General features: G+C 48.4%; 4 protein-coding genes across 5 annotated transcripts; 2 read left to right on the top strand and 2 right to left on the bottom strand.

Moving 5' to 3' along the window:
- Positions 1–12,785: 12,785 nt before the first annotated feature.
- LOC120851165 lies at positions 12,786–14,666 on the top strand. The gene has a single exon (XM_040223761.1). The coding sequence runs from the start codon at positions 12,786–12,788 to the stop codon at positions 14,664–14,666; it is 1,881 nt and encodes a 626-aa protein (XP_040079695.1).
- Positions 14,667–23,266: 8,600 nt separating this feature from the next.
- On the bottom strand, positions 23,267–24,337 carry LOC120851164. The gene has a single exon (XM_040223760.3). It carries the CDS (start codon positions 24,246–24,248, stop codon positions 23,436–23,438), a length of 813 nt encoding a protein of 270 aa, XP_040079694.1. The 5' UTR covers positions 24,249–24,337; the 3' UTR covers positions 23,267–23,435.
- A 4,436-nt stretch (positions 24,338–28,773) lies between these two features.
- On the top strand, positions 28,774–37,822 carry LOC121838478. 2 transcript variants are annotated; one of them, XM_042294757.1, is made up of 5 exons: positions 28,774–29,015; positions 29,583–29,733; positions 30,370–30,504; positions 32,034–32,231; positions 33,524–37,822. In XM_042294757.1, exons 2-5 carry the CDS (start codon positions 29,601–29,603, stop codon positions 34,636–34,638), a joined length of 1,581 nt encoding a protein of 526 aa, XP_042150691.1. In that variant the 5' UTR covers positions 28,774–29,015; positions 29,583–29,600; the 3' UTR covers positions 34,639–37,822. The 2 variants fall into 2 exon arrangements, with proteins under 2 accessions (XP_042150691.1, XP_042150689.1); XM_042294755.1 differs by lacking the exon at positions 28,774–29,015 and having other exon boundaries at positions 29,065–29,733.
- Positions 37,823–42,619: 4,797 nt separating this feature from the next.
- LOC120851166 (E3 ubiquitin-protein ligase MARCHF3-like) lies at positions 42,620–49,669 on the bottom strand (the record flags this gene model as incomplete). The annotated part of the gene is made up of 4 exons (XM_040223762.1): positions 49,405–49,669; positions 46,498–46,607; positions 44,580–44,803; positions 42,620–42,635 (listed from the first exon to the last, which is right to left on the bottom strand). Coding segments are annotated over exons 1-4 (615 nt in total), but the record flags the coding sequence as incomplete, so codon positions are not given.
- Between the last annotated feature and the right edge of the window lie 21,525 nt (positions 49,670–71,194).

The following is a 71,194-nucleotide window of genomic DNA, read 5'->3' as shown; positions in this document are numbered from 1 at the left end:
CTGTCCGCCATATTACTATGATGGCTAGAGATGATATAACTCTACCTAAAGATGGCCGCCAGTGACCGCATTCCGGTCCATAGGAGGAGCTGGTCAAACGCGATCCAGCAAATAGACATAGAGATCAGTGTCTCTAGCCATCATAGTACTATGGCGGACAGCGCAATGGCGGCAGGCTGCCATAAAAATAGCCGTAGATCTAGTACACTGTACCGTGGGTGACATTTCGTGCTTGATTGAAGTTGTTCGACGAAGCAGATTCTTGAAACCCGGCGTGAACGGTAGCCTCATCTTTGAGGACCCGGAAAAAGTTCTACGAAAGCGCAGCACCGGGGGAAAGCAGCGCAGCTCGCATCAAAAGCAGACTCCGTACCGTCGTCTGCTTTCGATGCTTCTTTCGATGCGACTTTCGATACGTGCTGTGCTGCTTTTCTCCCGGTGCTGCGATTTCGTGAAACTTTTACCAGGTTCTCAAAAACCAGACTACTGTTCACGCCGGGTTTCAAAAACATGTTTCGTCAAATAATTTTAATCAAGCACGCAATATCACCCACGCTATTTTGACCGCAGCCTGCCAACCCACCTGCCAAAACGCTATCTGCCATGGATGGATGATAGCGGCTGCAGCAGCTTACATTGGCTAGAGGTGATATAACTCTACCTAAAGATGGCCGCCAGTGACCGCATTCGCGGAGCGGGCAAACGCGATCCAGCAATTGTCATAGAGATCAGTGGTAGGCCCCAAATGTTTTGAGTTAGCTCTAGTTATGTTGTTGTTGTGTTCACGGAGTCGATCGTTTAAAGGGATACTTCAACGAAATTTGAAATATTCCCGTCGTGTTCAAAAATAGGCTGAATATGATCCACAATATCCGTAAATGACAATCGCACGTTTGTATTTTGATCCTGGTGGCTGTATTTTTCGTTATAAAACGGCCCACTCTGGCAAGCGCTCGGAGAAGGCCCAGCTTAGAGCACGTGACATCCAACGCAATCGTGACGTAGGTCGTCTCAAGACGAGCAAAGCTACGGCGAGGCTGACGTCGAGAGGATGGCCTAGTCGTTCCAGCCACCGAAGCGGCTGCTTTTGTACGAATTTTGAGTGACGGGTTAATCTTCTATAATCTTCTAGGGGGACAATAGCGACTTCTGCGACACACAAAAGGGATTCTCGGGAAGAGGGGAGTTCCTCCTTCCCCCCTTCTCTCGTCGTGGCCGGAGACGAGACAACCTCCGTCACTAGCTGTCAAGGTTTTTAGACGAGCATTACAAATGAGGCGTGAGCGACATCCACCAGGTGCTCTTTGCTAATCGTTTAATTCGTTTTAAAATTCCTTTTCGAGACTTTTTTAACAAGATATTGGTATGTTCCATGTGATACTGCTCTTTTGAACACATATAGACCAAACAATGAGCGCCAAAATTTCGTTGTAGTATCCCTTTAAACACCTCCCAGTCTGGCCGATATATTGTTTTCCACAGGAGAGGGGAAAGGAATATACTACCCCTTCTGTGCACGGAACGAAACTGGTCCGGTGTTTTTTTGTGCAGCTCGCTGGATGTTGTCGAGGATTGTTCACTTTTCTGCATAAGCTGGAAAGCTTGTTTGGAGCCGAGAAGATGACCTCGATGTTGACCCTGTTTGCCACTTTCTTAAGACTATGGGAGACGTTGTGGATCTAAGGCACAACTATGGGTCTAGCTGACCTGTCTGTTGGCTTTCGTCTGATGATATCTTTTTTCTGTTCCCTAAGAAGGTTCTCCACCACTGATGTTAATAAGGGATCCTGCTGATGACAAGCTAAAAACTGTGTCTGTCGATGGAAAAAAAAAAAAAAAATCCTTTCCTCTTACATCGACCGCAGCAAACTTTTAAGCCTTAATTGTTTTTTTGTTTTTTTTTTTCAGTGCCAAGACTCACAAAACCGAATGCCCGCTCAGAGTTATCGCCTCCGAAAAAAGAACCTGGCAAAAACGTCAGCCTTATTTCTTCAAGAAAAACTGAATCTTCTTACGTTTGATTATCCGTAATAGGATTCTTATCCGAGCGTAACGACAGCAACTTAAACGCCTTTTCAATTGACATAAAATATCTGTACTGCACACTACCTCAGGACCGTCTTTTACACTGCATTGAGGACAGCATTGATTCCCTTCAGGGGCGGATCCAAGCACACCGCCCCCCCCCCCCCCCCCCCCCCCCCCCCCCCCAAACGAAGTCGACCTCCCCCCTCCATGCTTTTTGGAGGGCAATTTGGCATGAATAGACCCCCCGGTGCACACGAAAGATTGGGTGAAAAGCATCTTACAAATCCCCCCCCTTCCCCCCCCCCCCCAAAAAAAAAAAAAACAAAAAAAAAAAAACGGAGTTTTGGATCCGCCCTTGATTCTTTTAAGTCCATCGCATTCCAGAACGCTTCAAGCATCCCCCAACACAGATTTCTCGAGTTAATTGCCTTCCACCTGCAATCCACGTTCGTCACTTGGGATGGAAACACATACTTTCGAAACCAAGGGGTTTGCATAGGGTCTTGTATCGCCCCTGTGCTCAGTGACATTTACCTTGCGCACCAGGACAGACTGCTGCAAAGAAGCTTAGACTCCCCGGAAGTCGTGAACAACTTTCGTTACGTAGACGGTTATATCATCTTCCTTGCCGTCGACATAAGCAATTAAGTTTCCCACCACGATGGCCAAAGCTCTGTCAACTTTCGAAGACTGCATGAACTTCGTTGGAGCTCACGCACGAGCTTCTCGTTGAAAGACCCATTAGATTCCTCATATTGCGAATATTTTTTATTGACCTTTCACGTATGCTGATTGTACAAGCCACGACGAAACAAGCCGCTCTTTAACCTCAATTCTGCACACTCATCGTCAAATTTTGCCCTAAAAACGCACTTATAAAATCGTGCAAACATCTGATAAAAAAAGCTTATGTCTAAAAATCTGTCACCTGTCATCAGCAGGATATCCCATTTCCTTATTGACATCAGTGGCAGAGAACCTTCTCAGAGAGCAGAAAAAAGATGTCATCAGACGAAAACCAAGAGACAGGTCAACTAGACCCATAGCTGTGCCTTACATCCACGTCTCCCATAGCCTTAAGTGACAAACAGGGTCCACATCGACGTCATCTTCTCGACTCCAAACAAGCTTTCCAGCTTATTAAAAAAAATGAACAATCCTCCCCAACCTCCAAGGGGGATCGGTGGCCGAGTGGTCTAGCGCACACCCGCTCGGAGCATGTGGAGCGAAAGATCGCGCTGCAGAACCCAGCATTCTGGGTTCATTCTCCACCCCTGCCCGTTTCGATTTGGATGACGGGCTTGCGGCCGTGTATCACTACTGCGTGGTGCACGTTAAAGACCCCAGGTTAGCGGTTGTACCGCACTGGCTAAATTGCGCATCTGCACCTGAGACACCAGGCGCCCACCGAGGCAGACTAACTTCCGGCTGTATAAACATACACACAACAGTTTGCTTTGCACAACCTCCAGCGAACTGCACACACAAAAAGAAACAAAAAAAACATTGGACCAGTTTTGTTCCGTGCACAGAAGGGGTTGTATATTCCTTTCCCCCCTCCTGTAGGAAACGATATATCGGCCAGACTGGGAGATGTTTAAACGGTCGACTCCGTAAACACAACAACAACATAACTAGAGCTAACTCAGGACATTTAGGCCTACATTGCCGTGATTGCGGATGTGGGGCACATCTAGATAGGTGTAAAGTGCTGGGCAGAAGCGGTATCCAACTGATAGAGAGATAGTGGAAGCAGAACATATTGCCAGGTGTGACAACAACTGTGCAAGCACTCCATCGCTCACTTTATCAGGAAAAGAATTCGCTTGTCTTATTAGCTCACATGAGTGTCATTTAATGGGACGTAGAAGAAAAAGAAGCCAATATTCACGAATGAATCGAAAAGACGTAGAAGAAAAAGAAGTGTAAATATAGATTGAGTTGTGAGAGCGCTGTGTGAGTGTTTTTTTCTGCTGTGATTGTGTCCCTAAGTGTGATTGTTTTTGTGGCCTGTGGTGCCGTGTGTGTGTGTGGATTCCCTACTTGCGCTGTTATTTTTTTAGTTTGAGATCCCTGCTTTAAAGCGTCATTTTTAAAAGGGCCATGAAACAAATTTTGGGCTGGGATAAATGATTTTAAATTGGGACTTTACTAATCGCATACCGTTCACTTGGCCAAAAGAAAGAGGGTAGAAAGTCGAAAGCCAGCTTTTAGGTACGAACATTTGAAAATATAGCGGATTATTTTGTGCCTTCTTTCCTTCGAAAGCTCTCCGCCTTTTCACTATGATATATCCGCGGTTTCCAAAGCGCGTCAGTGGTGCCAAAAAAAGCAAATCGGGTTATGGGGATATTTATACAGCGTGTAGTTGGTCAGCCATTACAGTTGCAACGAGTCACACGCTGTGGATGATCAATTTAGCCAGTGCTGTCCTTAACGTCTTTAAGGTCTTTAACGTGCACCACGCAGTAGTGATACACGACCGCACGCCGGTACGATGCCCATCCAGATCGAAACGGGCAGGGGTGGGGCTCGAAGCCAGGGTCCCTGCGTTCTGCAGCGCGAGCTTTCGCTCCACGCGCGTCGAGCTGGGTGTGCGCTTCAGACCACTCGGCCACCAATCCCCCCCAGCGGTGCCAAATTCTCGTGTCCAATGCGTGAGCCCAGCTCACTCATTGGACACGACAGTTGCGTCCCTCGGACGTATGCGCTCGTCAACAATCAACCCGTCGACGAATATTCGGATTCGCGTTCGTGGCCAATGAGTGCCCTAGCTGACGGAACTTATCGTCACTGGGGAATGACAAGTTCTATGGCATGCATAAAAAGCACGGTGGAAGCTAGGAGTCATCGCACTGGTGCCAAAGAAAGTCATGACGACGTGATTTCACAATTCGCATTTGAGTTGAGGATTAAAGCTAAGGAGGAAGAAGTAGGAGGAAAACAATTGTTCAAGCTCAGTGGACAACGTCCTCTCGGCATTTAAAGACTGCATGAGTCCCCTAGAAATCACCCACGAGTTGCCGGTTGAAGGATCCCTAAGATTCTTGGATCTCCGACTGGTGGTGCTACCTCACCACGTCTGCTGGTCCTATGAACCCAGGGGTAAAAAACCACTCCTCCCTTTCAACTCCGCGCTCTCAAAACTCTTGAAAGGAGGCATAGTGCGGTCATGCCTTAAGAGCTCAATCGCAAAGTCGTGCTCGCATTCCATACAAAAGAGTTTCGACGGGCAAATTGCAAGACTGAAGTCAGCAGGGTACCCTTTGTTCTTATTGGCTTCAGTGGTCGAAACTCTTCTTAAAGAAATGAAGCCAGAGAACTGTGTCAAACAAACACACAGAGACAGGACAAGGAGACCAGTCATCGTCCCTTAAGGGGTATTCACACGAGGGAGAAATCCCGGGGATTTCTCCCCGGCACGCGCGCATCACGAGATGAAAACGCGAGGCTTTTGCACATCGCAAAGCTTGACGTTTTCGTCGTGGAATGCGCGTGCCGGGGAGAAATCCCCGGGATTTCTTCCTCGTGTGAATACCCCTTTACATCCACAATTTTTCCCACGGCCTCAAGAAAAAAGCGAACAGTCAATGTGGACGTCGTGTTTTCAGCACCCACCAAACTGTCCAGCCTTTGCGAAAACGTCACCACACCCTCAAATCCCACAATCTGCTGCTCCAAGAAGCATAGGACCAACTTTGTGCCTTGCGTTGAGGGGGTTGTCTGTTCATTCCCCCTTTCACGTGGAAGACAATACGTTGGACAAACTGGGCGATGTTTAAATGACCGCCTTCGAGAACACTCCAACAACATTGTAAACGCTAACTCTGGCCACTTGGGGATACACTGTCGGGGTTGTACGTGTGTCGCGCACTTCAACAACAGCACCGTGTTGGGCAAAAGTGTAAACCAATTAACAAGGAAAATCATCGAAGCCGACAATGTCATACGACTAGAGGACAAATGTGTTGGTTCACCGTCGATAACATTATCACGAAAAGAGATGAATTATTTAGCCGCGAATTAGCCTAAGCTTTAGACAGGAATTTTTACTCTTATGTCGTCTTTTTTTATTTGCAAATCGTCAAAAATCTGAAGAAGTAGAAGCCGAAGTAAAACACGATATACAAAGTTGTTAGTGAGCGCTGTGTGAAAGGAGTGTTCTTTGGGTGTGTGAATGCTTGAATGACAGTTTTTTGAGTGCGCTAAACGTCGACAAAAGGAAGCAGGAAAATCGTTTCATGACCCTGCTGTTACGCGTCACCAGTTACCGCACTATAGCTATTTCAGAAAAAGTCAACTGCATTGATGGGTGCTCAAGATGCTCAAGCATCTTGGGAAGGAAAGTTCCGACGCATTGAGGGTGACATTATTAAATATCGTCACTAGTTGAAATAAAGGTACTGTCTGTCTTCGCCCCTACTTGTTTTATTCTTTCGCGTTTTTCAAATAATCTAGAACACGTACTGTAAAACATGTAGGCAACGCGATTTTTGTATTAGCATACCAGAAACATAGTGAATATCAGGAATTCATAAAATTATGTAAATTCTTTAGAGCAATCTAGCCACCCTTTATCGAAAAAAATAATAATTAAGCGTTAGTTGTTTATACAGCAGGAGTGAGAACATGGCGACAGTGTTACCTGCAGATAAGCAATAGACCGATCTCACCAGGCAGTTTGGCCACGCCACCGCTTCCGCAATGCATCGAGGGAACTTTAGCCTTTCTGCACGTGCGACAACCACACTGGAGCTTTGCGCGTGCGGAGCATGAGACGGCACGAGCCGTCTCGGGCATTGCTGCCTGCCTCCAGTAAACTAAAGTTATGGCGGCCTCACGCATGCGCCAGAGGCTTGGTGAGATCGGTCTATTTAACCAGTGCAGTACGACTGCAAGCCTGGGGTCGTTAACGTGCATCACGCTGTAGTGTTCTGCAGCGCGTTCTGCAGCGCGAGCTTTCGCTCCACGTGCTCCTAACTGGTGTGCGCTAACCCCCTCCGCTACCGTTCCCCCACCCCTTTATCGCGGTCGCTTTTTTATTATTATTTTAACAATCCCGAAAGAAAGAGACAAAAGAAGTTTGTGACGAAGTCCACGATGAAGGTAAGCATGATTTTTATGTCGTGTTATACAACAATTGTGTCTGTGATATGAAACTGACGTACAAACGGTATGTAGTCAAATTTTAGCAAGGTGAATAGCAAGGTCTATCCAAATCGAAACAGGCAGCGGCAGAGGTTGAACTCTGGACCTCATACGGCGTTCGCCGTCGAACATCGCAAGATTTCACTTCGCGTGCCCACTGCAATGCGTGGCATGCATACTGACATGGTTTTCCTCCTTGCTCCTCTGATCGGTGCAACCATGTCAAACGTACACAGACAGTTTTGACAGTAAGTTAGAACGTTACCGTGAATCACGTGGAAGCCGTTGAAGAGATTCTTCTCGGAGACCGCAGACCAACCTGTCTCGGAGCATATCGTCCAGCGTCGACCCGAAGTCGCAGTGCTCCGACAGCCGACGAAGCTCGGCGATGTAGTCAGCGATGCTCTCACCGGGCCGCTGGCCGCGTTTCCCGAACTGAAACCGCTGCACGATAACGAACGGCCTAGGGTTGAAGTGAGCCGTAAGCTTCGATCGAGACGATATCCTCGTAGCTTGTCTCAGGAGGAAGAGTTAGCGAGCCAAGAGAACGAACTTAAGGCGTACGTCGACGCCCTGCAGACGGTGCATAACGCAGCATGTTTCTTCTCGGCCGCCTGGAGGTCGTTCGCGATGAATTAGAACTCTAGTCGCCCCAGGTACAAAAGCCATGGCGTGTCGGTATCCGGCACGAACTCAGCGACGGTGCCAAATGTCGTGGCTGCCGCCATCGTACCTTGCTAGCCGAGCGCGTCCGCTTCGTCCCCCGTTGTCGTCGTCGCTTATTTATTTACCTCGTCGCCGATGTTATATATTTAATAGCGGAAGGGTTACAAGTTTTTTTCCAAGTGGAACCTCTGCCCTGAGGCCGACGCCGCAGCGCTCCATCTTTGATGACAGTCAGTCGCCGTCTGTTTCGTCTTGATTTTACGTGTCACACGTGACACGTAAAATGAAGATATCGACCGGTGCCGGGACAGACTTTGTTCTGTCCTGACACCGGTGCCGGTGTCACCGGTGTCAGGACAGAACCACCGGTGTCAGGACACCGGTGGTTCAATACTAAATTCAGACAGAATTTAGTATTGAACCACTGAAACGGCCGTAATTCCGGTAGTCAGATCATCTACACAGCACAGCCTGGTACTGAGTACTTAAAGGCGTATTTGCTGCATAAGGATGCGATATAATCGACAGGTTGTGCACGGTTCGCCGTCAGCGCCGCACGCGTCGATGCGTTTACCCTAAGCCAAACAATACGGTCCGCCACTTCGCCCTCTCCTGGCCAACCAGTTCCCAACATGCAACGCTCGAGTGGTGTTGCCAGTGTTGCATACAGCGATTTTCCGAAGAACTCTGTTGTGTCGCTACGTGAAACGGTCCTAGTTAAGAGCTAGTAACTTCCAAGCATTTCCTCTCGAACTGTGCCTCCAGGTCTCCCCACTCCTTTTCACCCCATTGACGTTCACCGTCGGGTCGGCCTGTGTCCACAGAGTATGGGGAATGACGGGCTGCGGCCGGTCATGTGTCAATTTTCCCGCTAAATTTAGTGGGCAACCTGAATATGTGTAGGTCACGTGACGTCAATTTTCCCGCTAAATCTGGCGGGGAAACTGAATTTGTGTATAGGTCCCGTGACATAAAGTCCCCGCTGAATTTTTCGGGGAAACTAAATTGACGTTGAGGTCACGTGACGTGAATTTCCCCGCTGAATCTAGCGGAGAAATTGAATTTCTGTATCGATCACGCCACACGAAGTCATGTGACGTCATTTTTTTTCGCTACATTTAGCGGAGAAACTAAGTCGGTGTTGTGCTCACCTGGCGTCATTTTTCACGCTAAACCTAGCGGGGAAACTGAAGCCTTGTGACGTCACAGGCCACGGCTTCACGAAGTTCGGAGCAACTAGCCAAACAACGTTTCACGTTAATATCAATATATAACCGAATATATGAAGGCCGGAAGGAGACGCCGATGGACGATTCTCACGTTGAGTGGTATGACTTTGTATTTTACCTAGAGGTCCACAAGATGGGAGTCGGCAGGCTATGTCAAGCAGAAGCTACAAGAAAAGGGCTCGCCCGAGCCGAAAGAAAAGGTACGCTATATGTTTATTATACTAAATAAACACATAGGACAGAGCGAGCTGTGAAGCAACTAGATAAATGGATCTAAATTACTGTAAGTATTTGCAAGTTCTGTAGCTACATGCTTCCAAAGTTACAATAAAATCGAATTACCTTCACATTTAAATTTTACTAATGCTTCTTACGGAACCCCCAGTCCCAAACTTTTGTCCGTCTGTGCGTCCATTTTCCGCTAAATTTAGCGGGAAAATTGATTTCACGTGACGTATACATTTGGGACATGGATGTCACATTAGAGAGTTTTACTAGACCGTGTTTCCCCCTCCGCTACGAAAAAACCGCCACAGCGCCTGCGTGCCGATGGCCTTGGCTGTAGAGTTTCGGGTAGCCGGAGGGGGAAGCACGGTCTACTAAAACTCGCTATTTCTTGTACGTCAATTCAGTTTCCCCCTCTAAATTTAGCGGTAAAGTTAACGTGACCTAAAGAAATTTAGTTTCCCGCTAAACTTAGAGGAGAAATTGTCATCATGTGATCTCAACACAAATTCAGTTTTCTCGTTAAATATGGCTGGGAAATTGACGTCACGTGAACACACCAATGGAGTTCACCCTCTAAGTACAGCGGGGTAACCGACGTCAGGTGACCTAACATCACATGACTTTTACAAGAATTCGTTTCCCCGCTATGCTTAGCGAAAAAATATGCGTTACGAGACGCACCAATTTCCTCTTCTTATCGTTCTCCCTTCTGCTCCGTTTCTCCCCCCCCCCCCTGCCATGCCTCCCCCTTTCTAGGGTGTCTTCCCCTCGCTCCGCTGCCCCTACCCTCCCGCTCCACCTATCTCTGCTTTTTCTCCTTCTTTCTATTTGTTCATGTGACACCAAATCGATTTCCCACTATATTTAGTCGGGAAATATACGCCACGTGACGAACTTCCTTTCTATTTAAATTAACACTTTAGCCCTGATCTGTCCTGGGATCCTGTCAGCGCTTCAAAGCCTTTCAGCCCTTTAAACCCCTAAGCCCTACAAACCCATTGAGGCCGCCAGACCTTCAAACCCCTTCTGCCTGCCAGACCCCCCAGCCATTTAGACGCCCAAATGACTGTGGACCACAAAACAAAAATTCAGTTTAAAACTTTGTGGAAAGTTTATTTTAGACATTGAGCTTTACATGCGTGTTGCAACTCAAAAAGACGATAAGAACCAACGTTTGCTAAAACCCGGGCACAAGCCCGGGTTTTAGCCTGGGTGCACGAAAGCGACCAGACCAAGAAGAGACAACGAAGATCTTTGTTGCAAAAAGAATATCTTCAAGGTATTCACAATGCCGCTGGGTACGTTCCTGAGATGTAAGATAGTTAAACAAGTAGAATCGAGCAGGTGCTCCACACAGACATACACACACTGTCAGTGGCAGGTTTAGCGAAAACCACGAACGTGCCATTAACATCCGCCGCCGTTGAAAAATCATAAGCACCGGCGTCTTCTTGATCTGCACACCCAACTATTTTAGAAGGTAGTATGGGACGGGAAGCCGACACTGAGCATCCGTTCGTTGTTATGCACTTAGTTTGGGCTCGTTGACGAAGAACAACAGGGCTACCAACTTCTGGCGAAGGCCGTATTTCGATTGACCAAAACAGGTTTTCTTCAAGCAAACCGCTAAGTCACCCTCTCATTTTCCCCCCGCACGCGCTCCCCCTCGTGAACGAGGGATAGAGGACACGTGCGGAAGCGTCCTTGGCCGTTCTTAGTCAAGCCTGTGAAACTTACAGAACGCATACAGCAATGCGGCCGCCAAGGCCACGACAGGATATAGACGGGATAACTTCTCAACTTCCAAAATTCGTCGGGGGCGCCCAATCCAACATGGTCAAGCGGCTTCCCCGACGCATATATCTTGAAGGGTCACGTGATCTCTACCACAGACCCGTTAAAACGATTTGATGGGGGGTGTGGTTTCACGGAAAGAATTGGGGCAGAGCCCACAGGCCCCTCAAAAACCCATGGCAGGTCTCTTACACTCTTCAGGAATTCTTAAAGGGTATATCAGGCCCCTTAGAAAACTTTGACGGACCTCAAACATGTCAAACATTTTTTGTAGGTCAAACCATTTAAAAAATCCTGGTGGGCTCTAAGACGGATTTCTAATAGGACTCTCGCCATTCCCCTCATCCCTTCCCTCTCCCATTCTCCCAAAATCTCTCTCCTGAGCATCCTAAAGCGCCCTCTCCCCCTCCTTACCTGCCTCCTTTCCCCTCTTCCTTTCTCCTTCATCTTTCCCTACTCTTTCCCCCTCCCATCCCCCCTCTTACAGTGCCCTTCTTCGCCCGACCCTCCTCATTTGTCTCCCTCCCCCTACCCCCTCCCTCGGTACGTGACCGGCCAATTCAGTTTCCACAAAATTAATTTTAAAAAAAATATAGGTTCTTCTCTCCCGGCACGATGACTTCCTATCAATCGAAACAATGGCCAAATACTTTACTCGGGGAATACAAAGCTCTCCCTGAGAAAACATAGAAAAAGTGGACAACGAAGATCTCCGGAAACACGCATGACGGCGGAAGTGGGTCGTCTTCGTCTTCACGTGCTCTGGCGGCAAGAGGAGGGGGTGGGAGAGGGAGGCGTCCCCAAAGAAACTACTTCAAAAAGGTATATTTTATGGCGCGGCCGTCGTTCCGCCTAATTCAAATGAGGAGTGTGTCCTTTATTTCTCTAGTAAAGCATTTGCAATCGCTCCCAAAGGTCACTGCCGATGTTTTAGGAGTAACAAGTCCGTTTTAGGTGAATTACAGTTAAGTTTAACAATTATGTTAAGAAATACAGAATTTAACACCGATTTAGCCTCAACATCAGCTTTACACGTTATCACTGCCTTCTTCAACAAAACATTTTTTTTTCTTCCTCTCTTTTCAAGCTCAGGGGCGTCGGAAGTTTTTGGGAAGTGTTTACTTCCTTTTCCCCTGAAAACTTACTCTGTTAGTGTAGTCAAGGGTACGGGCATGCGCGTCCTCTGCCAGGTTAATTTCTAGGGAAGGAAGGCAATCGCAACCCCCCCCCCCCCCCCCCATTCCCCCTCGTTTTCGTATGTCACTGCTCAAGCTCTGCACTGGGACTAAATCAAACACGAAATCGTGCCATGATCTTTTCCGCGTTAGAAAGTGAACCTTTGTTAATCAGTTTTATTAACCTTGACCTTTACAACCGTGGCTGATATTGTTTAGCTGAACTGAGCAATAGAAGTGATTATATGTTTTTACAATATTTTGTGCCACCAACAAACGTTGTCGACCACTTGTTAGCAGCTATGTCATTTGAAACCATCTTCCGCAGCCAGTCGGTGCCTTCGGGGAAGGACATGACACAGCGCGCCAGAAACGATCCTCCAAGAGGACCCTCCGGTTCGCGCCGACGCAGCGGCACTCTGAAGAGTCGCAGTTGCTTCGCAATCCGCCAACTCCCTGGATCATCGTGGTCGCAGTAGCGGCCTCGATCAGCCTCGTTCTGGTCATCCTGATGGGGATGGTATTCGCGCTCGCAACACGTGCCGACGTTCTGCGAGGTGCCAGAGCGTGCAATTCAGCCTCCTGCCGTCAAATTGCCACGCTAATCAAGTCAAGCGTGGACGCCTCTCAAGACCCGTGCACCAACTTTTACCAGTTTGTCTGCGGCAACTGGAAGATGAGCCATGAGAGATCCGTGTACGCTGAGCACGCTATGAACTTTGCGGCGGACGTAGCGACTTCCTTGAGGGCCCCGAGCGACGACGGAGATCGAAGTTTGGGAAACGCCGTGGCGCGTTTGTACCAGTCTTGCGAAGGTGTTATGGCGACGGACGGTGACGATCTTGATAATCTCAGGGACATCCTGAAAGATAACGACATCATGTGGCCAACGCTCTCGGATTCTGCGGATGTTCTAGCGACGCTGGTTACCATTAAGAGGCTGTTCAACGTTGCGAGCTTACTCAGAATTTCTACGCACGAAAGCTCGCGAAGACTCCTTGTTGTATCACCGGGAAACGTCCTGAGACGTTTGCAAGCCACCAGGACCGGCCTGTCTTGGACAAGGTATAATCGCTTCTACAAGTCGGTTCAAGAAGCCATCGCAAGTCCCAACAGTAATCAGAGCAGTATGCTTTCGTTCGAAAGGTTCGTGGTAGTAGAACACAAGGTAATTCAGTGGCTGAGCAAGAAAAGTGACGGAAACGTGATTGGAGATTTAGGTGAACTGGAAAAGTGCACAAATATCAACCGAAAGCGGTGGATCGCTTTATTTCCCCCGGGATGGAACGGTTCAGCAGAGAAAGGAGCACATCTTAGGGCCGTCGATACGGGTTATCTCATCGCGTTCGGAAACCTCATTGCCGATCTAGGCGAGAAAGTAGTTGAATCTTATGTGTCCTGGTCTGCTATTTACGTGATCGCGCCTATGATGAGCAAAAGACTCGCCGACCTATGGTACAGAAATGAAACGTTGTTGAAAGAAGCCACCCCGATAAAGTGCCTCCGGTTTGTGGAAATGACCTTCGGGCGGACGGTGTTCAATAGATACAATGCCAAAAAATTCGACGTTGTTGTTAAAGGCAATATCAAGGAAGTGACCAGCAACATCGTGAACGCATTTCTCCAGAAGGTGAACGACAGCGCGTGGTTAGCGAAACTAACGCCTACCATCACCAGTGCACTAGACGTCCAAAAGATGTTTGAGCAAATTGAAATGTTTTGGGCAAATCGAAACCTACAGGGCGTTCTCGCTGACGGAGACATGGGACCCTCCTTCGCACGCAACTGGGTCCGGGCGGTTTCGTACGGAAGAGCGGCCATCGCGGACATCGGCCACTCTCCCTCGTCGTATTCCCTCAGCCGGATGGTTAGCGTTTCCTCATTTGGCTTCTTCGATGTCAAGAGCAGGTCTGTGCGCATAGCCCCATACTCCGGGTTCCTCCCGGTCTACGACCTAGAGGTCATCGACGCAGTCAAGTACGGAGCCCTGGGAGAGCTTCTGGCCGTAGCCGCCTTCAACGTACTTCTCAATCACGTACCACCAAACACGCCCATTTCCCAGCGGGTCGAGACTAGTCTGCAGTGTTTCGCCGGTCCGGAAGGAGTGTACAGCAGGCGCCACGATTTCGGGATTCTCTTGCGAGTTGTCTGGGAGGCCTTCGAAGCGTTGCCCCCAGAGCAGAGAGCACTTTGGCTCGACGACATGCCCAAGTACACAGAAGAGCAAATCTTCTTCATAATGGCTTGTTACTTGACCTGTTGGGGCGGGACCGGCGACGACGATTTATTAGAGACTATCTGCAACCGTGGCGTCAGGCAAACTTCTCGATTCTCCACCGCTTTCAGTTGCCCGTATGGTGGAACCATGAACCCTCAGAACCGGTGCACTTTCTTTTAGTGATTTAATTTTATAAATTTCATATTTAATTATCATTATTATTGCGGCTTGCGATATTGTAAAATAAAAAAAAAAGAAAAAAAAAAAAAGAAAATCAAAGCCTAAAAAGCTTTCTCATTTGGCCTATTTTATTTTTTGGGAGCACTGGGACTTTTCAGAAACAGATGGCCAGCTTCTAAGGTGACACGGACCACACTTTCCACCTATAATGTTTGCCATATCCGTCTCCAGTTGACTGATCGTCACATTTCTTGCACACAGTGGCGTTTCACCTCAGCAGCGTCCTCCGATCTAGATGACTCAAGTCAAGAAGGCTCGCTTTAACTTTTTGTATTAAACATATGCATTGACTCATTCAACAAGTAAAGAACATTGAGGGTAAGGTGGGTTCAGCTCCCGCAAGCAACTGTCTGTAGGAGTTTGATGTACCAATGTTGGCACCTATTAACTCACTTTTATGTTTATGATTATTTAAATACCCAAAGAAATTACGACTTATATATAAACATCCAACTCCCACAGTGCCGCTAAGTCATGCATTCGAAAATTAATAAAATAAAATGATAACTTAATTGCATCACGTAAAATTGAACGCGCAAAAAGACCCAGCTCTCTTAAGGACGTCTCGACGGCGAATGTTTCCGGTGATCTGGCCTGTGGAATTGTGAACAGCGAAGCTGCGGTCCGTTGCGCACTTTGGAGCACAGAAAAGGCTACAGGCGCGGTAGTAAGATTATGCAGGGTACTGATTTAGCATGATAGTTCGCATCGTACCGGCGTGCGGTCGTGTATCACTACTGCGTGGTGCACGTTAAAGACCCCAGGCTAGCGGCTGTACCGCACTGGCTAAATTGCTCATCTACAGCTGGGAGACTCGTCGCCCCTGTGAGGCAGACCAAGTTCTAGGCTGTATAAACACACACACAACCCAATTTTTTTTTTCATGATAGTTCGCGCGCTCGTAACAGTTCTTACTGTTAAGGGCTCCTGCCCCTGCCCGCACCCTTACCTCTGTTCAAATAGTAAGTTGTGAAAAGGGTAACTGGAGGCAGGTAGATTTTGGCGTCCTTTTATGTTTAATATCTTATATTTCGGGACAACTTTCTGAAGCAATAATGCTAGAGCTGTGGGCGCCTATAGGGAGCATTCACAGGCGGCCATATCCATGTGCGCTGCTGCTGAGCGCGTGCTGACGGCGAGCTTCCGCAGTGCTTTTGGAACGTGCATTTAGCACCATCAAGGTTGCCGGTGTTAGCAGGCTATTAATGTGAGCTCGTTGTGAGCACGCGCCCTAAACATCGCCCTCAAATATGGCGTCCAGTGAATACCTCCTATGCACTCGCGTTACTAGAGAACCGATCAAATCTGTGCAGGCATATTCTTTTGAAATGGCACAAAAAGTTGTCCTCGAGTGTAGGCTTAATGATCTTTCTTCGCCAGCTGTCCAGGCAGGTGAGAATTGCCACATGGTTCAAAAGACAGAGTAGCTACAAAAGCACCTGTGCCCATCACTGAATCTGTGTCGAGGGCGACAACATTGACGGTGTAGTGCACGTAGCAGAAAGCGTTGTATCGAAAGCTCGTCGACAACAAGCGCTCGGCAGCAAGGAATTCTCAGGTTCCCTTTGGAGCGGGCCAAACACAGAGCCCCGAGCGCGTAGTTTTTTAAAGCGCTTTTCATGGGCGAATGCTCGTGTAAGCAAAGCCTTCTGCACGGCCATATACACTTGCGCTGGTGTCTTTGCCAGCACTGAAGACGAGGTGTGAGATGAAGTACAGGCCCCTGGCGTTTGGGGAAAAAAAAAAAAAGAAAAAAAGAACAGTTATTAACGTTAAAGTAAGTTACGCATTTCCGAAAGTTCAGCTCCGTCCAAATGTAGAGCTAGCGGTAAAGGATGGACGCCAAAGTTTCAGAGCTTAGCGTTATCTGATTCAAATGTTAGGGGAGATTTTTAAGAATTGTCAATGCGCCTTGCAAGTGGGCGCATTTCGGTCTTCTGCGCATGGGAAAGGCGGTGTGAAGGTGGGAGAGGAAGTTATACTAAGCTCCGCCTCCTCGGGGAGGAAGGGTCGGGGATGTAAACATCTCGGCGTCGGCAATGGCGGACGTGCTGTAGCTGCTGTCGTGCCGGCGTGCGGTCGTGTATCACTACTGCGTGATGCACGTTAAAGACCCCAGGCTAGCGGTTGTACTGCACTGGCTAAATTGCTCATCTACAGCTGGGAGACTCGTCGCCCGTTAAAGCAGACCAAGTTCTAGGCTGTATAAACATACACACACAACCCACTTTCTTTTTCTGTCGCTGTTGCCGTGAGTCCTTCGCGTGGTTGCTGGTTAAAAGACAAAGAAAAGACCGTTCCGCTTCTGTGTTGTGTGATTTAGAGGTCGGCTCCGATCAGGCGCTGTCCAAAGGGGCAGTGTTACCAGGGGAAATGAAAACGTGCTGCGTCTTCGGATGTGGTGGGCGCAATCACGACGGTATGTCGGATTTTAAATTTCTGGAAGGATTGACAGATTGAGAGCTCTTTCTTGATTCGCTGGATGGGTGTACATGTCCATTCTTAGTTGGTGGAGCGATTTGTCTGTTTAACTCCGATGACGAACGAGACTCTAGACTATTAAATAGGCGCGTGGTCCTCTGCACCTTGCACCCTTCTTAGAGGTACAGGGGTGATCTTTAACCCCAACAGGGATACGTTTCCTTAGTGTGGATAATGATAATGAAGTTCCTTATGACATGATTATGTTGTTAGCTTTGTGTAGCATTTGGAGATCACGTATGGCTGTTCGACATGCTGACCTCGACGCAAAAGAAGTGCGGATATATTTCTTCAACCTTGTAAAACAAGTACAGAGTGTGTATTTGAACTGTGAACCTGAACCGGAGTGGACTAGTATTTTAAAATCACTCCTCGAAATGCGTGATTTTTAATACGCTGTGCAAAAGAGCTGTACAGCGCTGTTAGAATGACATGAATGTTGCTGTAACTACCATGCAATAAAGGAAAAAAAAGGGATCGGTGGCCGAGTGGGCTAAAGCGCAGACCCAGCTCGACGCGCGTGGAGCGAAAGCTCGCTCTGCAGAACCCTGGGATCCTGGGTTCGAGCCCCACCCCTGCCCGTTTTGATCTAGATGAGCATCGTACCGGCTTGCGGTCGTGTATCACTACTGCGTGGTGCACGTTAAAGACCTCAGACTAGCGGTTGTACTGCACTGGCTAAATTACTCATCTACAGCGTGTGACTCGTCGCAACTTTAATGGCTGACCAACTACAAGCTGTATAAATATCCCCATAACCCAATTTGCTTTTTGCTTAGAGGGACAAGCGGCTCTTAGCCGCACGAAACAGAGCCATAACAGGTCTGTGGTGCCCTTAGATGTCCGGGGCCGCACGCGGGCTGCACTGAAGGAAGCAGCGTGTTTTTATCCTTGTCTGCTAACACAGTAAGGTTAGAAAAAAGTGACTTGAGCAAATACAGAGGGCTAATCGAAGTCCATCGAATTACCCTCGAGAAAGTGCTCGTCTGTTTAAATAACAGGGCATAGAAAAATAAGTTTCCATAAAATTTCGTCAAAAATAAAAACAATAATTACTTCGTAAAACTTCGTTTCAGCTTCCGTCCGAGCGCAGCCAAAGCTACTTGTGGCCGGAGCCAATCACAGGCCGGCAATAGGTTACGCGATCTCGCCTGCACTTTTGTATCACACCGCTGCGCCGCTGGTCGGCCGCGCCGCCCGCGCTTGCCGAGTATTTCGTCTGCTAAGGGTGTATCAACGATATCGTCTGCTACAGGTTTAAAAAGTGCCCTTTCACGCTCTGAAACTTAGTCACACGGGATGTCAGTACGTAGGCTGGCCGCTGGCATCTGTGTCCGAGCTTCCCACCTGTTCGGCATAGTTTCGAGTTGTAAGTACACGTTGCAGGGTCCCCGATGACCCGACCGTTGATGTTTCCTTGTATTGTTTGGGTAGACTAGGGCTCGAGGCGCAGTCCTTTCCACCAGCCTCTCGGCGTTTAATGTAATCGGCAGGTAAAGGGATGCCCTGATTTCGCCGCGTATCTGACTTGTAGTGGCCCGGACGCTTTGCTTGTTTACAACGCATTCGCGGTACGACGCGGCCGGAGTCTTCTGCCGAATTTGAAAGTAGACATTCATCACGACCTCCCGTGCCTGACGCCCAAACGTGCCTTTACGAAGGGACGTTTTGAAGCGACTTGGTGAGGAAAGCAGCGAAGCACATCATTCGGCGATTACGGAAACGAAATCACACAGAAAAACCGAGCGCTGCAGCTGTGTTGCCAGCGGATATACATGTTTTCACCAAACCATATGCATTTACATATATTAATAGAAACATAAACTTCAGAGATTGGATTCCTTTAGTTGCAAATCATTCTCAGCAGTACACATCTAGAAGATTGTGGAGTTTTTACGCACAAACCAGTTATTTTAAAAGAAATTACTGTAGTGAACTATTTTGTGGTGCGTAGGAATGCTCTTCTCGAAGTTGCGAACCGTCCCTCAGCCTTTGGCTGCGCTCGGACGGAAGCTGAAACCAAGTATAGAGTCAACGAGGCTACGGCATAACTTCCGCGATATGCTCGACGCCGCGCACGGAAGGAGGGAACTTGCGGACGCTAACCACCCTCGTTCTCGGTTGTTAGCAAACAAATCTCGGCGCGTCGGTCACCTCGCTCGTGAGTCCTTTGGCTTTTATCCTTGATACATGTCTGCTGGTTGTTAGACAAAAACACATCGTACCGCTCGAGTTACTTCGTCTGTCCTTTCTGAAAGGCGAAGTCGAGCTCGCTCGTAATGGTAAGAGAGCTGTTGAAGAGCAGATGACGTTGCAAAGGAGCAGACGACGCTCAGATAGTGGGTCTTGGCGACCTACTATCTTTCCTCTCGAGCCATTTAGAGCTCGGTGTTGACATTACCGCGACCCCTGCGCAAGAAGCAGGCGAACTTGCCCTCCACATAAAGAAATGGCGGTCAACGGAGCCCGCAAATGATGGAGATGAATTGTGTCTGCAATCTGGAAAGGGCCAAATTTCTCATAAAAATTTTTCTAAAATCGCGTATAACTTCTGAATTAGATAATGGAACGTTCTGACACTTTGGCGTCTGGTCCCATCAGCTACTTCTGAGCAGAGATCGAGCTTTCTGGGAGGCAGTTTATTTCTGCGGTGAGAAGATGATGGTTCTCTTTTATCCCAAACGTGTTATTTAGAAGTTCTACCTTAGCATTAAACACAGCATTTTTTCACGTTTGGAGATACATTTAATGCATAAGGTTCTTCCTATTAAACTATAAGCGGTGCTTGGATAATGTTCGGCCACAGCGCGGATTAATTTTAAAGGCCACAAATGATGTATCGGCCAGTGTTGCCGATAAGGCATGACAGGCCGGGTGTGGGAAAGCGACGAACGAAACGTCTTCTTTATTTGGCACGCGCTTATCGATCTGCTTTGTGCGGCGCGCGCAAGATACAATACAATGACACTTTCATTTTCGAGCGCAAGGTGATCACAGCCGGTTATTTACCTAAAACTCCCTAATTAACTTCTTTTGAATACTTACTTTAGCTGGTACATTAGAATTAAAGATGTACGTCGTCAAAATTTGTTGATGCTGTTAGAATTCAGACAAATGACAAATTTATGCCGTGAGGAGTTCGAGATACAGAAGATAGACACAAGAAAGCATAGAAGTCTAAACCCGGAAGTGACGTCACCCTCTGCAGCGGGGGCGTGTAGCGTGTCATCGCGAGCTGATCTGGCAGCGTCGCGCTATTCTGGAGTCACGTGTTCATGGATAAGACGCGCTGCACTCTGCTACTCAGGCGCGTGGCATTTGGCACTTTTTGTTTAGGCCGGGAGAATAATTTAGTTTTATGCGAACGTCGGGGGCAAGAAATCTCATTAGAATATGTCGTGTAAGGCAAACCTTTCTAGAGAGTTAATTATTTCAGTTAGTAAGATGGACAATATATTTTTTATGCATACTCTTATGTCGGCCGTGGCAGACAATATTATCTCGAAGAAATTATGTCCCTATTTCGAGCGTTATTTTTTCATGATTCTCAGTCGTTGGTGTATATATTGCACCCCGTGGCATTTCTGAACACAAGCAGGGAAGGACGCAGCGATAAAGAGAAACGGTCTTTACTGCAATACAAACAGGGGAAGGATGTGCCTAGGTGGAGCAGACACTCAACCAGCGTGGCGTTGCGGAGACATGGCCCAAGACGAGCTTGGTTGAGAAGTTCTTTCGGCGCCACTCTTTGATGGCGTCAAACGAGTACCTGTGAAGTGCCGGGCATGCATACGCGTTACAGAATAGGAAAACATATATCCCCATTATACTCGCTTGTACGGTAAAATCAAGTACGCTACGGTGGTGGCGTCGGAAGCGTTCGAGGAAAATTGAGGGGGGGGGGGGGCGATTTATCTCCTCCTTCCCCCGACATCAGCGGACGCTACGGGCCATCCCTGCAAATCCAGCGCCTTGAATGTATCACGTGACTACGCGCCTGTCCCGATGGTCACGTGATACTCACACGGCATGAGATTGGCTTCGAGAGCTTGTATCGCCTTCTGTGGTACATCGTAAGGCGAAACGGAATATTAGAAATGTCGAGAACATCAACAGAAACCGTCCCCCCCCCCCCCCCAAAAAAAAAAGCATCAACAACACAAGAATTCCACCCCCCCCCCCTTTTCTAAGAAAAAAAAGAAAAGCACATACAAGAGAAAGAGATATGTTTGGTTGCTAACACGGTATTACCGGCCGGATTACCCCTGAACAAGTACATGAGATTTGTCACAGATAGAATTCGCTGATCAGCCGATCTCCAAACAAGCAATAAGCTGAAGAATGCATTTTTAGCGCACGACTTCATTAAGTTTTCCTCTGACCATCTCAATTAAAGTTTTCAAATCTGCGAAATCTTACAGTGGCCTTGATCGAAGTGTCCCCTACAGCACGTATATGTCTGCGGACATACTTTTGCAAGATGAAGACCGTGAAGTCAAACGCGGTTTTTGCGAATGAGAGGTGAGCACGTCCAAAATCTTTCACGACCCTCGGTTAAGAGTTTAAATGTGAATGTTTGCATCTTGTCAAGCAATACAGAACACCCAACCTTTTACTTATAGGAGAATCGAGCAATTTTATGTTCCGTGTGCCTGAATGAAGATAACATCTTTGCATGGCATATTCAGTAGGTGCTAGATTTTTTAGAGCGCAGCTCTTAGGGGCCTGTTTCCGGCTTGAGCGGCGTCGCCGTCGGCGTAACCGCGCGGTGCATTATGGGTAAATTTGCCCGCTAAATCTAGCGGAAAACTTTCCCCGCTAGATTTAGCGGAAAAATTTCCCCGCTAAATCTAGCGGAAATTTAGCGGAAAAAATTCCCCGCTAAATCTAGCGGAAAAATTTCCCCGCTAAATATAGCGGAAAAAATTACCCGCTAAATGTAGCGGAAAAATTTCCTCGCTAAATCTAGCGGAAAAATTTCTCCGCTAAATCTAGCGAAAAAATCTAGCGGGAAAAATTCCCCTCTAATAGCGGAAAAATTTCCCCGCTAAATCTAGCGGAAAAAATTCCCCGCTAAACCTAGCGGAAAAGTTTTTCTGGGGGTCACGTGACCCCCCCAAGGTCACATCATAGAGTTATTATAATCTACGCTAGAGGTTCAACTGGCGCTAGTGTCTATGCGACTTCCGTGACGCAAATTGAAGCAGACAGCAACCAGTCTACTTTTGCGGTGTTCCTGTGCATTCCTATGAAAAACGCGCGTGCATTTTGTCTCTTCGCCGGAAAATATCATAGAACACTTTTCTTATTTGGGTCGTACCGAATAGTATGTACCTTAATTAACATTGCAAAAGTGCAATTGCTTTAGTTAGCGCATTTTTCTGACCAGTGACGGATATTTAACTTTACTATATTTCAGGCTTATGACTATGCCCCACAGCGTATGTTCAAAGGCATTGACGCATCTAAACAAAAATAACAGTCGAATGGAACGTCGAGTGTGTTCAAGGTTCACCAACATCGAGAGTCACCAAAGTGTGGGATTGATATTGTTGTTAGAGACGAAGTAAACAGCCAAGACCGGACTGCGAGCCTGGAAGCGTGTCCCGAGGAACCGAGGAACTTTGAAGTCAAACACTACCGGAGGCGACGAAGGTCGGTCAATTAGCGAAAGGATCGGCGACTCATATTTGCATCTCTATTTGAAATCCTGGGCGTCGTGCTATTTAAGCGACATAATCTTCTATGCGAGCGGTTTACTGCCTTGATCTGCGTACACGACACTTGAGAAGAAACGGCGTACATGGGCTAGTAAATGCCGGTTTTTTATTTGTAATCGTGAACGAATTTTCATGTGAAATGACTTGTACCTAGACGTAACATAGTGTGCGATTTGTGATAACGTTTAATGGCAATCGGCGCAAAGAAGAAACAGAAATGCACAATAACACCCCGGCAAAAGACAACAGGAGAAACAGATTTGAGCATATATGCGCATTTTGGCATATTAGATACGATCAAACATATAAATAACGATCGATGAAAGAAATAAGACTTGCGAGATACACAGCTCATCAATATTGCATAGAAATTGTTGTTTCACAAACATATTTACATCCACCATCAAGTTCTAGTACTAAATGAATCAAACAACAAAGCAAGGGAAAAATGCAAACAAGCTGACAAAAAAGAAAGAAAAAAAAGAAGGCATGGTTTCAGGATGCCGCATTACTGGTGGCAAAAAAGGACCCGTTTGGTCAAGGTATGCCGCACATATGCCCCACGGGATCTTTCAGTAATGGTGCGGGCCAGGTGTCGCAACCGCAGTGCGACATATTTCTTAATGACTGCCTTGGCAAGTGAAACTGCGTGCATTGGCTCATCTTTGACATGCACCTGGTTCTTAAAACTCTCTGCATGTTTGTCATAAAATGCCCTATATGCTAGAACAGTCAGGACAGTTGCATTCATTTTTGCTGCTCCATCTTCAGTGGCCATCCTGAAGATTTTTTCGGTTTCCTGCAGGAGCAGGCAAACGAGCTCGGAGGGGTACACGAGCCCGCCATTGTCCCTGATGCTAATGAGGACTCCTGTCACGCTATCATCCAGGAGCATGCTCACACAGGATGGGCAGCTCAGCGTCTTGGTGACCTGGCGGCTGATGAAGCCCCCAATGTACTTCACAACTTCAGAGGTGAACTCTGACAGGGTATCCTCGCCCAACCCATACACCACGGCCAGATCGTCACCCTCTTGGTCGTCCTTGGCATCAAGAGCAGGGTTGATTGTACCCTGGCTGACGGTCAGGCTTTCCCCTTCGAGGTCAGTAGCCACGTTGGCGGAGTTGGGGGCTTGCACACCAGCATGTACCAGCAGCTTCCTGTAGGCCTGCCGGAACTGGGCAGCTGATGGGTTATTGTTCCAGCCACCCCTTTGCCGCGCACAGCTGAAGAACATCTCCAGGTGGTCCTGGCTTGTCCGGTAGGAGCACAGATAGCTAAAAAAGGAAGACATGAGAGAAGACAATTTGTTTAGAAACATGAATCGTGTAGTCAATAATAATAATAATAATTTTTATTTGCACAGATTACAATACCCACTCGGCAGCATGCAAGGCTAGGCAGAAAAGTTGAGACACTTACGCAGGCGCACCTGCTAGCCCGCCGCCAAGTGGAAAAAGGGATACGGGAGAGGAAAATAATTACAAACACTCAGAACAGAAAGTCTGCTGCAGGTTAAGAAAAGCAGAACAAGCCCTCTCCAGGAAAGCCTGCCACTTTTTTCACCTTAGCAAAATAATGTTGGAGGAGAAGGTGAGTGGAGAAGAGAAAATCGCGGTGAGCGCAGAGCTTCTGGAACAACAGACTATAAATGTGATAGAGTACAGTTTTGTTCTACACTTGCACTAACCTGACTTCACCACTGGTGAGCAGTTGAGTTGCAAGGCTTGCCACGCTCTTCAGGGTGAAGGCAAACGCAATGACAGACATGCGCCTGCCGTCCGTCACTGCAGGTTGGCCGCCAGGTAGCTCCAGCTGCATGAGGTTCTGGCCGACTCGCTCCATCGTCTGGCTCCTCTCCTGGATGTTGGCCTGGTTGAAGGGACGCTTGTAGGTGCGGGCCACAGGACTCCGTGAGTTTAGTAGGTCAAAACACCTGGATAACATGCAAAACCATTGTTTTCTGCAGTTAACACATGGAACATTAAATTCAGCCTCACTATAGCATAAACACCAATAATGAGCTTCAGATCTTACCTATCAATGTCCTGGATGAACTTGCATGTTCCCTCACAGTTGCTAAACTCTGGGAGCCCAAGCTGTTTCGCAAACAGAAGGGCTTTGGCGACGGAACTGCTGAGGGTTTGAGCAGCCAGCTTGACCTTCATCTTCTGTCGGCAGAAGTCGATGTGGGCTTGTGTGAGTTTGTTGGCAGCACGAAGGCCTTCAGACATTTGCAGCTTGTGCAACTGCTCAATGAAGTGCCACTGGATCTGCTGCAAATTAATAACCATTGGAAGAATATAATTATATCAATTGAAGTTCTTATCTGGTAATATTAGCATGAAGGTATAGAGGCACATTTGGAGTAGGTGCCCACATGTCAAGTGCTCTGGTCTCTTGTAATCTTCAGAAATATGTCTTCTATATCACTTAGTAAACTAATGCAATGCTTGCAAAAAGATTTTTTTTTTCCAGATTTGTTTTTTGAGGTTTTACCGCATTTGAAGTGGCTAGCACACAGAGCATGTGGATTCTGACTCACAGCATGCCTCTAAGCATTTTAGAATTTTGAAAATGGCCTACTGCACAAGTACTGAACTGTTTGTATTTAGTATTGCTACCTATAATCTGTTCTGATGTGCCACTAATTATTTTTGAACTAGTTCAGCTTGTCAGAACAGGGCACTGGTACTTCTTAGTTGCTGCTTGGTTGTTTCAGATTGCCTTTTCTATGACTGTACATCAAGTTTATTATTTTACATTATGATGTCAGGCTCAAAGAGTCTGCATGGTTGACATTAGTGTGTTGGTTAGCATCACATTAAGAACTGCATGGAATAGATACACAAGCAATAAAGAATGGTTAATTTGTCCTTGTTTTACTTCGTATTTTACGATAGTTGCTTTACAACTGAATTTTGAACCTCAAGATTGGAACATAAGGACTGAAGTCCCAAACTACACTTCGTTTAGTGGCTGTGTGTTTTTTTGCAGTTCTCGGGGTTCATAGTCGGTCTTTTTTTTCTGATGTAGTGATACTTGTATGTTTTAAAAAGCCATTAGGTACTATTTACCGCATAGGCTGCTGACGTTAGCACCTTCTTGTCTCCCAGCAGGTTACGGAGAAGCTTGAGGGCATGGCAGGCATCGAAAATGAAATGCACCTCCTCGGTGGGTCGAGTCGGGTGCTTGAAAGTTGTCTTCATGTCTTCATAGCTGATTTCATGAACATGGCAGCCCAGCAGCTTTGCCATGGCGACATTTGCACCCAGTCCGTCGCACACCACGGCCTTGACGTGGAGACCGCACTCTTCAAGGGCGACGATGCTGTCTTCAAGTAGGCTCTTAAGGAACAACCCTGACACTCCATTTGTCAGGAAATAGCCAAACGGCATCTTCCAGGGTGAAGCTAGACCTACGACCATGAAAACCAAGGCCTCTGTTGCCATGGGCACTTCGTCAGTCTCGCCCGGGCCAAGTCCTTGACCAAAATCCACGTGCCCAATGAACCTACCCTTTGGGACATCCAAGCTTACTTCTTTTTTTATGGACATCCCATCCAGCATCACAACACACAGCTTCTCCCGTTCAGAAGAGTTCGCATGTCGTCGCTCCAGCTCTCCTAGTGCTTCTTTGGTGAATCCAGGCCACCCTCCAACAACTTTCAACCAACACCTGAGGGAGCTCACAGAAGGTAGGGGGAAAAGTGTGCTAACGTAGGCATAGGCTTGGGGTGAGTAGTAGTGCAGGGTGACTGCAAACTGCTTGGTTCTTTTGCTGTACCTTCTGCCGGTCATCTTCCTGCTGGCGTTTTTTTCAAAGCCCTTCAGTAGTTCCTGCGGGATTTCTCCAAATGCTTCCATCCTTAGTTGAAGCTCATCTGTCAGTGCATGCTCTTCCTTTAGACATTCCAAAAGAGATTGGAGATTTCGAACTTTTTGTTTGTTTCTTTGCAGGGTCCGTTGCATTGTGTGAATTTTCTTTTTTGCCGAATCTGTTTTCTTGTTCATACGACGTCGTTTACTTTTCGGGGACTCTCCATCGAAGTAGGTGTGGTCACTCGAGCATGGTTTTGGTGCTGCGTCATCGGTGATCCGTGGTGCTGGACGCTTCCTTGGTGCCTATAAGAAAGAGACCAGTAGGTTTACATTAACGCAAACACACTTTGTTCTGATGTATATGATCTAAGGACTGGAAATAAAAGACATTACAAACTCCTCTGCTGCTATACATTATTTTTGCATTTACCACAATGACGCATGAAGCTAAAATTTTACAAAAAAAAGCATGCATCATATTTACTTCTGAATTCAACCTTGATAGATTGATAGAATTCAACCTACTTAAAGTTCAGTATATATGTACCTACCTTGACAGAACCAACGGTGGGTGCTGCATCTTCCTTAAGTCTTGCTTTTACATACAACCCATCCTTAAAGCACTGGAGCTTGAAGTGCCGTGAGCAAAGGACATGATGTGCAGCAGGAGTAAAGTTGTCCGGACAAACTTTTAACCACTTCTGCAGAAGGTTGTCATTTTTTTAGGGAACCTGGAATATGAAACGAAGTGCTCCAATACAGGCCATTTATGTACAAGCGGTCGCGCGCTATTATTTGATTTGTAGTGCTATGTAGTAATTAAATAAATGTGTGATTGCTACTTACGTGTGAAATGATAATCCTAAGGTTTTTCCCTCACGGTTCTTGCAATCCAGCGCTGCGCACAACCTCGGCATTCCCGTATTTTAACGACGTGAAGCGCTTGCGCCTCGATCAAATTTAACCGCGCGAGCGGGAAAGCAGAAAGCAGACGACATATCAGACCTCATGTAATTTTTGTTTGATCTATTCTCCTTGGAAAAGTTTGCAATCAGTGAAAGAAACAAAAAAGGTAAAACAGAAAACGTATGTGGGCTAACAGACGGTATTATTATTATTATTTCATAAGTTGCGGCCGCCTTTGAACACCCCCGCCGTACCGCGCACCGGTAGCCACTGTGCCGGTAACCACTGGGCCGCCAGGTAAGGTGTACAGTGTGGGTGCCTCCCAGTATTTTTGAATGTTTTGGACTATATGAACATATATTGAACGATGCAACAAGACGATCTTCGTATTCATGCATTCGAAGAAGAAAAAAAACAACTTTATTCGCAGAGTTGATACGAGCCATTGGAGCTGTTCCCGTTGTTTGTCGTCTGCTCTTCTGACCATAGAGTTATTATAATGCTTCTGACGTGACACATTATCGTCGCTTTCACCTGGGGGGCTGAGAGCAGTTTATTTAATTGTATGCGATTTTTGGTTGCGTTTTTATGGGTAAATACCACGGTAAATTAGCAGGCTGCGGCAACAATCTCAAACATATTCGCGTAGTATACACGTATATTTAGCTACTTTAGCGCTCTGCTTTATGCCATGAAATCGACAGAAAAAACCTCTGCAAATGACATTTATCTGTATATGTGATTGAGAAATGTTATAAACTATTTATCAGGTTTGGTTTCTTCTTAATATTGTCTCATATAATTGAGCGCAGAAAGAAAATGCGTGCGCTTTTTTCCATAGAAATGCATTACCGGAAGTCAGTTTTAGACTGGTTGCTGTCTGCTTCAATTTGCGTCAGCACACTAGCGCCACTTGAACCTCTAGCGTACATTATAATAACTCTATGGGTCACATGACCCCCCCCCCCCCCCCCCCCCCCCCCGCCCCGAGAACAGGTAACCCTCAGTACCCTTCCCTCCTCCTCGTCAAGAGCTGCGCTCCAATAGACCATTTGCAGTCCTCCCAAGCGCCCCGGCGCGCGCGCGAGGAATCTTGGGATCGGTGTTCTGTCGGCCCCCGTCGTCTGGCTGCTCTCCGTTGGAATCGCATCACCTCGCTCTAGACATACTTTTCATCTTCGTTGTTTATACTTAATAATCCTCTTTTTTATCTACTCCAGTGTATTTTTCTTGTTCATAAGTGTATCTATTTCGTTCAGCGCTTTGTATTTCTTCTGTATATTACGTGTTTTTGTGCATATTCCATCGTTTTCGACGCGGCCGTCGACGGACACCACGCCGCTTCGTTCGCCGCTCCCGGGGTGAGTACTGACTGTTGCCGTTACGCTCTATCCCGCTCCTAGGCCGTTCATTTAACTCGTGTGCGGTCGCGAGAGAGCAGTTTCGAACATCACTACAAATGTCACCGCTGTAAGCAGAGAAATAAAGTAGTCATCACGAAGCGAAGGCCGACATGCCTTCGCTTCGTGATGCGCTCGCCCTGTGAAATGTGAGCGTGGGATATCGAGTACTGCTTGCGTGCTCAACATTCGGGACGGTGCTTTGTCGTTGCGATCTTTTTGCCCTTCGGACGCTTGCGAAGCTGTACCAGCGGTCGGCGTGCCTCGGCAGCGCTCGTCAACAACCGTCCGCGCGGCGTCACTTTTCTCGCGTTCGCTGACCGTCCGCGAGCGCCGGTGATTCATCGTCGCGGCTGGTATGCGTATGTAGTACATCGCATAGCTTCACAATCGCTCTTAACAGCGGTTGTGAGTTGAGCGGGCCCTTAGCAAGCGAGTTATGTCAGCAACTGCAACTTTGAAACTGATGGTCACTTCACTTATTTATTTCACTATTCGAGATGTCAGCTGAATGTAGTATCTTCTTAGGTCACCCTCAGAAGCCACATGACGGGCGGTACAACCTGCTGTGTACCGGGCTGTGCCCACACCACTCTCACTGCCAAGCATGTGTCCTGGAATCGCTTTCCGAAGAACAGCCATCTACGCAACATTTGGGTACAGCGAATCAACAGGAAAGGTATTTACCATATTTTTTTACTTGTTATCTACACTTTCCTGACAATGATCAGGAAGGTACAGTGTGTGTACTGTCCGACGTGGCCCAAGTCATTTTACCCATATGTACAACATACCTGCGAAACACATTTTTTTTAAAAATAAAAATAGCATTCATTATTTTTGACCTATAAGTGCAACATACGACTGAAACAAAAAAGACAATCTCAAAGAATCCCAGATGTTGCATGTGCCCTTTTCACTCTCTTGGCCACTTCCACCTGCACCGACATACCAATATTTGATTGCATCGCAGGAATGTCGCTTCATCTCACTACCCTACAGCTAAAGCAAAGATACTCTCACAGTGCTTCTATCATTTTCAGCGTGCATCCACTCCAGGTTTGTTAGGCATAAACTATGTGCTTGTTCTTAGTGCCCGCTGCACAATGGTACTGGAAGTGTTTAGAAGGCGGTGGGGTGACGATGGGGGAGGAGGAGAACTGAATTCTACCCCCTTGCCCGGATAGTTTACTGACGCCCCTGTTCAGACGCCACGGCTGCTGCATCCATTCTTACCACTGAGATTGAGTTGCACTTGCTCCAAAGTTGAATGGGTGAATCTTAATATGGTGCTAACTGCTTCTTTTGCATGCAGGTACCACTGGACGGTTCTCTCTGTGGACGCCAACCTCTGACAGCAGAATATGCGGCGCTCATTTTAACGAAACTGGGAGAAAGAAGTACGAGGACAAAGCTCCCCGGTTTTTTCCAACCAGGACATTTCCGAAGTGTATGTTATTTGCCTATTTTTGTTTCTTTCTGCAATAGTTGTTTTTCCCTGCTTATATTCTTGCTTGTGATCACTGTATACATGGGTCGTTTCTCACGTGAGCTACGTCACTGCTGGTGGCGTCTGGTGATTTGTGGACAGCGGTGCTACCCAGTGAGCATGGCGAAATACGTGACCTACGGAAGCAATCATCGCTCTCATAGAAAAAGACGGAGCTTCAAGCAATCGTAATGTCAGATTTTGTAGAGCTGCAGACATAATAACAATGTTTTGTCTGAATACATGAGATCTCTCAACGGCTAGACGACGCAAATGGACTGCAATCGAAAAGAGGTTTTGCGACGTGCGGTTAAGTAGCATCAAGGATATCACTGAAACTGAAAAAGTATAACATTCTCGTCCGTCATTAAATTTGCAGTGGGAATAGGTGGCATATAAACCTACTGACTGCCTTTTTCAAGGATTTGGCTTGGCTTAGCTAGCTTGCTGCTCAAGGCACCAGGGGATGTCGCTCTGCTGCCTTCATCTCTGATGGCCCCAAATGACAGCTTTTAATCCAGCTCTCTCGTTGTGGAAAGTAGTGAAGGCTCTGCATGTTTCCTGTCGTACATTGAAGTGCCAGCTCATCTCGACTCTAAATAACAGCAGTGTGTTTGAACGGTACCAGACGATGCTTCTTTATATTTCCGACTGCTCTATCTGACACAGTCGGTCACAATGCAAGAGGACTTCAGCGAGCTGGAAAACACTCTCTTAGCACATAGAAAAACATAGGAGAAAATGTACCAACATGAATTCTAGAAATATTTTGAGCGAAAACTGACGTCAGGTGCAAGGACTCTATAATTACTGTCCACCGTGTTTGCTTGACTAGGCAGCTTCCTAGTGACCATTCAAGCAGATAGAGTTGGACATGCCTTGTCAGGAGTTTGCGGTCGTAATATGCTTGAGCCAACTGCTTTGTAAGAAGTTGCAGCTGTGCATATCGTTCGTGTCACAAATGGAAACACATATGAATGCGGAAATATAATTATGTTTAATAAAGGGCCCTTTAGGCAAGTATGGACAGCCTAAGATGGCACCGAATATAGTCGATTTCACAGTAACATGGCAGGTGGCAGACTCTATAACCCCTGTGAACTGATTGAAGTGTTGAAGTCAAATGTATGTGACAGCTCTTTACTAGAGAAGTGTACTCTGATTGGCTCGCTTGGGACAAACCTTTTGTTGTGTGCCAAACTATGTTGAATAAGGATATAAACTTTGTTCCCTTCTTTTATACGCCGGTGGCTGTTGAATGCACTTCGTCTCAGAAAGAACTGCAACAATCGCTATTTGGCTACAACATTCCAGACCAGCTACCAAAGGGTAGAAACAGTGACCGCTATTGATCCAGCTGAGCTCTTGGTTGTTTGACATGTTATGTGCTCCGTACAGTGTAAGCTGTGCCCTGTGCTAGACAGAATTCCAGCCGGTATGTAATGCTTATAAAATAATTGCGTGAACAATTGCCTTATCCTTGCCTGCAGATGTTGCGGCCTGCCCAAAGGTCCCAAACATGATCTGCGCAAGGAAGCGCCATGCGCTGCAGCCGCTGCCGGCCTACTTTCTGTCGGACCTTGACCTGGCACAGACCGTGACCCTGCCTGCTAGCCAGGAGCCAGCACAACCCGGCAGCCCCTTGGCCTCCGCTGGTGCCCCTGACACTGATGATGTAATAGCTAGCGGTAAGCTCCTAACATTGAGCATCAGTGTTGCTCGTCTGTTTATTTGGCATCCCTGTCAACTGTGCAGCAGTCCCGATAGGTGCATGGAACACTTACATGCAGTACGTCGAACTTTACAAACTGTACTAACTCAGTCACCGCTGGCTATAGCACGCAAGTTGTGGCCGTTCCATACTCGCAGCACCATATGGCACGGTGCACTCTAAGATACCGCACATGCAAGGTACCCGCGGAGTTGTTCTTTCAGATTGCGGTCACACCCTCACTTCATTGTCTGCCAGGTACAAAGGAGATGCTGCCACAGCCCTGCTTGCATGTTATTTGCCTCAAGATCCAGATTGAAAAGTGGGGACACATGCTTTTGTTTATCCATTGTTTCCTACAAGACAAGCGGCGATTCTCTGGCGTCCACAAAAAAACCATCCCCACTTTTGTTATGGAGCACGGGCAAGGCTATGCATGCTCTTAGAATTCGCAGTTGACTCCAATGCATGCGCACGAACGCTGCACCGGAGCCTCTCAGGGCTTCGAGTTAGCGTCCGCAGCATTCTCCGTGCTCCAAGTAAGTGTAGAACAAAGCTTAGTTCCGCATTTCCCCGCAGCACCCCTGACGATCGGATCTCAAGGCGAATAGCCAGCATTCCCATTATAGCTCCTTCGTGTGGAACAGAGCAGCATTAAAGAGGTCATAAACCGACTCAGTTACTTCTGCTAAATGCTGCTGTCGCACAATAAAGCTTGAGAACAAGCAATATTCTGCTCTTCCTCACAGCCAGGTAAAATAATCACATGATTACTGTTAGGGGTTAGCTGCTACTGTTGGCGCAGTGATTAGACACAAGCCCAAGCCCCAATAGTTACCATGGCATTGATTGTAACCAAATAGTCAGGTGCTCACTCAGTGCTTGGGTCCAGTTCATAAGCCGTCTGTATTCAAGTGTCGTCACCCTGGTGTGAACCCTAGGCTTTCTCAACATTGTGATTTCTGACTGTAAATTAGCCTTCTATTCCTCAGAATATAACCTTGGCAGGGGAGCCTCTGGTTTGTGGTATATAGATTATTATATAGATTATATTTGTGCTACAGACGTCAGTATGCTTGTATGAGGTGCAGAACATCCAAATGCATATCGTTTCTTGGCCCCTTTAACATGTGATGCTTTTTTTGTATGGCACATGATATGCTATTTGGCAGAGCCAAGGCAATTACAAGGAGAAAGCCTAGTTTTTTGTTTTGATATTTGACTGCAAAAATGATGTGATATTTATTTTGCTATCTCCCCATCTGGCAGACCACCAGTACAGCATCACAGGATGTATCGATCAAGCCCTGCGTGATCGCATCAGGCAGCTAGAGGAGCTCGCTTCTGCAAACGAGAAACTGCGCAAGGACAACGACCGTCTACAGAAAGAAAATGAAGCTCTGCGGAAGAAAGTAGCCCATCTTGAGGAGATGTATGACAAAGCAGAGGAGGTCATCGATGCTACAATCCCCTTTCAGAACTTCACGCTCACAGCCGTGCAACAGGACCCAAAGAAACTGGCCTTCTACACGGGATTCGACTCCCTGGAGAGATTTCTCGCCTTTTACAAGTTTGTTCAGGCAGGTTATGAAGCTCACAAGGAAAGTCAAGGTCCGCAGAGAAGGTCACCTTATCTATCCATGGATGATCAGCTGCTGCTCGTGTTGTCCCGCCTGAGGGTGGGACTTTTGGAGCAGGACCTTGCATACCGGTTTCGTATCCACATCAGCACAGTCAGCCGGGTGTGGACATTCTGGATTGGTTACCTAGCGGACTACCTTGCTCAACTCAACTACTGGCCGTCGCGACAGGTTGTGAACAAGCACATGCCGGAGTGCTTCATCGAGGCGTATCCATCGACGAGAGTCATTCTGGATTGCACGGAAATCTTCATCGAGACACCTAGCGACTTCAGGGTGCAGAGTGATACCTACTCAAGCTACAAGTGCCACAACACTGCCAAGGGACTGCTGGGCATCACCCCCAATGGGTTCGTGTCGTTCGTGAGCGACCTTGCCCCTGGCCGCGTCTCTGACAAAGCCCTGACCGCATGTTCCGGGCTATGCAACCTTCTTGAGCCCGGAGACTCTGTCATGGCGGACAGAGGCTTTTTGATCACTGAAGAGGTCGAAGCTGCAGGGGCTAACCTGAACATTCCACCTTTCCTTGGGGGAAGGCTACAGCTCTCCCTGGAGGACGAAGCGAAAACTAGGGCGATTGCGAAGGTCCGGATCCACGTGGAACGAGTGATTGGACAAATGAAGTGTTTTCGAATCTTGAGGGGTACTTTCCCAAACAGTATGAGCAAGAGCCTGGACTCTATCTGGAAGGTCTGTGCTTTGCTGTGCAATTTCACGAGAGAGCCACTGCTCAGTCGAAGCTAGAGCTGCAGTCTTGTGGCTTCGTAGATGGTCGTGGAGAAAAAAGAGGCCATATCTCTCTATCTAGCTCACTTCAGCTCCGGCAACTTTTTGTGCCCACACGCCCTCATGACCCATGACGACCATTAGCACCGACTACGGCCCTCGGGACTTTCCTCTACCCAACGAAATGGACTCACAACCCACCGAGGCCACGCTGGCTTCTCCCGCTGTCTGAAGCTTACCGCTCAATGCACCACCCACAGCCGGTGCAACCACTCCTGCCGTCACGTCGCTTCTTGATGCACCACTTGTTGCCGCGTGAATTCAACCTGCAGTCTTTACTCAGAATCCATTCTCCATCCTCGGCGACGATGATCCCGAAAGCAAGTTGTCGCCCCTCAACAACAGTTGCCACATCCGCACTGCCGCCAATGAAACGAAGCGTGCTCGTGGCATTTTTTTCTTCGGCGCCGCTGCGACTAAGCTTACCACCTCACCCCGGTGCATCCAACGTGACTCGAACCCTGACTCGTTCCCCCTGGAGGACGGATGGCATCCTGTCTCTCGCCGACGTAAGGCGGCCCCGCCCGCGGCGCCTCCAGCAGCATCGTTCTGCAGTGAGTTCTCCCACACTGTCATTCTACGGCCGGCCAAACCATGCCGCATCATGGACGGGGTCTTTCTTGCCATTGACTCTGCAGTTGCTGCACAGATAGACCTCAGGTCTCCTACACCATTGCAGCCCCCTACCAAGTGAGGTACCTCGACTGCAGTAATCAACTTGCAGTTGATGCTGCTTTGTCTCAAGTGTGCGATGCATTCCTCAATGTAACATACATCCCGATCGGCACTCTGCAGGTCTCCGTGCAAGGCTACGAGGCCATTCGCCGTGGCCAGGTTCGCGGATTCATAAAAAAAGTCTGGCGACCTGGATTCTGCGTCCTAAAAAACCTTCATTGCCGGAAATCTGCTATCCTCCAGGCCGGTCCTCTCACAAACTCTGGGTCGGCACTCATTACATTCGACGGCACCAGCCTCGCGTTGCCCAGTGCCCCAACAGCACCCAAGCCAACGGCACAACACAGCGTCGTCAGTTGCCTTCATCAACATCCAAAGAGAAGCCGGCGTCACCACCAGTGACGCCTGAAACTAGCTCCTGCTCAGCAAGCTGTGCTGTTATCTGCGCCCAAAGCCCTCATCGCAGCACCGAGGTCTGCGAAGCAGAAGACTGACTCCCGCCCGGTGCTCGCCACAAAACTCCTAACGCCGGCACACAACATCACCGCCGACCTCACACAAGTCCCAACATCAGAACCGCCTCGGACCACCTTCGCAGAATCAGCGAGAGCTGTCAACAGCACTAGTGAGACGCCTGCCCTACTTCCGTCAGGGTCAGACTTTACTGGCTTGCAACAACAAATCACCCTTTTCACAAAACAAATGCTGGCAGCCACGCAGCGAATTCCGACGATGCAAAACTCGCTGTTTACTCTCGTGGATACCTGCACCCGTGCAGTAATCGGGCGCCTCGCGATGCAGGGCATCATTCCGTTCGGCGGCCCCCCACTATCACCACGCAAACATGGTTAGCGCCCCCAGGATTGTTCAGTGGAACTGTTGCTCGCTTAAACAGAAGAAGGCAGACTTCATCGAAAAATTTTATCTTCACTCGTCATCCGACATGGCCGCTGCGTTTGCTCTACAAGAAATCAACGGCCCCCTCCCTTCTTTGCCACAGTACGATGGACTTGCTCCGAACATTGAGACTAGTGCCCCCTTGCCTTGGATTCGTTCCGCCCTGTACGTTCATCGATCAGTGTGCTTCACTCTTCTCGACACCTCACAGAGGTGCTCTGCAATGACCAGCGTTACGGGTTGCCGCCAATTCCTCAACGGCCCGTTTTTCTCTTCTCTGTCTATGTGGCTCCAGACACATCGCTAAACCGCTGGACAAGGCAGCCGCTAAACATCCCTTTTTTTAAGCACTTCGCCCGTCTTTATCCAAAAGACGACGTTCCCGTTTGCGGTGATCTTAATGCCAAACACACGCATGGGGCTACGACATTGACCTTCCCCACGGCACGCGGCTTCTTGCAGACCTCACAGGGCTGAAACTTTCGTTCCTCAACATCCCAGACACCCCCACACGTATCAAACAATCCTCCCAACAGCAGGACACCTGCCCCGACTTTACCTGTGCTCGTTACCCTCGACGCTGGAGATGGCATGTCGCCGGCGACCGCCTCGGCGGTGATCACCTCCCCATTATTTTACGCTACGACTTCCTATCCGCAACCCTATCTCACTGTCGCGCCTGCTGCGACACATTCTTCACTAAGTGGGACAACTTCCGAGCAGCTCTTTCTTCTGTCATGGAACTTGCTGGCTTTTCCGACATTATACAAGCTATCCAGTCCGCCCACAAGTCTGCCACAAAGCGGCTAACCGTACCGGACGATGCCGCTTTGACGAGCATTTACTTACTGGACCGCCGCATTCACCTGTTGGCCTGTTACCGCCGTTCTCGCAGACCACGACGACTCCTCAAACCTTCACATAAACTCCAAAAGACTATCTCGTGCTACACTTCGGAACTCGCTTCCAACTGCTGGACTTCCCTGTGCAGATCCATCTCCGGCAATAGCCATCTTTCGAAAGTTTGAAGGCTCCTCCGTTCTCTCCTCGGGGACCACAAACCTAGGCAATTTGCTGCCACTGTTGCCCTTCGCAAAGGTGTCTCTCCCGAGGAGCTAGCTGAACGGGCCTCGGACGTCTTTTTTCCGCAACCAGCGCAACATGACTCTGGATGCTACACTTGTGTTCACCCTGTCACCAAGCTCTTGGGATGGATTGCCCGTTCACCCTCCACTCGCAGTGCACCTGGCCCCCAACAACGTCACAGTCGGGCAACTTCAGAACCTCCCTACGGCACTCAAGGAAACCATACTCGCCGAGATCAACCAGGTGACTCCAGACTACTGAAGCCCCAGGAGTCCCTGATCGCTGCCACTTGTCTCATTCGCCCTGGAAGCTCCCGAGAAGATTAAAAGCTTTTCCTCTTTTTATGCCCAAACAGCAGGGCAGATATGGTGGCCACTTCTTTGGTCGTTAAATAAATGTTTCAAAGCAAAGGTAGATGGTCATGATGAAAGAAATCAAGGACGTTAGGATTCCTGTCAGAAGTACTCAACGCAATAAAATGTTGTCCAAACTTGCCAGGTTTTAATTTTAGATTGGTTGCACACTACACGACAGAGTAGCGAGCATTTGATTATTCTTAATTTTTAACTAGGACTGATTAAATTAATTTCAATACTTTTGGATGTTTTATTTTAATACACACATATCCTCTAAAAAGGGCGGAAATGTAGTGGTTAATAAAGAAAAATAGACGTAATGGTGGGGCCACAGTCGACTCCTAGCAGAACTGTTTGGTGGGGCAACAGGCAGACTGAGATTAAAGCCCCTCTATCCTGGGAAAAGTGGCGCCATTCATTGTTGTGGAAATTCTCGAGACACGTACCGTGTGCCACTTCTGGGAAGGACATGGCGTCTGAAATCTAGCTCAGTGCTGCGCTGTGTCGCCATGATCTTCCCAAGGGCTGCATGTTGCACGTGCCTCGTGCATCGACGCACTTTGCGCTACTTTTAAAACATGAAGGGGCTTTAACTGAGATGCCATTGCGTGTGCCACAGGCAAAAATTCAAGATGTTGAAAACAAGCTGTTGCATTGTAAATTGTGCGAATTACTAAAATTCTCCGTCAATATGCCCCAGCAAATGAAGATTAGAGGGTTTACAGATTAAACCAAAGGAAGATGTCTGTCACCCCAGAGGAAGAACATGTGGGGACCTTGACGTGCAACCAAAATTTCACCATCAATAGCGCTGAAATCAGTAACGACACTACCGTAAACCAATTTTGCTCCCAGGTGGGCCGCCGGAAGCGGCGTTGGTAGCCACAGCACATGGTCGTTGTTGGAACTTTCGCGCATAATGCAGAAGAGGATCATGCCCTCTTTAGGTGTCACACGCTCCCATACCATCTTTAGTGTTTGTGTGTATGGCGCGTGCTTTGGACGGTTTCACAACTGACGACCACGCGCATGCTAGGCTGTGAAGATTACACGCTGGGGCGTGGGTTTGTAAACAATGGAAAAGTGTATGAAATTTAGCATGCACAGTGCACAAACTCTATTTTCAGTACACAAATATTGCGACTACTATATCGGACAGAGGTACGCGCTACAGTTTGCAACAAATTCTTGTGCCGACATGAGCAGTCTGAGGCATTCCAACTACTTGTCATGACAGCCACTTTCAGTTCACAAAAGTTGGTTTATTATATGTTCTCCAAGTCTTTGGCATTAAAAATGAGGTTGATTCCTTTGTGACACTGCCGTGCCGGGCTGTGGCCGGCGGTGAAACTGCACAGCCCACCAGCGACGGCAAGCAACCAACTGAGCGTCCAGAGCTAGGAACCAAAAGGCACCTTTATCACACGAGGCAATGGCTTTTTACACAAGACGTGGGCACAGTGTTTGCAACCCGATTACCGAAAGTGTCCAAACTTGGCACTAGCACCGCCCGCAAAATCCCCCCTTTAGAATGTTCAAGGAGAGTATCGGACACCTTGGCTGTGAAAAAAAACAAAGTTTTACAGATTGAGTCTCTTGGGAGCGACCACTTGTCTTCCAGAATGGGTTGAGTAGTGTCGGCCCGTACCATCACCACGAACACGTGGTGGTGATGCTGGACGAGGCACATCACGATGACGCGAGTAGACAGGTCCACCTGAGGCCGAACCGTCGACGGAAGCTAGGGGTGACGCCGGCCTCGGAGAGACACAACAGCACCTGCCGAAGGCGTTGGTCATGTTCCTTTTTCGTTCTGCCGAAGACTAGGATGTCGTCGACCATGTTGACCAATCCGTCTAGGACTTCCAAGATCCACGCCACCTGTCGCTGGAAAAACTCAGGGGCCGACGTGATGCCAAATGGGAGTCGGCAAAAGCAATAACGCCCATACGGCGTAATGAACATCGTAAGCTCTTGAGAGTCCTTGGAAAGCTTGACCTGATGGAAGCTTGAGGTAACTTTGAGCTTCGAGAAGACTGCCGCATCGCCCAGAAGTCCCAGGACTTGATCGACGGTGGGGAGCACATGACGTTCTCTCGGGACAACTTGATTTAATTTTGTAAAGTCGATACAGACACGGTAACCTCCCGACGACTTTGGAACCATGAACAGTCCAGCGTCCCGAGGTGTGGGGTTGGTGACACGCCGAATGGCTCCGTCTTGCTCCAGTTTGGCCAGTTCTGTTTGCACCACCTCGCGCAGGGGTATCGGTATGCGGCATGGAACACTAAGTGAAAACGGAACCGCATCCGGGCGTAGCCGAATCTTGTACTCCTCCTTGAGCGTGCCGAGACCTCTGAAAAGTCCCTGCGGTGCCGGCACTTTCATGTCGTCCAAGAACTTTACCACACCCAGAGCCTGGATGGCTGGGAACCCGAGCAGGGGCATAGAGAGGGACTTGATCACGTACAGACGCTGATGACCGGTCTTGCCTCGCCACAGGAGGGTAGCCATGAAGTACCCAATGACTTTTAGCGACTGGTCTCCTGGTGCTGTCAGCAGGTCGTCGACCTTGTCCAGATGATGAGGTAAGTTCGGGAAGGCTTCCGAAACAGCAGACGCCTCCGCGCCGGAATCTACCTTGAATATCGCCGTGTAGTTGTCGACATTGACCTCAACGTACTTGGCCTTGGCCTTCTCAGTCTCGAGGATTGCGTGGAGCGGTAAGGAACGCCACCTTGCTCTGCTTTCGTTTCCGAGCGCAACAGACGTCCGCGAAGTGGCCCTTCTTCTTGCAATAATTGCACAGAGACTGCCGAGCAGGACAGTCTGAGCGTGTGTGGGGGGCCCGACTGCAGTAGCTGCAGGAACCTGGGTCGTTATCGCCAAGTGAAGACACTGCTGATGCGTCGTCTGACCGTTTTGTTGTCTTGCGTTGGTGCGTCGGACCATGACAAGACTTGGTGGCGTCAACGTTGACGGTGACCTGGACACTCTCGACTCCCGCGAGCAGTTTTTTTCTTTTTCGGCGTCTTCGATCTGCCTCACCTGCGTCCACGCGTCCTTGAGGCTGAGCTTGGCTTTCCAGCAGAGCTGGCCGGACAGGCGTTCGTCGCAAAGACCAACAACGAACCGGTCGCGAACCAGGCGTTCTTCGACTTTGGGGGACGGGTAGTTGCACCACTTGACAAGCTTGCAGAGCTCGGCGTAGTAACTGTCGACGCTCTCTCCCGGCTGCTGAACCCGCTCGTGGAACCTCGAGGACTCTTACACCTCGTTGACGGGGTACAGGAAGTGTTCCGAGAAGCGCTTGACCACCGTGTTGTAGTTGTTCAGGGAGGCGGCGTTCAAGCCGAACATGTCGAGAAGGACCCGAGCCTCGGGGCCCATGCAGTAGAGAAGTGTCCGCACCTGAATGTCCGGTGGTGCTTGGCGAAGTACGGAGGCATAAGCGTACTCCTCGAGTTGCGTAAACCGGGTAGGCCAAGAACCGGTGTTGTCGAAGTCGAAACCAGCAGGCTGACGTACGGAGCCGCCCACCCACGCGGGCAGTGTTTGCAACCCGATTACCAAAAGTGTCCAAACTTGGCACTAGAACCGCCCACAACAGACACTACAATTTTATGATCAACACTCAGTCTTTCCGATATTTAAAAAAAAAGTCTGTCAGGCGTGGCACCATAACGTTCACCCAGAGTGCCTCATCAAAGGGCACCCGTGTGACCCAGCAGTCTTTCGCCCAGTCAACAACAAGGTCACACCACTCCAGTCCTGTGAGCGCAAGTTGTCCTGTCACCTGGTAGTAGTGCTTGTGCTTTTTGTCGACACTCTTGTCCGCATGGATAAACTCCACAAACCCTCTGCTCATCACCTCCTCGAAGGTCGTCAGGTTCGCATCTATCGCCCGTGACACGGTCTTCACTTCGACTAGTCCGTACTCCTGTATATCTTCGTCCCAGACCAGCCCGTCTGGTGATGCCCCCAGCATGGGAAGGCCAGGGTTGATGCAAAGGCCAACACTGAAGACTTGGACCTTTTGCTTGGCCTTGTAGCGCTTCAGAGCAGCCGCCTCATTCTGAAGTCCCGCCCTCATGTGACGTGTCGTGCCATGTCCGCCCGAGAAAATCGTCCTGAGAAACTTTTCGTTCACGGGTGCTTGTCGTTTGACGATGTCTCCGAACTGTGATGCCGTGATCCTTTTCTCACGTTCCGTGTGCCACAGCATACTTCTGCTTTGGCCACGTGTCTGTTCCTCCAGGTGCTGAGCTTGTGTAAGAGTCAGGGTGCATGGATCGCTTGGTGGCATCTGGTGATTCCAGCACTCTTTTATGGGCAAGCTGATCCGTGCTGCAGAGGCCCCATCATCCGTGTTCGAGTGCTCCTGAACCTTCCTTGGCAAGGGTGTGAAGGCAGCTTCTTCCATCACGTCCGCAAACATTGGGAATATTCCCTTCTCAATGAAATCTGTATGCAGCCTCTTGACGGTTGCCTGCGCCACGTCCACATGCACTTCCGTGGTTTTTCTCGCACTCTTCGCCTTGTTGCTAGAGTCGTGCTTGACGAATTCTAGTTCGTTGAACGACACCGTACTTGCACCTCTCTTTGAAGATGGGCCCCACTGCCTTGCTCCCTCAGTGCAGGCCAGAGCATCCGGGATGTAGGACCTTCCCTCCCTTATCAGGTCTAGCATGTGCCAAAGCAGTGCTGCCACATGCTTGCACACACCGCCTTGTCCAGCCTTGCAGGAACAGGAAGCCTTGCTGACCTGCCCATCTTGGCAGAGCACAGCATGCACTGCGTATCGCTTCGTAAGGGTCATGGAAGCCTCCACGTTAGCCTTGACAATTGTCTCTGATGCACTTGTGGTGTGGAGGAAGATGTTCTGCACTTTGTGGGCCTTGAACATTTTGTAGCCAGAACTTGTGTGCTTCTGTGCTCCAGCTGCTTGGCCATGCCCTTGGATGTGGCTTTCCGAGAATGCGGAAGGAAAGTCCTTCAGCTGCTTGGTCCAAGGTCCTGCTGGAAGTGGTAGCTCTTGCGGCTCTGGTACATCCCGTGTCGCCATAGCCTTCCCTGAAAAAAAGGCAGCTCAGTCAGCGTTTTAAAAGGAGGACGGAAATTTGACCAACACAGTTTTTTAATGGGTTTGGTGTTGTTTTGACAGAATTAACCTAAACTTGCGAAGTAAGAGTTCATCTAGGGTAACAACCCCTCAAAAAAAGCCTGCTGTAAACTTTGTGCTAAAAAAAGAGCGTTTGCTATTAGGCAAACATGCCAGCTTTTGTAATCTACAACTTCTTGTGCACTTTCGAACATTACACAGTCGAAGGAGCATTCTGAAAGCAAGCCACGCACTGGCATTGGGGACAAGCATCTCCAGTGTCACTGAGCTGCTTGTTGCTGCTGCCCTGTCAGTGTCCATGATATAGTGCAGCTCTGAATACGAAGAACGCGTTTTGACCATAATCCGTTTCGTGCCAGCAGCATAAAGCTGCTGGCACGACCGTGAAGTGTTGTACAGGAGTGGCAAAGACACTCCAGCTTTCAATGCGTCAGTGTTCGTCCAAAAGAAGCAGTTCGCAGAGCCACTAAAAAGTGTCTAGCATTTCATATGCACGCGCTTGCGTGAAAACGGGATGATCAATAAAGATATGCACTCGCGGGACGCTGTGTTAGCGCGGTTCGCAGGGGCAATCTTGCCTCACCACAGTGAGCGCGCTAGCTGAACTGTAATTTCGATAAACAATGGAATCTCCCCCATACTATGCATAAAACGCAGTCAGAACCCCTTCTCCCGCCGCGACGAAGAACCGAACGCGAAGGATGTGATGCTGCGCGGACGGTTGTTGACGAGCGCTGCCGAGGCACGCCGACCGCTGGTACAGCTTCGCAAGCGTCCGAAGGGCAAAAAGATCGCAACGACAAAGCACCGTCCCGAATGTTGAGCACGCAAGCAGTACTCGATATCCCACGCTCACATTTCACAGGGCGAGCGCATCACGAAGCGAAGGCATGTCGGCCTTCGCTTCGTGATGACTACTTTATTTCTCTGCTTACAGCGGTGACATTTGTAGTGATGTTCGAAACTGCTCTCTCGCGACCGCACACGAGTTAAATGAACGGCCTAGGAGCGGGATAGAGCGTAACGGCAACAGTCAGTACTCACCCCGGGAGCGGCGAACGAAGCGGCGTGGTGTCCGTCGACGGCCGCGTCGAAAACGATGGAATATGCACAAAAACACGTAATATACAGAAGAAATACAAAGCGCTGAACGAAATAGATACACTTATGAACAAGAAAAATACACTGGAGTAGATAAAAAAGAGGATTATTAAGTATAAACAACGAAGATGAAAAGTATGTCTAGGGCGAGGTGATGCGATTCCAACGGAGAGCAGCCAGACGACGGGGGCCGACAGAACACCGATCCCAAGATTCCTCGCGCGCGCGCCGGGGCGCTTGGGAGAGACTGCAAATGGTCTATTCGGTGTTACAGGGAGTTGTAAACGGCTTTCATTTATTATTTTGTTTAAAAGTTTACCCCCTTTCCCCCCCCCCCCCCCCCTTTCTTTTTCCTCCCCCACTGCTCCGTTTTTCCTTTCCGTCCCGCCCACTCAGTCTCCACTTCGCGACGATTACTGAACCGAATGCATTCCGATTTCTAACAGTACTGGTTTCCCTATATTTAATTAACCAGTTGAAATAGCCAATGTGCACATATTTCAAAATATCATGGTGATTTTGTTCAGTGTCAAAAAAAAAAATGGAATGCCCTTTTGGTGCATTCCTTTGACGCTGGAACTGAAACCACCCCGAAGGATCAGTTAAATCGCCGACGTTGTCTGACACTCCGTCGGGCTGTCCACCCTTCTCCGGCCGCTCACATGAAGCTGAGGAAGGGGAAGTAGTGCCAGAGCACGTTCTGGACGGCGAGCAGCACGACGAGCAGGACGGCCGACCTGTCTCCCAGCCGCGAGGACAGGCGTAGCGCGTAGAGCCAGGCCAGCGAGAAGATTAATGCGATGCTAGCCGAGAAGGTGGCGCCCAGGGCCAGGTAGCCGAGCACCTTGCGGCGCGCCTTCGGGTCGCCCAGCAGCCACCAAATCGGCTGTAAACGACACGAATAATAAACAACAACAACAAAAAAAAAGCTCAGAGTGTGAGGGCCCGATAGCCTACCCCCGAAAGGTCGAGGGCCGACGTATGGTGGGTGCGGGACGAAACCATATTTTATTTTGGGCCAGAATCAAAAACAACCATGGTGTTTTACTTAGCAAAGTATCTGACTCTCCCAGCGACGCACCAAAATATCTTAGAAAAGGGACCTTGTGCTGTCTGCTTTTTGTAAACTCGCCTTTATTTGTGGCAGTGTTATTTTTAGTTTGGATTTGCCTATTTTTATTTATTTAATCATTTATTTATTTACAAATGTTGCTAACTCAGCTTTGGATGTTGTGGCAGAAGGGTTTACTGCACAAGAAGTTACGCAAAAGTATAACGTAATGTAGTACAAACACTTTAGTAACATAGAAATGCAACAATAAAAAAATGCAAACGCATAGTCAGCTTCTTACGGACAGCCTTGTAATGTTTTTAAGAACAACGCAACCGAAGACGAATCAACATGGACTTCAGAAAGACCGTTTGACTCTTCTATGTTTGTGGAAAAGCAGAAAATTTAAAAGCGAGATACGACTGCTTTGTGTTCGCACTTGATGTTATTACAAGATTACAACCTCAACGTGATGGCATTTTTTAATGGAACAGAGAAAGCACATGCACTATTGTTGCCCCGTCGCACAATTCGCTTGTCTCAACAGGCATGAAAAAAAAAAAAAAGATATTTCTTTACACGACAGTTTTTTCTGGCAATTTTTATAGCAACATTATTTGAGTTCTGTTTTAAAGCTATATTTTGACGGCTGCAAGTCCGAGCTCATAGTTTTATATTTCGCAGTTGCTTGTGTTGAGCGTGAGTTCGTCCAGCCGAGATGTGTCATTAGGAAAAGAACTTGCGGTCCTTTAAAAAATTTAGCGCGATAAGCCTCGCAGCGAAAATGTTGTTTCGGCCATCTACACGAGAAAAGGAGAAAAGTAAATATTTAGACTAAGAAATACTCAGTAAAAAAAAAAAAAAAAAAATAGAATATTGCAAAATGTGTAAACACCTTTTATGAGCAGAGCTTCTTTTTTATTGAAATGAATCGACGATCATGAATCCACGGTCATGCAACTATTTTTTATGGCCGATGTAACGCCGCGGGCATGCATGAGCGGGGGCTCGCAGCCGCAGGAGACCTTGGGGCCCTGTTCGGGCCAGGGGCCGTGTGTTTGAGACCTCTTCACTACACCGTCGGTAAAGCGTACTAGAGTCGGAGCAGTGTTTCTGTCGTTCATTTGTAGCCTGTTTGCACCATATGCGGAGCGCAAGTGCGGGAGAGGAGGAGAAGAGGCGCGGTGGGGAGAGGGGCTGATCGCGGGTGCAGCGAAACTCCGTACTGGAATGACGAAAATAAACCCTGGAGGAGGGGAACAAGAGGGACAAAGGACAAACACAAATCTCCAAACACAGCCAGGTAACTGGTGAGCGACCGAAAAAATCCGCCTGGACCGGGTATCGAACCCGGGACCTCTCCATTACCGGTGGAGCGGTCTACCAACTAAGCTAACCAGGGATTAGACGTCAGAGGAAACGGGTTTTATCAGCTGCCACCAGTCTAACACCAACAAAGGTGAAGCTTGCAGTTTAAGGTTTTAATTATGATGCAATTAAATGCAAAGGTACAAGCGAAGCTGCCTCACCTTCGACTGTCGGCACACGGTGAACTGGAACTGACAGATCTGGCACTTGCCGTCGGCAGTGCGCGGAATCCAGCGCTCCAAGCAGTCTCGGTGAACACTGCCGATGGTTCCTGCAAGCAAGCAAAAAGACGATTGCAGGTTGTTTCCATGTCCTATCTGGATCTATGGATGCATGGATGCAAAACGACTTGACAACTTTGAATGGGCAAAGGAACTAATTCTAGCCGGGGGTAAAGACGGAACCGGAGCGCAGCAAATCGTAAACGCCGGCATCGGTGGCCTGAGAGATCGAACGAGACAGAGAGTGAAATAAGACAAAAGAAAGCAGACGAGGCACGTTCGTTCTGCCAAGACGCGTTCAAGTGGCACTTGCTTGCTAATAACATTTTATAACATGCATAACGCGTGTGTTTTCTCGCAAAACAAAATTAGAATATTTAGGTACCGACCTTGAAAATTATATTTGTTTTGTTTCTTTGAGTTAACTAAAGACGGCAGTCGGGCCCTCCAAGACTACCAATGATTAAAGCGTTAGTATATATTGCCCTGGTGCATGCAGCCAGCCTTCTTTGGTTTGGACTGGACTAGTTTCGCGAGGCTGCGGCGCAGTTCCTGCACTGATCATTCGCTCTGTTCGGTCGCTTGTTACGCCCACTTTCCCTCTTACAAAGGAGGAAAAGAGTCTCCTCGCACGCCTCCAACGGGTGCGTTTAGTAGCTTCTCCGGAAGTCAAGGAGCTATAACGCTCCTTCTACACTCCTTTCAGTAGACGGCGAAAAGCGACTTGCACGTCAAGGGCGATTCACACAGTTGCGTTGAGTTCGACCGAGGGCCAGGGTTGCTACGACACCTGCGTCGGCTCCGACAAAACGGGGTAAAGACCGGTTTTGTTGGACTCGATACAGCTGTTGCCATAGCAACCCTCACCCTCGGTCGGACTCAAGGCAATTGTGTAAATCACCCTTTATAGGGTGCCTCCATGTCCTTCTGTTTAGGGCACGGTGTAAGATAATACTCTTCAGGTGAGGAGAGCGCGCTCCTCGCGACGTGCCGATCAAATACTTTCAGGGGTAATACATTCCACTCCTCTCAAATACAATAGCCACGGCGCGGACAGGTTTTCTGGGCTTGGCGAGAGCCATCTATCGCCTGGGAGGTCTCGGCTATCGGGCGGTAAATGATGGTGATGATGATGGTTGTTCTACGTACAAAATTCATTTTTGCAGAAATGCTCGAAACATGTGCCGCCCGCCACTTCTAGGAAGAACATGGCGTCTAAAATCTAGATCAGTGCTGCGCCTAAAGGCCGGTTCAAGCACTGGCGTTTGAGTGCGTCGAGAAGCGAAAGCGAGTGACCGGCACATCTGTGCTTCGCATCAAGCGTGGAATGCAATTCAAGCATCTTGGCACGCGATATAAGCAGCCCGAATGTCCTGGTTTGTCGCAGTCGCAACGCAGTCAAACGCAGTCAAACGCAACTGTCTGAACTAGGCTTAACACTTCGGTGCGCTGTGCCGCCATGATCCTCCCAAGGGTTGCACGTTGCACGCACCTCGTGCATCGACGCACCTTGCGCTACTTTCGAAACATGAAGGGGCTTTAGGTGGAATCGGAGACGAGACCGCCGCAACCGCCGCGAATATCCAGGTGCACATGCGCGTGAACTGACACGGACCTCCCCTCCGTCAGGGCTGGATTCGGCGCTGTAGGCGTTCTGTCTAATGCAAATGAGCGGAGTGGAATGTATTCCCCTTAGTAAAGTATTTGTGCCGATAAAGTTCGCTTTTCACTCTCTCTCTTTCTCTCTCTCACTATGGTTTCAAGCGGCGCCGGCAGATGACTCGTCAACCCGTGGGCACAGTGTAAGACGCAGGAGGCAGGCAGCAGTGCACAAGACGGTTCGTGCCGCCTCATGCCCCATACGCGCAGAGCTCCAGCGAGGTTGTCGCACGTGCAGAAAGACCACGGTGTACGGGGGTGTCATGGCAACGAGATAATTTGTTTCGCTCTCACACAGTTTCGCCGTTTGGCCCCCGGCGATACTGTCAGCCGCGGGCACGGTGGCCGCGGAATAACGCAGCCTATCGGATGCCCGTCGAACGAACACTCTCTGATTCCTCGCGCCGCGCGTTCAGCCCCGCCGTGTCCTCACCTAAAGAGTGTATCTTGCACCAAAGACTTTCTTACACCGTGGTTTAGGGTGATGCCACCCCTTGTAGTACCCGATGCCGACAGCAGGCGCTCACGGGGAAAATACAAAGAAATTGCGAAAAAGAGATTGTCGCCATATATCACAGTCAGCGCCAAAAACGCGTGCACAGACACGCTCGTTCACGCGCTTCTGAACAAAAAAGAAAAAGTGTGGGACAAAATGGCCAGATGTCTCCACCCTAAGCAAAGCGCACATGAAGGCACCCTAGCCCTTTACCCCGCAATAAAGGAGTCGCGCTCTCGTACAACGAGTCCCGAGACGGTGCGCTAGGAGTGAAAAGGGCGCGGTATGGTGTATTTCGTATAAGTGTCAAAGTTCCGCTGCTGAAAGAAAAAAACAATGGCGTTACAAGCTGCGTCGGCTGCGGCGTGGGCCTGCGGTTTGCTCACTTTTGTTAATGAAAAGTGTTCAAGACAAGACGAATAACACGTTCAAACTTCGTTTCAGCTCAGGTTTTTTTTTGTAAAATGTCTTGGAGCATCTTTCGTATGTTTTGGATATGCGAATAAACCAGGTAAACGTTCATTTGACGCCGTGTTTTGATTGGCCTTGCACGGAAACTTGGCGATTTTAAGTAGTGCGTACATTTGACCTGTGCTCTGAGCATGCCCAGTGAACAGCGCACTCAAATATGGTGTCCAGTGAATACACACCAAGGGAGGAAAGGCCTGCGCCTGTCCTCACTTCTGTCTCACCTTTGCAGTCACACGGCTCGAGTAGGGGCTCCTTGTCGTCGCCCAGCAGACAGATCCTGCAGAGGGGCGCCCCGTCACTGCTCAGGCTGACCGACTCCTCCTCCGGCGAAGACACTTGTACCACCGCGCTGTCTAGCGTCGCGCAGTCTCGGGCCTCGGAGTCCCTCTCTCCCGGGGGACCGTTCAAGACCTCCGGGAGGACGTCCGCTGCGCGGCGGTCCTCGACGTCGCTGCCGCTTCCGGCGGTTTCGGCAGTCACAGTCATGGTTCTTTCTGTAGCTGTGCTGCGGTGGTTTTCTTTTTTTCGATGGTTCGGTCTGGCTTCGACGAGTGTCACTGAGCTGTGCGCGAGCGTTCGAGCGGTTATCTCTTGCTCTGGAACGCGTACCGAACCAATAGCACATAGAAGACAAGGCCTGCGCATGACGTTTTCTTAGTAGATCCTCGACCCGCCCCAAGCGGCGAACACCTCGAAGCTTGACGAGAGTAGGGAACACGTCACAACTACACTGCATTCTCTAGCGGCAATAGCTGCGTGCGCGACAGCTGAGCGCGAGCTGATAGCGAGCCATGCGACACCACCAAGATTGCCCGTCTTAGCAGTCTATTAATGTGAGCTCGTGCGACACCATCGAGATAGCCGGTCTTAACAGCCTATTAATGTGAGCTCGTTCTGAGCATGACCACTGAGAGGAGAAGAAGAAGGCTCATCGAACTTTAGGTTCACAGCTAACAAGCTCACCGCCGGATCCCGATTTCGGGACCCGACGATCCGTTAGAAACCCTGGACCCGACCCCCCATCTATCCCCTGAAGTCAACAGTAACGAAGAGGACCTTCAGGCCCTCCCAGCCACTACACAGGACTCTCAAGCCGCGGGGAAGATTCGACCCGCAAAAAGAAACATGGCGCTCGCAAGCCCATATTCAAGAACGGAGGAGGAAGCTTCCGCCTCAAAGAAGGTAGGACTTGTTATTTCCGACGAGGACTGGGCAGAGTTCCAGGCATTCAGAGAAAGAAAAGAAGAATACGCTCGCATAGAGCTGAACAAAAAGAACTACACCGGTTATGAAGCGCACGAAAAAGACATTGCAATGTTCTTGCAGAACAAAAACGCGTTCTACAACTACATGAACCAAATCTCCAGCGACAACACCGAGTCACAAAATTTGACTCCTGGCACCAAAGCTTCGAGTTAGGGCACACAAAATCTCGCCGGTGGCGATGGTATTGCGGCCCCCATGGAACAAGACAACCGAGATGGCACGTGGCAGCAATACACGAGACGTCGCCGACGCAACCGGTCCAATAAATCCACGTCACAGACACCTACGCACATGGTCGTCCTTAAGCCCGTGTGTCGCGAAGACGTTTACAACATTGCGAGCAAGAACATCCGCGACGCTATTACCAAGACCGGCGTAAGCGACAAGGAATGCTCAGTTCACACGAATGAACGTTCAAACACCATCGCTATCACCACGAAGAACCGTGAAGCCATTGACAAGCTAATGACAAAAGGCAAAATCGACCTCAAAGGAAAAGCGCTTGAAATGAAGCCATACGTGGCAACCTCAAGCTCGCAAATCAAGGGAGTCATTTATCTGCGAGGATGCGACAACGACGAGACTCCTGATTCGCTAACAAAAAAACTGGAGTGCAAAACCCACCAGATCTCCTCGGCCAGAATCATCGGCCAGTCAGGAAGAACGGTCCTCATTACCTTTGAAGGCCGGTCCCTACCAAACTACGTCCGATACGCCTGCGAGGCCTTTAGGGTAACCTCATACAGACCTAGGCCCTTGGTGTGCTATAACTGTCACCTCCTTGGACACAAAGCCGACGTCTGTCCTATAAATATCAAGCGCTGCAGCAGTTGCGGACACGAACACGACGCGTCCGAGAACTGTAAGCTGCAACCCAAATGTGTCAACTATGGAGGGACACACGTTGCCACGAGCAATGATTGCCCCAAACGCACGATCCCACCCAAGAAAGTGAAACCTCCACCTCCACACAAGAAATTGCAGAGCAACAGCTCCTACGCGAGTGGTCAAGTAACAACAACCTCGTCCCAACAAACACCGTCGCCGGAGTTCCTGCAATCCTTTAAGAATTTTCCGACCCTGCCATCAGCCATGCAGCCCCTTAGCTCCAATGCGTGGAACTACCCTCTGCATCAGAGCGGAGGAAGCAACACCAGCTCGGCCGCGTCGTCTCCCTTGGGATGGATCGCAGAAGTACAAGCCACCCATGGCAGAATTGACACGCTTGAAGGGAAAGTCGGATCCCTCGAAAGCAAGGTTGACAAGCTATGCGACCTCGTCTACGCACTCATCAGCAAACAGCATGGCAAGTAGCGCCTCGTGGTCCAGACCCAAACCGCCACGGCAAAGAAAGAAAATAATCAACGTATGGGTCCTCCAGTGGAATTGCAGGGGCCTCCAACAAAAAACTTTCGGAGCTTAAGCTCAGACTCGAAAAACTCAAAGACAAGGCTCCCGATGTTATCCTCCTCCAGTAGGCGAACGTGAAGAACCTCAAGATTCGAGGGTACAATGCTTTTCTCCAGCCAATAATCGTCAGAAAGAATGGTAACTACGGACTAACAGTCACCCTCGTTAAAAAATCCCTACCGCAAACTCAGATCGATACCAAAAGTGAATGCAGCGAACATCGTGAGGTGGTTGGCACTCGGATTCGATGGGGAAACACGACCGTCGATATTTTTATTGCCTACATTCGTCCAGGCGCCACAGAGCTAGACGACGCATGGATACGAAGACTTATAGACAGCCGAACCCCAACTATACTGGTGGGAGATTTCAACGCCAAGCACACAGAATGGGGCTACAACTCTAGAGACAACATAGGCAAGGTCATTAAGCGTGCCTGTGAAAGAAAGGGGATCGTTCTCCGCAACGAAAAAGGCATCAAAACAAGGCTCGCACAATCTAACAATCAAACGGACACTACTCCCGACCTCACGTGGACTTCGAGACAACTTAGAGCGAGCTGGTGTGTGCTACCAGATGCCATGGGTAGTGATCATTTGCCCGTCAAAATTGCGCTTCCACTTAGTGGCGCACCAAAGAAAAAAGTAAGTTTTATCAAGTGGGACGCTTTTCGCACCCACGTTCAAGATCTCAAAGAAACTCCCCTGGCAGAAAGGATTGTCCAGGCGGTTAAGAAAGCCAAAAAGGTGTACAAAGTGAAAGAAGACACGCCGACTCCAAACTTACATCTTGTGTACCTATGGGACACTAGACTCGAAGCTCTAAAGAAGTACAGGAAACGCAAGACTTTAGGCAACAAGATTTCCCTAAACAAGGTGACGGCCAAGACAAAACGCTACGCCAACGAGCTCTGTCGAACAAAATGGATAATACTATGCATCTCGTTTAACGAGAAGACGGGACTACGCAGGGTCTGGCGGACATACCGCGGCCTTGCGGGCAAAACTAAGGCACAAAACACAGGCAGCAACATCGCCTTGAAACTCAAGATCACAGAAGAACAATTTTCCGATCAGGCAGGAACTCTCTTCTTTCCTCAGCAGCATCCGCCCCCGGAGGCCGAAATCTATCAGCCACTTCAAGTTGAAGACCCCGCACCCGAGAACGCACCATTCACCATGGGCGAGCTACTTGAGGCACTCACGGCAGCCAATACCAACTCGGCACCGGGACCCGATCAAGTCACAGTCCCGGCACTAAGAAACCAATTGCCTAAAGAAGAACTTGAAGAACTCCTCCAAAGTTACAACGACATCTGGGACGGCGGAGAAATCCCGGCTGAGTGGAAGAGATCAACGGTCATCCCGATCCCCAAGCCCGGAAAGCCACTCAACACCCTACAAAATCTCAGGCCTATTTCGCTAACATTGAACTTGTGCAAAATTTTAGAAAAGATGGTTGAAACGAGGCTTTCATGGATCCTCGAGACTCGAGGTGACCTGCATCCAATGCAAACGGGTTTCAGACCTGGCTTGTCCACCCAGGACAGCTTGGCAATGATACATCGTGACGTGTACGAGAAGCCTCAGTTCAAGAGACAACCAAGAACCATAGTTGCCTTAGACATCAAGAAGGCATTCGACAGCATTTTTCACAAGACGGTCATCGAAGCAGCACAAAGCACATCCGAGGCAACATGTTAAACTTTATTAAGTCGTTTCTCAAGGAGCGAACGTATCAAATAGTTATTGGTGCAAACAGAAGCCCCTGGCGGCACAACAACACCGGCGTCCCCCAGGGTGTTGTGATATCCCCAACACTGTTCACATGGCTATGACAGACCTAGCGAACGCGTTGGATGCCATACCCAACATTAACTTTTCTATATACGCGGACGACGTTACACCCTGGACCGTCAAAGGAATTCCCAGAAAGCAATAAGAAACAATGCAAAAAGCCCTGGATGTAACACAGGCCTTTGCAAGACAATCAGGCCTTCATCTCTCGCCTGAAAAGACCTCCTTTATGATCGTCACAAAACACAAAACCAAACGTTTCGACAAACAAATTCAACTTAAAATCGATGGAACCCCCATCCTAAAGGCTTCCAACCTCAAAATCTTTGGCGTCACTTTTGAGCAAAATGGAGAAGCTACAACCTGGATGAAGCAAACAAAAATCCAATGGTCGGATGGACTGAACCTACTTCGAAAGCTCACGACGAAGGCCTGGGGAGCACAGGCAGATCTACTAAAGAGATTACACCGAGCCCTCCTCGTTTCGAAGGCGGTGTACGACCTCAGCTACCTCCGACTTAATAGAGTGCAAGAAGAGACCCTCAATATACTCAACAGAAGCGCCATGAGAGTCATCACGGGTCTTCCCAAGTTCACTCCTATCGCCAAGCTGGAGAAGGCTGCCCAAGTGAACAAGGCCCGAGAAATCGCTGACGAAATGGTGCTGGGGCAGCTCAAAAGGCTCTCTCGCTCAGATCTTGGTAGAGTCATCTTGCAGAAATTAGAAAAGACCACGGACCTTGACACAACAACTATTGCTGCACATCCGCCGCCCCCGTGGGAAACGGAGGATGTCTCAACAAGTAGGCCAATACCCCCAAACCAAGGAAGAGACCATAAGAAGAGGCGCCAGCACCAGAGTAAAGAACACCTAAAGAAAATTGGACAACTCGGAGACGATGCCGACGTCTTCTATACCGACGCGGCCAGAAATGAGGCTGGACGCACATGCATCGCATGGAGCTCACCCACCCGCAGCAAAACATGGAGAGGGGAAACGTACAAGACGAGCAGCTCCAAGACGGCAGAGCTGTTGGCAATACTGCAAGCCGTCAAGGAAGCCACAGACGGCTTGCAGTATTGCAAGCCGTCTGTGTAATTACCACGAGCCAATGTAATTATTTACACAGATTCGCAAGAAGCACTCCGTGAATGCAAACGATGCCGCTCGCAGAATGACATCGCGCTCCAAATACGAAGCGTTATTGTTAAGCAATCAAAACCCTACGTCACCGTCGTTATAGACTGGATTCCGGGCCACGAAGGCATACCGGAAAACGAGAGAGCGAACGAGGCCGCGAGGGCGCAGCTAAACGCATGTACCCTGCCCTCACAAGGCCACGATCCTCTCCTCGCACCTCAAGAACAAGACGAAAGGCCTGCCATACCACCTGACCCAGACGAGAAAAAAGGGAGGAGCGGCTTGCCCGAAAACTCAGGCTCATCTCCCTTCTTCCGCCAGATTCTTATCCGATCCCGCCGGAATACAACCGGTGCGAGGAGGTGAGCATCAGGCGGCTCCAAACAAATACGGCCATCACGCCCATCTGGCAGGCTAGATTTTATAAGCCTACAGACCCGAACGACCCACGCATTGACCCCAACTGCGAATACTGCGGTGTCCCGGCAACATGTTTCCACCTCGTGTGGGACTGCGCTGAAAGTTTGCGGTATCGCGAAGCAGCGTGGAAGAAGCTTCCCTTACAGGCAAGAAGACCCACAACATATGAAGAGTGGACCCTTCCGGACCTCGCAAACCAGCACAGGAAGCAGATCCTCGACTCCCTGCAGACTTGTACACGTTACTGAAAAAAAGTAACTGATTACAATTGCAATTACTACAGTCAAAAAAGTAACCGATTACCGTTACTGATTACTGCCTCCCAGAAGTAATTGAACAATTACTGCAAAGTAATTGATTACTTTTCAAGTTACTTTCACGTTACTTCTTATTGCGATGACAGAAATACACAAATACACAGTAAAATATTGCGTACACAATTTTGTTCGGTTATTGTTCCCTTTTTTGTTTTCAGACCCGGACCTTGTCGTGTAGCTGACGCGTCGACCTAAGGAACAAAGCCCACTAAAAAGTCAATAGCGAGTTCCCGCTTCCCGTCGACTTTATCAGCAATCTGCAACGAGATCCGGAACTCCCCAGCCAAGGCTGGTGGCGCGCTTGTAGAAGAGCGTGGCGCAAAAGAAAAAAGGATTTGCCGACCAATCCTAGTTTTATTTTTTTTAGATGTTAAAAAAATGTCAATCATTTTTGCTCCATGGCTGAGTGACTATGTTGATTTTTGTGAGAAAAAAAAATTGTGGAATGAGAAATGTAATTGGTAATTGTGTAATTGATTTTGTAATTGATTACAGAAAAAAGTAATTGAATTACTCCGAGCGTTACAGCTTGACAAATGTAATTGAAGCGTTACAAAATTACACTTAACTGTAATTGATTACAAGTAATCAATTACTTGTAACGCGTTACGTACAAGTCTGACTCCCTGTTAGACTTTCTCCGTCTTTCAGGGGTGGCGAGGCATGTATGACCCCCTTTCCTTTTTCCTTTCCCCTCCACGTCACTCCAGATGATGATACTCAAGAGGATGTGACGAATCCCCTTTGTACATATAATAATAATAATAATAATAATAATAATAATAATAATAATAATAATGTATTTTATTTCCCATTCTGGTTGGTACAAAAAGGGAGGACGTCAGGACAAAAAGCTGCGGTTGCAGCTTGACGAGGTCCTGGCGCCCTAACACACTTTGGCGGGAAAGCAGCATTGGAAACACAACGAAAACACAAAAATGGACACTAAAACACAATAACGACTATTCACATTGTTGCACTCAGCTTGAATGCATCAAAACAAATATTTTTAAAGTTGAATAAAGTTTCACCACAGATACAAAAACTCCAGGCACAAGAGGTAAAAATTATGTTGTCTGTAATATGATTTTTGCCAACATCCGATTTGATGTCCCATAGATGCTGATACCATTGGCCTCGAGTTTATTAAGTAAAGATGGTAATGCGTATTTTAATGATGTAAAGCCGTAATTCGTACGAGGTATTGAAACGCTCCAAATTTCGCCATGACGTGTGACATATTTATGATCTAGTTTTGCTAAGCCCGACAGTGCGAAAAGGAAAGAAATGTTATGTTTTAATGCCATATTATACATCACCGGCAGGCGAAATTGGTACAAGTGGTCAATAGGAATGACGTTATGTTTAAGAAAAAGCTCCCGAGAAGGGTGCAAGAAGGGTACATTTGCGATAATTCGAAGAACCCTCTTTTGGGTTAGCAACGTAGTTTTGTTATATTTTGTATCGTTGTTTGGCCCCAAACTAAATGGCAATACACGTAGTGAGTGTAAATCAAAGAATAATATAAAAGTAATTTAACACCTGTTGGAAAGACATCCCGATTCTTACAAAGGAGACCAATAGATTTACGAACTTTTTGATGTATATAATCAACGTGCTCATTCCATGACAACGATTCAGTGAAATAAACGCCCAATATTTTTACCGACTTTACCACTTGAAGTGTTGAAAACCCTAAAGTTATTTGAAGCAAATTAGGTACTTGTCTATTTCGTGGTCGAAATAACACACATTTAGTTTTTTCCGCGTTTATTTTTAGCCCGTTTACTTTCGTCCACAAATCGATGTTTGAAAGGACTTTTATTGCCGTGCTCTCTATTTCATCCGCTGTGTGGCCCTTAATAAAAATAGTTGTGTCGTCAGCATAAGAAACAAGGTTTGCCTGTGGTACACTATTTTCAATATCATTAATAAAAATAATAAATAAGAGTGGCCCGAGCACACTACCCTGAGGTACTCCGGTTTCAATTTTTTGAGTGGTTTGAAATATAGTTGTTAATGGTAACGAATTGTGTACGGTACTGCAGGTAAGATCTAAATAAATTCAGAGCAGTTCCACGAATACCATAGCGCTCTAACTTGTCCAGCAATATTGTGTGATTAATCAAGTCAAACGCTTTCGAAAAATCGATATATATACCCAAAATAAGTTCCTTGTTTTCAAAGCTTTCAATGATCTGCTGTTTTTGTACTAAGAGCGCTGATTCTGTTGACCGGTGCTTACGAAAGCCATGCTGACTATTCGAAATAGCAGAATGTCTCTCTAGGTAGGAATAAAGTCTCTGATGAATTATTTTCTCAAGACCCTTTGAGAATATGGATAACAATGAAATAGGTCTATAATTTTTAAACATATTTTTATCTCCACCTTTATACAAAGTGACCGCCTTAGCGCGCTGCATTGCTTTAGGAAAAACACCGGAAGAAAGCGATAGATTAAATATATACGTTAACACAGGTGTCACAATATCGACGACATACTTAATCGGTTTGATATTGAAATCATTTACGTCTTGACTTTTGCAGTTTTTTAGGTTTTTAAAAACCGCGAGAACTTCACACTCATCTGTCGGACTCATAAAAAAAGAATTTTCGAAATTACGATTGATATAACCACAAGCATCGGGTCCACCTTGAGGCAGATCTACATCACTTGATTGGTTCACTAGGTAACTGTTAAAAGCATTCGCCAGAGCGCAGCCACACAGTTGAACATCTCCCCAGATTATTTTATCTAATGTTTGACGTTCACGGTTTGGATGCAATGCATTGTTTACCCTTTCCCAAAGAACACGTGAATCTTTGTTATCATCTCTAGTGAATAGACTTGTAAAGTATTCAGATTTCGCACGCCTTTGTAAACCAGTTAATATATTACGATACCTCTTGAAAGCCTTGAGGTCTTCGGAGTCCCTTGTTTTTAAGAAGCGCTGGTACATGCTGTTTTTCTCACGTATTTTATGCAATAACTCCCTCGTCATCCAAGGCTTACGTATTTTTTTACACAAGTTGACGGTTCTGTAAGGAAAGCACTCATCGTACAATTTTTTAAATGTTTGTAAAAAATATTCATATGCACGGTTGACATCTGTCTCCGAGTAAAGGGTGTCCCAATTTACTGAGGATAAAACATCTCTAAACACCGCCATTGTTGCGTCTGTAACATTTTGCCTTTTAAAAGTTTTTTGTTTTGCACTGTTCTTTGTTTTGTGTAACTTTTTTATTAACATAAATATTGGTAGGTGATCGCTGATATCGGCGCCAATGACATCAGCAGCTATGGAAGAGACATCATAATTCGTAACAAAGAAATCAATTAAGGTAGAAATGGAGTCAGTAATTCTGTCGATATTGCATTTTTCCAGCGGTTGTACACTTGCAGGGTTTTGAGCGGGCCGCCTCCGACCACTGCACAGCCTCTTCCTCGCGCACTCTCTTCCGCACCTCCAGTTCCCACTTTTGCTCTGTAGTGGCAGCCACGGGCACAGTAAAGAAGCCATATTTCTTTTCCAGCTGGTACAGTCGCTTTCTCCACTTTGTCTGTGTCCCTGTCAGGTGTATGTACACAAATAGTCGTTTGGCCCACCGTCCTCGGTCCATGAGTCGCAGACGCCCGTCGTAGCCGATCTTGCTAGCTGCTTCTCTTGCTTCTAACGATGACCATCCAAGATCTCCTTGGGCAGCTTCGTTCGCCACCATGCCATGGCAGCCTAGGGCCTGCCATGGCATGGTGTCTGAGTGTCTGAGTCGAGCGCCACCGCATGGCGTTTGGCTACAACACGATGGCAGTAGCAGAGTTGCGCATTCAGACTCGGAGGGTGGCCATAGCGCCGGCTTTCCTGCTCGCCCTGGATGCTTTGCTCGTCACGTGACTAAACTTGGCAATTAGCGGCGCCGCGCGTGCCGCCGCTAATGAAAAACAGAAGAGGGGAGGAGGAGAAAGCAGGGGAACATACGCCGAGGCGCGAGCAACGTCGGCAAAGCGACCGTAAAGGTGGCTTTCTTGCACGGCGCCGGATGCTTTGCTCCTCACGTGATGGATCTCGGCGAATAGCGGCGTTGCGGCGCGGGGAAAACAAATGCGCAACTCTGCTCCCCTTTCGGGGGAGCATATCGAGGAACTGTAGACAAGCCTAGGGTGCCTTCATACACTTTCGTCACGTCTGTCTTAGGGTGGCGCAGAGCCGTATATGTAGAGAGTTTGGTCAATGGGAGGCGCGGGCAGAGCTAGGGCGTGCGGCAGACTCGGAAGGAGGGCTTGGCATGCTCTTTTGAGCAACCAGAAGCCGAAAACAATCCCCTAGCGGTGGTAGCGACAAACAGTTCTGATCAAAGGTCTATGTTCGTATATGGTTTTAATAAGCGCGCAAGCGTGAAATGGAGTAACTCTTTGTGGTTGAAAATATGGTTCACGTGGTGTTTTGATCATGATCATGCAGAAAGTTGTAAGAAACGAATACGCCGCTCAACTCTGTTTTGCGCGGATAGTTTGTGACCGCTCGAACGGCAGCTTCCCGGCCCTCGGCGCTTGGCGTACGGATTATGTCGACCGTTCCGCTAGTCGCACGCTTCCACCATCATTTCGGATGAGCGTGATTGAAACATCACGTGTACCATATTTTCAGCCATCGAGAGTTACTTCAACGCAGTTATCAGGTTTATTTCTCGCGACCACCGCCAGGGTATCATTTCCGGCTTCTGGTTGGTCACATTCGAATTTCTGAAGACGCCCTGGAACACGCCCAGCCCGGTTTCGGCCAATGGCGCCTCCTCATTTGTCTCCTATACTTCCCAACGAATGGCCAAACTCTCTACATATACGGCTCTAGGGTGGCGGCATCTCGGCCATTTCTATACTTCGTTTGAGCTTCGGTCCAGACGCAGCCAAAGCTACAAGCGCGAGCTCCGGGCTTTCAGCATCCCTGCCAAGCACGCGCGTTTCTGCAGTGCAAGCACTGTTCTGGGCCCCATGCTCGCGCTTGTAGCATCGGCTGCGTCTGGACCGAAGCTGAAACGAAGTATATGCCCAGAATGCACGCGCTTCGATCTCGTTCGGAGCGAGCGCTTAGCCCTGCCTGGTGCTTTGGCGCCATTTTAAGGCCCATTTGGCACGCGCAGGCAGTTTTCAATACAACAGTGGGTGTCTTCACCCTATGACAGACGCACATTGAGGCACCCTAGACAGGCCTAAAGTCCCTTGATAAAAGTCAGACAATCACAAACACATCGAGGGGCTTTAGACAGGCCCCAATCAGAGAGCCACCTGACGGGCATCTTTGAACAGGAGGCGTTGGCTCCACTAAACGTCGGTGCGCGTGTCTGTTCGGGTGCTGTCATCGTCTTCTGCGTCGGGTTCATGTGTAATCGTCACATCATTGATGGTGACAGAACTGGCTGTATCCTGAGTAAACCGTAGATGTGTGGGGGCGTTTCGTTTGCTGCTCTTTGCGGTTGGTTTCAAGAGATGTTTGCGAGGACATTTGGGAAGACACATGGCACAGCATCTTTTGTTAATAGTCATTGCCCCCTGGCCATCAAAACCGCCTACCCATTGATGACGTACGAAGAATGACGATTAATGTCGTCAAGACGAAAATGCGAAACGCACACATGTTTTTTTTTTTATGTGAGCTTGAGCATTTTTTTAGGAACCGAGTTCTGCCATACCTTCAGGCGCATAGCATCTTTCGGAACGGTAAAGAAGTGGCGCTTGTCGTCACTTCTTGACGCCTGAGAGGCGTACCCGCTGCAACAGCCAGGAGCACAGCATCCGAGCATGCTTTCTCATTGATTGGAGAACGACTCGAAGCTCGCGGCACCAGGAAAGAACGCTAACGAGCTTACAACGAGCCACCGATGAGACGAGCGAAAACACGAGGAACAAGAACAACAAGACACCGCCGAGAGTCGATCGACCACAGCGCCAGCCACCTCTCGCGCGCTCTACGAAATGACGCCACGCCGGGAAGCGAGTTTCCAAACTGACCCACTAGCGATGTGCGCGGCCAAAAGCGTCGCTGTGGTCAGCTTTCCACGATTAGCCAAACCATGGGCATATGAGCACTGTCAGATTGTCAAATTTGACGGTGTTAGTTTCGGATTGCGATGGCTCCTAGCTTCTACTGTGCTTTTTAAACACACCATCGAACTCGTCGTCGCACCCGATAGTAAGTAGCCAGAATAACAGCTGGTGACGTCACGGCGAGGCAAATCCCAGTCGTGACATCACGGAGGGAAACCATAAGAGGGCGCCAACGAAACATCTCGGCCAGTGCCGATCTCGGCGCTAATACATTTTTTTCTACAAGGACCCAGCTGACATGAAGGCACCCGAGACCCAGCCATCTTGAAAGCTTGCTGAACATGGCCGCAAAATGACGAAAGGCAGCTGGCAGTGACGTCATCCAAAGAGTTTTTTTTTTTTCTTTTTTTATCACGAGCCACACGAATTGAGCGGCGCGCGGTGCCAGGTTCTATTTGGTCAGCGGATGTGGCATCAGACAGAAGTGGAAGCTAAGATGTGCTTCTAACGAAGACGTAAGTGGTGTTCGGCAGACTGATTAATCTTCGGCAGGTAGATTAATTTACAGAACGCGTTGGGCAACGGCTTTCGTGAAAATGCTTCACGGCGAGATGCAGCGCGTTCCATTCGTTTCAAATTCTGACCAAGGAACTGGTGCTCGTCATCTGTTCGACCAGAAGCCGTGAAGAACTCTCTACGTTCTTCATCCCTTGTATTTGCGCTAATTTTACCAAGACATCTATAGTGGGTATAGCCGTGTAAAACTTGGCATATCCGTTTATTTCCTTTTTTTCGAGCATGAATATTTCCTCCTTGGCTCGAAAACCTTTGACCATCTTATAAACGACCATTTCTCCTAGACAGTATGGATATCTGATAACGCAAATACCGCAAAATCTCAGTTACAATAAAGTGCAGTTCCAAAGTCACCTCATGGTGACTTTGGAACTTTGGAGCGTGCTATTCTGATTCCTCATAGTAAAATATCGCAAAACCTCGGTTTTAAGCAAACGTAAGTGTGTGAACGGGCCTTTACTTTTTGCATGGTTTAACGCACGAGAAGGCCGATCAATTTACACGCTTTATAGCCACGAAGCCTTAGTGTCGGAAAAGGGTAGCCAGCTTTTAGCCACCGAAACGGCATGACCGTTCGGGCCCGATACCACTTCCTTCTCGTTGGCTAAACTGACTAAAGAAAGACCACTGATTGGTACCCTGAATGCATCGCGGGGAAATACACCTGCATGAGCTTCTGAGACTGAGTCATTCGTCATGGCTCATAACTTTTACTCGCTTACCTTTTTCCCGTTGCTCGACCGGCCACCTGTGATCTTGAAACGCGTATCAAAAATTCGGCATTCATCTGTGGACTAAACGAGTTGCTCTCGACATCACTAGCAATAGCAATGACTGCACAAGTATTTGTAAGATTCTTCGTTGTGTTTCAGAGTGAAGAATGGAGACAGAACTAGTGGCGGCGGCGTTTGATGAAGGCGACGAATCGACTCGAGCCCCGCCCGCGCACGGCCAAGGGGTTCGAGCGAGTCGTAGCTGTCTTTCCATGGGGCCGACGTGCCGCATCTGTTTCCGTGGATGCGTCGAAGAGCCTCTAAGCGAGCCGTGTAATTGCAGAGGTAAGATTTCAAGGAAAGTCCCTGGGAATTGATGGTCGGCGATCTGAAACGTGCCACTGGTCCAGTTCCAAAAGCTCCGGAATTTTGAGCCGGATGCTGCAGAATTATTGAAAAGCGAGGCTTAGCGATGCTTGAAAGATTTGTGAGAAGCTTAAATAATTGACGCAACTGTGACAAAACCAGTCCTGTACATGTTACTAAAAAAAGTAATCGATTACAATTGCTATTACTCAGACTTGTACCGTACGCATTACAAGTAATCAAATTACTTGTAATCGATTACTTTTTGGAGTAATTTTGTAATCAGTTGATTACTTTTATTAGGCAGTAATCGGAAGAGTATTTCGATTACTTTTTGAAGTAATAAAAATTACTTCTAACCGTTACTATTTTTCCAGAAAACACCCCCCCCTCCCCCCCGCACACACCTTTTTTCTTTCTAAACTGAAGAAAATAAAATTTGCTTCTTTTTTCGAACAGAAAAAAAAAGATCTTTGCGGATTTGTAGGAAACGAGGTCGACCCCTTTGTATGCACAGTTTCTGTGGAATGTCCGGTTCTTTTTTTTTTTTGGTTTGTTTTGTTTGTTTTCGAGCTGGGACTGCGATTGGGAAGCCCCAGGAAATCCCCAGTGCGTGACAAAGACCATTCAGGGTGAAGTTTCAGGGAGGAGAATGTACCTTTGTAAGTCCTTAGTTCAAGCTAGCCCCCTCGCACACACACATAGAATTAAAAAAAAAATCCTGCTTACGGTACTTGCAGTCCATAGAAGAACCAGAACCGAAGAATGTCTACAGCGGATGCAAAATATAACAAAGCCAGTTCAAATACACGTGAAGACCCCACTATTTCCCCTACGTGGTCTTTGTGACAAGTAGGGTCTCGAGATTGAGGGTATACTAGTTCATTGTTATGAGCGCTGAAGTAAATAAATTACTTTATTGCGCTTCACGCAATAAAGTAATCGGAAAAGTAACCGTTACTTCTTAAAGTAATGTCCAATTAGTTTTGTTGTCGAGTAATCAAGTAATCTAATCGAATACTTTTTAGCCAAGAGTAATAGCAGTCTTGTACACGTTACTAAAAAAAGTAATCGATTACAATTGTGCATTAGCGCGAAAAAAACAACAACAAAACACCGTAAAAGAAATAAAGCTGCACGTGTGTCCTTGTTTTTTGTCGCATTTTTTGTTTTTGTTGATCAGTCTTGAAAGCTTTTATATCTTTTTCTCTGGTTTTTAGGAAGCATAGGCCTGGTTCACGCCTCGTGCCTTCAAAAGTGGGTTTCCCAAAGAAGGAAGCCTTGCTGCGACATCTGCGGGTTCGCCTACCAGGTCGAGCAACGATCCAAGGTGATTCTGCCAAGCAACAAGCTAGACTGCCCTCGGGTTTATACGAGCATTTTCTACAGTGCACTTGCCTCGACACCAATTTAGAGATGTAATCCATGACCCGTCTCGAAAGCTGCCTAAAATACACATGAGTTCTATTCCTTTTTTTCTTGGAAACTCGGGGGCCCGGAAAAAAGAAAGGGGGAAGGGGGGGGGGGGGGGGAGAGGCACGCAGAGGTGGTGGCATATAATTTGTGTGTGAATGAACCGGGCAGTAAGTGTAAACACATTTTTTAAGAACAAAAGTTACGCCGAGCAAAAGGAGATACGCTACGAGTGGGGCAGTATATAAGAACCGCTCCTAACATTATGCGGTTCCTTTTGTTTTACGTGTGATATTTGTGTGGAAAGTACGACGACTAGGGCTCGGTATCGATTACAAATTTAACTCGATTAGCTGAGACCAATTAATCGATTAAGTATTCGATTAATCTGTCGCTTTAGTTTGGAGGCACCCTAGCACCAAAAGGGCAAGAGCGCATTTTTTTTTTTTTACGGTGAAGCTGTATACTTCTACCAGCCAAGAAAATTTTCTTGTCGTCGTTTTAAGCAAAAAAAAAAAAAAAAAGAAGAAGAAATGTTTGAGGTACAACTAAGAATTTCTTATGAGTTGTGAATGCGAAAGCATCCAAGCCGCACGTCCGCTCCCTTTGTCGTCTGCTCGTCCGCTTCCTTTGTTGTCTGTTCGTCCGCTCCCTTTGTCGTCTGCTGTGCATACCTCGGCATTCTCACTCATGAGTGCGATCACTCACGATCACTCACGCTCACCATCAGATTTGAGGTGATCGTGAGTGAGGCCGCGAGTCTCTAAAAATTGTGAGTGTGAGTGTGAGTGGGATCGTGAGTTACGTGAACTTATGAGTGTGAGTGTGAGTCCTGAGAACTGATGAGCGTGAGTCTGATCGCGAGTGTGATCGCGAGTTCTGAGAACTAATGAGTGTGAGTGCGAGTGTGAGCCTTGCGAACTTATGAGCGTGAGTTTGATCGTGAGTTTGATTGTGAGTTCTTAAAACTCTTTGAGTGTGAGTGCGAGTGTGAGCCCTACGAACTCATGAACGTGAGTTTGACCGTGAGTGTGATTGTTAGTTCTTAAAACTCTTGAGTGTGAGTGTGAGCTTGAGCGCTAAGTGAAGTACTCATGAGTGTGATTGTGAGTTTCGAGGCTCATGAGCATGAGCCTGAATCAAGGCGTGAGTCTTTGGGTGGATATGAGTCCGGTGATCGCATTAGTCTGCGTGATGACGTGAGACTGAGGACCATGGCCATGATGAGTCGCGGTGAGCGCTGGTATATTCATAGCTGGGTTGGTCACGTGAGCTCCCGGGCCGTCTTAGTGGGCGAGGAGACTCTCGCTTCGCAACTACTGCGTGGGGTTCGGGCCTTCAGGGTTGGTTTGGGTGTCGCTCGCCTGCTCCTTCGCCATGTGAACGCGCCGGTTCCTGTGGAGGGCGGAGTGGGGGGGGGGGGGGGGGGGGGGTGCTTGTTCTTGCAGGCTCCTCCTTGCCAGCGCCCTCCGCAATGTCTCAACCAGCTGTAGAGGGCAGAGGGGGTATGAGGAAAGGGGGGGGGGGGGTTTCGTTTCTCCTCGGCGTTCGCTCTTCGCTTCACGGTAGACTGCGAGACGCCGACGGACTGACGGCGCCTCGAGGCGGCGCGGTAACGTCGGAGTTGGGGGAGCGCTCCAAACGGCTAGCGCTCCTCTCTCTGTGGCATAGAAAGGTTCGTGTGTATTTCGGTTCCTGTTGTCAAGTTGGTGTCAGTGGGCACAGAATTTCATGATTGCGTCAACTATAACGTTCGCACAGCTGCAATAAAATTAAATGACTCGCATGATCCTCATCAGCACCCGGAATTTTATTTCTCCGCGCACCTCAACGTACCTTTTGCAATGAGTCATCACTCAGGAAGTGCGACAAAGGCGGCGTCATGATCGATCGAAGCTTCGAGTGAGGTCTTTCACATTGTGCGATATCATGATTTTAAGTGTTGTTTGGGGCAAGATGGCGCAAGTGCATGACAGCCAGCCGGCAATGGCCAGGCGGCGCCACGAGAGTGCTGCATTAGGCGCCACAAGCGGAGGGGTCTCTCTTAATGGGTCGGCCAGTGGCTAGTCTGCCCGTCGGGCCGTGGCGAGCGGCGACGAACCCGATTTCAGCAGTCCCCGTGTGCACGTGCGCGCCATGTCCCTTTTTATTTTATGCGGTTTTTTAAGACCATCGGGAGCCTTGATAGGTCCAAGCGTTGAGAGCATGATCTGGAGCTGTCATCTGGACACCTGATTGAACTGTCTTCGTGCGCTTGCGGCGTCGCTCTATAATAATCGCCGCCCGATCGGTCTGTGCTTCGCTCGTCTCCCAGGAAGTGACACAACGCAATGAGAAGGCAGCGAATGGGTTTACTGTACTTCCCGGTTGCCCGTCTTCGAGAGCCGGCAGTCCGGACCCGCCGACCCTAGTTGTCGCCCGTCGTTCATAGCTGGCAGTCGGAGTCCGTGTCCACGCCTGCGGATCGTCCTTCCCACGCACTGCGTACGCTAGCTGTTCCGGGCTATCACAGCCAGAGTTTCGCTGCAGAACCACTCCTGGATCGCAATGGACTAGGCCGATAAGGCCAGGCTCGCCGTTTCCGCCGGTCCTGATCCGAAGCTCGCTGGTGGAACGCTCCGGGGACCGACATGGGCCGGACCAGCCAGAACGGCTCTATCGTTCCTGCCCGGCCCCAGCCTCGTGCAGCACGCTCTTCCTCTTTCCTCGCCGGCTGGCCCCCCCGCTCGCGCTTTGCTCGACCGTCTTCTTCTTCTCCCGGCGCCCCCACGACACTAGAATAAAATGTGGGTAATTAGAACCAAACTCTCCGTGCTAGAAAACAGTGCACAAGTCTGGCGACAGGCAAAAAAGTGTGCGTGTGAGAAAGATATTTACGCTTCGCATGAGCTTTTTCTAGAAAAAAAAAATTGCATACTGTTTTCTGCACGCCGTCACATTAGTTACCAGACTCAGCATCAAATTTGGTAGCCGAAACAAACAAGAATTTGTTCTACGAAAATCCACTATTTAAAAACTTGCATGCTTAAAAGGTTTTGGTTGCGACCGCGCGTGCCGAACGGCGCGCGCGGTCGCAACTAAATGCACGCCTACAACTACGAGTGCCGGAACAGGTCGAAGGGTATCTCGCTTGAAGACCTGATCGCCTGATTCTCGACGTCAAAGCGAAGCAACAATCGGCCCAATTTTTTCTACTGTATTTCTCTAAATGGTTTGTCTCAGAGACTCGTAAAAAAACTAGTATAAATACATTATTTTGCAAAAGGAGTCTGTCAGACCACTTTTCAAGCCTGTACATCTATTTTCGTTCACTTCAACAATTAATGTAAAATTCACTTACTTGATGCATCGCACTCCAGTAATCCACTTTGTCGCCGTGTCGCTTCCCAAGGTCTTAAAAGGAAACGGTAAAGTCTTACGCTTGGGTCACCTGCACGACCGTGGCAGTCTTTCACGCAGCAATAGCGGCGTTTATTTTTGGGGAAACTCAAGGCTTAGGAGAGACGTCACAGGAACCCGGAAAGGTCATAGAGACGTGAAGTTGAGACTTAATTTTATGAAAAAACAGTTCTAAAAAGGCTCACGCCGATCCAAAGGGCCACGTTCACACGTGGTTTCTAAATGCGCCCGCCCACAGTCCTCGCGACCCAGGCCGACCTGGACTATCCAATTTGTTTTATTTTTCAGTCGCTAGATGGCGCAACGTGTCGTGCCAACTTCCAAGCTGCATTGCTGGTTGGGCTGGTTGCCTAAGGGCACACTTAGCAAACTGTGGAAGCTACGACTCAGTGGGCCAATTAGAGCGTCGCATAGAGACAAGTGGCATCTAGAATGGACGCCTGTGAGACGCTGCCACGCTGCCATGTGTCTTACTCCAATAAATCTACTGGCTCATCGGGATTCGCAGAATTCGCCGTGTGCCTTCGGTGACGGAGGCGCGCAGTGGCCGCAACGTCGCGGCGCCTGCCCCACGGCCACGGCCGGGTTGCCGGCGCGCCGGCTGGACGCGACTCCGAGGCGCCAATTGCCCGGGCTTCTCGGGCTTCGTGCGTGAAGCTGTGCTCCCCTTGGCCGTTGTTTATTCATGTTTCTTTTGTACGTTGTTATGGTCGAATGCATAGGTGCTCAGAGTGAGGCAAGAATTTCTTGTAAAATAAAAATAATATATCTGATAACCAACTTTTTACAATTCAATTCTGAAACACTTCTTATCGTTGGAAGGCATATGACACATATCGCGATGATTCAAGCCCGTAATGAATTTTTACAATGGTGTAGCGGACGGCAAGATTGATCAGCGGGTCGTTGAAGTGCGCTACTGCGTTGAATGAACACTTGTTAACCGAGCGACAGAGAATCTGTCTCTAACCGATGGTTACAGAAAGGCCGCGGGTTTGATAATTATGCAACATAAATTATAATATATCTTGTGAATGTGCAACTAAATGTCCGGAGAAACCGTTTGTCATCATTTCCGCGAGTTATGGAAAAAAAAAACAAAAAAACACTCAACTTCAACTTTCCGAATGTGCTGCTAATTTCCGGGAACTTAATGCGCGAAATAATGCTAAATATTGTATTTAAAAAAACCGCCAAGTTCGATTTTGATATAGGCGGACATTGTGCCCGGGAAGACACCTTCGATATTTTATTTTACAATTAGAATAGGATTCAGGCAATGTTGACAGAGTCATAACCTGTAGTGACGCTTGTGTGCCGAACAAATCACTTAATACCCCGCCAGTATTTCAACCCGTGGCGACACCTCGAAAAGCGAGGAGACAGATTTTCCGTGACGTTCAAGCGTACCAACAGAGTAGGCTCGTAAAGGCCGGTTCACACATCTGCGTTCCGAGGTACAGGAACGACAGAAACGACATGAACGACATGACACCGGGACAACCGTGACACATGATTGCTTGACAAAGCTGCTCATTGCATTATCTGTCACGCTCTGCAATACGAACATAATCGTCCCCTTTGTCATGTCGTTCGTGTTGTTTCTTTCGTTTCTGTCGCTCGAAACGCAGATTTGTGAACCGGGCTTGGGATAATAGACCGACCTCATCGCCAGTTTCGCAATGCCTCCTCTGTCGCAATGAATTGCGGGAACTGTGGTCTTTCCGCACGAGGGTAAACGCCACGGTAGTGCACGAGACGAGCCGTCTCGTGCACTACCGCTGCCTCCTGTGAAGTACAACTATGGCTGCGTCACGCACGCTCTAGACGATTGGTGAGATCGGTCTATTGGTCAAAGCCAACGTTGGTCAAAGCGAACGGCGAGCTCTCGTTTTCTTTCTTTGTCGGGGGGTGTTTACAGATATTGCGTTTTCCTGGTTGATAACAATAAACTATTGATATGTTGGGCCTGAAATATTCGCTACAGTACACACGGATGAGCACTATATAAATAGGATTACGCTTCCAGCGAGAGCTCGCGCACGTAGAATCGGTCAGCTGCCCTATGGCAAAGAAGACGACGTAGACGATTGAGGAGTTTCAGCGACGATGTCACCGCCCTGGCGGCCGGTCGCCGAAAGAGAAAGAGGGGGATAGGTTAGCTGGGCGTTGGCTTTGTGTAAATGCGTTGGCCACGAACGTAGGCTTATAAACTTCGGCAGCAAGAATATTACGCGGCTCTAGTGTTCCGGTACGAGCAACAGAGCTGACACGATCTGCTACGACTAGCTACGACCACCCGCCGCGGCGATGCAGACGTCGAAGGAGCGCAACCGCAGTCAGTCGCCGTCGCCCGACGCAGATCGTCTGGCATTCACGGCTTTCCGCCCCGGATTCTTCGCTTGTACTTGGAACCGAGTTTTATCCAGTGGTTGGATATGGACCTCATGGAGCAGTTCTTCAGACTCAACAGCGACTCAAAGTTGACGGCGGAGGGGCTTGCAGCAACGCTTTCGTTTGGTGCACGGGTGTGACGACTACACGGGTAAAATTTAAGATAGCTGCTAGCATGGCGGGCCATAGTCGCTTTATGCTGACACGATTTTAAGTTTAAGTACTCCGTGCGAAGGCGAATGTATCGCGTTTCTAATCCACCTTTGTTTTTGCTGTTGTTTTTATCACGCACGACCGACTACTGAGCAAATGCTTCTGTACCGATCACGGAGTGACTGTCTTCGGCCTTACATTGCGGAACGCCCAATAAAAAGTAATGTTCGTTCGGCGAGAAAGCTTCCCTTTCGATGGTCCTTTTTTGATTGATTGATAATTTCTCCCGTATCTAGGTGCTTTAATCAACACGATCGATTAAGTTTGCTTCCCTAGTTAGGACATTTTGCTGCCACAGGCGGCACTAATGCTTGGCACGATGTATGCCACTGGTGGTATTGTGAACTGGTTTACTTCCAAAGCTAAAAGTGTAACAGGTGGGACCATTCAGTTTGCTAAAAATGTGATGATACGAGAATTTCGTCTACAGCATAAGCTTTCCAGATCTAGAATGGGTGTGCTGGTGGCTACAGCCTCAAGGTTTTTAATGGACCAAATGGGTGATTACACGGCAATAATGCGGTGGAAAACTGCCCATTGACTC

The sequence above is a fragment of the Ixodes scapularis genome, unplaced genomic scaffold (assembly GCF_016920785.2).
Source record: "Ixodes scapularis isolate PalLabHiFi unplaced genomic scaffold, ASM1692078v2 PGA_scaffold0__279_contigs__length_252992795, whole genome shotgun sequence".
Taxonomy (NCBI): domain Eukaryota; kingdom Metazoa; phylum Arthropoda; class Arachnida; order Ixodida; family Ixodidae; genus Ixodes; species Ixodes scapularis.
Note: the sequence above shows the minus strand (reverse complement) of the source record. Positions and strands in the feature narration are given on the sequence as shown.

Bases quoted from the DNA above. Each gene is read 5' to 3' on its own strand.
- LOC120851165 (XM_040223761.1), top strand. From the start codon at position 12,786: ATGGTATTCGCGCTCGCAACACGTGCCGACGTTCTGCGAGGTGCCAGA.
- LOC121838478 (XM_042294757.1), top strand. From the start codon at position 29,601: ATGACGGGCGGTACAACCTGCTGTGTACCGGGCTGTGCCCACACCACT. The intron at 29,734-30,369 runs GTATTTACCATA...TTTTGCATGCAG, and splicing joins ACAGCGAATCAACAGGAAAG to GTACCACTGGACGGTTCTCT. The intron at 30,505-32,033 runs GTATGTTATTTG...CCTTGCCTGCAG, and splicing joins AACCAGGACATTTCCGAAGT to ATGTTGCGGCCTGCCCAAAG.
- LOC120851164 (XM_040223760.3), bottom strand. From the start codon at position 24,248: ATGTTTCTAAACAAATTGTCTTCTCTCATGTCTTCCTTTTTTAGCTAT.